At 40.5% G+C, this 72,060-nt stretch overlaps 2 protein-coding genes and 2 pseudogenes across 3 annotated transcripts; 3 read left to right on the top strand and 1 right to left on the bottom strand.

Annotated features, from left to right (window-relative positions):
• Window positions 1-6,221: 6,221 nt before the first annotated feature.
• On the top strand, window positions 6,222-7,168 carry LOC144256232 (olfactory receptor 3A1-like; annotated as a pseudogene).
• A 12,864-nt stretch (window positions 7,169-20,032) lies between these two features.
• Window positions 20,033-20,953, top strand: LOC144256236 (olfactory receptor 3A2-like). Its single transcript, XM_077801326.1, has one exon. It carries the CDS (start codon window positions 20,033-20,035, stop codon window positions 20,951-20,953), a length of 921 nt encoding a protein of 306 aa, XP_077657452.1.
• Window positions 20,954-49,625: 28,672 nt separating this feature from the next.
• On the bottom strand, window positions 49,626-51,464 carry LOC144256143 (high mobility group protein B1-like; annotated as a pseudogene).
• A 4,235-nt stretch (window positions 51,465-55,699) lies between these two features.
• LOC144255813 (polyunsaturated fatty acid (12S)/(13S)-lipoxygenase, epidermal-type-like) lies at window positions 55,700-61,784 on the top strand. 2 transcript variants are annotated; one of them, XM_077800756.1, is made up of 14 exons: window positions 55,700-55,834; window positions 56,214-56,415; window positions 56,629-56,710; window positions 56,796-56,918; window positions 57,188-57,291; window positions 57,438-57,598; window positions 58,413-58,556; window positions 58,664-58,873; window positions 59,980-60,066; window positions 60,270-60,439; window positions 60,541-60,663; window positions 61,127-61,226; window positions 61,332-61,499; window positions 61,605-61,784. In XM_077800756.1, the coding sequence occupies exons 1-14, from the start codon at window positions 55,700-55,702 to the stop codon at window positions 61,782-61,784; spliced, it is 1,989 nt and encodes a 662-aa protein (XP_077656882.1). The 2 variants fall into 2 exon arrangements, with proteins under 2 accessions (XP_077656882.1, XP_077656883.1); XM_077800757.1 differs by having other exon boundaries at window positions 56,214-56,428; window positions 56,642-56,710.
• Window positions 61,785-72,060: the final 10,276 nt, after the last annotated feature.

Raw genomic sequence — 72,060 nt, 5'->3', positions numbered from 1 at the left:
TTTCAGTGGTCAAATGCCCCTAAGTTCAATCCCTGGTGTTCACCCCCAAAATGTTTTTCTGAATATATTTTTCACTATATTTCCCATCAATATATTGGAAGTAAGAATTTTAAGAGATTTTGTATATTTGCTTTTTATTGTGCCACTGTTGTTTTGATAGTTCTTTTTTTATAGACAAATAGCCTTTTCCTCTCTCCAACAAATAACCATTTTTTATTTCTTGATACTAATTTTGTTAATGATTCCAGGACAGTTATTTAAAACAGATGTAACAGTGGCCCCCTCTCTGCTCCTGATATTCATGGGATAATTTGTTATTACTAGGAAGGATACCATAATAACCCGCTCCTAGGTAACTACAGCAGGGGTGCTTTTTCTTTTAAAGGAAGAGTGGGTGTTGACCTGTGGCAGCACATGTCTTCAGGCAAATGAGCTGATGTATTGTATAATTATATTGACATATTTGTTATGAAGGCTATAACTTAATAATGATCAATTATTCTTTTAAATATACTGATTTTTAAATTCCCTGTGGTTACTTTTAGCATTTTGTTTCTATAATCCTGACTAGCATTGTTTTCTAATGATGTTTTTTCTTCATAAGATTTTTAAATTTTATTGTCAGATATATGCTAACCACATGAAAATATTTGTATTCTTAAATCTTCCCCTGTGCTATGAGGTTTATATGGCATACAAATATTCTACTAATTAAAGTTTTTTTTAAAAAAAAGACCTTTTCTTATCATATTTAAGAGCATAAAGATTGCTACTAGGATAATTATTTCTTTATTTTACTTTTAATTGCCAAATGACAATTGTATATATTTATAGGGCATAATATGATGTTTTACTACCTGTTTACACTCTAAAACAATTAAATCAAGCTAATTAGCAAACTCAACATCTCATATGCTTTTTATACTCTTTCAGTAATTTTGAAATATACAATGCATTATTGTTAATTATCACCATCCCCATTCTGTGCAATAGATCAGTGAAGCTTATTCCTCCTGTCTAATTGAAACTTCATACTGTCTGATCTGCATCTTCCCTTTCCCCATCCCCCAGCTTCTGGTAACCACTATCTTACTCTCTACTTCTGCAAGTTCAATGTTTTTTAGATTACAAATGAAATGAAAACCCAAAGTCCTTTTCTCTCTGTGCCTGGATTATTTCACTTGGCATAATGTCCTCTAGATTCATCCATGCTGCCACAAATGACAGAATTTTCTGCTTTTTAAGGCTGAATAGTATTATATTATATGCACTTCTTCTTTCCATTTATTTGGTGATGGACACCTAAGTTGCTTCCATATCTTAGCTTTAATGAATAATGCGGCATTGAACATGGGAGTGCCGATAGCTCTTCAACATTACTGATTTTAATAGGTCAAATAAGATTGTTAGATAATATGATATTTGGAGGGGTTGAAACCATATTCATTTTCATAATAGCTGTCCTAATTTATATTTCCATTAACAGTGTACTGAGTTAGCTTTTTGTTACAATCTCACCAACATTTAGTATCTTTGGTCTTTTTTAATAATAATGATTCTAACCCATGTGAAGCAATATCTCAGTGTGGTTTTAATTTGCATTTCCCTGATTGTTACTGATAACAAACATTTTTCATATATCTATTGGGCATTTGTATATCTTCTTTTGTGAATAGGTGTGTGTTAGTTAATTTTCTATCACTATAACAAAATCTCTGAGTTAATCAACTTATAAAGAGAAAAAATCAATTTTGGTTCACATTTTTTGAGGTTCCAGTTGATGATCAGTTGGCCCTATTTCTTTGGTCAGTGGCAAAGCAGCACAACACGGTAAGAAAGCACAGTAGAGCAAAATTACTCAGCTCATCTCGAGCTAAAGAGCAAAAGAGAAAGAACAAACAAAGTTGCAACAAATAACCTCACAACATGTCACCTTTTACATGTGACCATATAACTATTGAATAAATTCCAATAGATAAAAGAAAAATAGGTAAAAGGTAAATGTTTATAATTTTAAAGGATATCTTCATATTGCCCTTTTTCTTTTGAATTTATATCCATTTTTATTCTATTGATCACTAATGAGAGGGTCTGTTTTCCCACATCTTGTCAAACAAATCAGAAAGAGTAGATGGATAACATACTGGGGCAGCATTTATAGGGAGAAAACTTATAGAAATAGAAATGGTATCAGGAACTCAGGTCCTCCATGCCCATCACAGTCTGGGATGCCACCTCACTTTCATAGGCTGCATGAGTGGAAAAATACCAGCACCGCTCCCCCCTCCCCCCACCCCCACCCCCTCATAATCAGGGGGCTGAGGTCCAAGCTTGGCAGCTGCAGCTCTAGGAAATGGTGGAACCTGTGGCATGAGCTCTACTGCAGCCTCAATCAGAATCAACCACGTCAACAACTCAGTTATAGACAATTTCTGCAGAAGGCCAGTCTCTAGAGAATCATTCTTAGACAAATTATCATAAGATTTTAGTCTTCTAATCTGATAAGAGAAAAATTTTATTGTAATTTAATTTGCATTCCTATAGTTAAAAGCAAACTCAATCATATTTTCTTGTTTTAAGAGATATTTGTATATTTTATCTATGAAATGTTAATGTATTTTGTCCTTTTTCCTATGGATTTTTTGGTATATACACACACACACACACACACACACATACACACACACACACACAGGTAGCTCTTTGTCTACTAGGGAAGTTGGCCACTGTGTCTGCTGTCATTTGCAAATATTTTTTCCAAGTTCTTTGCCTTTTTATTATGTTTATATCAATTCAGTGATCAATCCAAGAAGCAGAAACACTATGAATATTTGAAACAATTTATTATAGGAATTAGATTTTAAACAACACTTGATGTGAATTAGATATCAATTAGTCCCACCTTTTGAATAATTATATTGAAGGTTTTGTGTGTTTTCTTGGAGTGTTTGATTATTCCACAGTGCTGAGAACATAATTCAGGGCCTCAAGCATGCAAGGCAAGCACACTACCACTGAGCTGCATCTCATACTGAGGTTTTTTGATAGTCTCAGTTTATTCTGTCAACTCTCTATGGACTGTAGATCACTGAAATACACTAACTGTTATCTGGTTTCTGGCTGTTTCTCCTTGAACTTCCTTATGTATCAATGCTACACGTTTGCAGCATTCATTTTCATAGCTATTATATCTTTTTATTATTTATTATTACAAAATGCTCTTCTGTTTTTCCACTTATGGCCTCCTTTCCAATTCAAATTGATCTTGTTAAGATCATGATCCCTGCTTTATTTTTTACTGCAATCAACTGGTATTCCTTTACCTTCAACTTTTTTTTTTTTTAAAGAGAGTGTGAGAGAGGGGAGAGAGAGAGAGAGAGAGAGAGAGAGAGAGAGAGAGAGAATTTTTAATGTTTATTTTTTAGTTCTCAGTGGACACAACATCTTTGTTGGTATGTGGTGCTGAGGATCGAACCCGGGTCGCACGCATGCCAGGGAGCATGCTACCCCTTGAGCCACATCCCCAGCCCCATACCTTCAACTTTTTAAGTTAACTTTGCTTTGGCAAGATACTTTGGCATCAGCTTAAAGTTGGATGTTTTTAGATACAATCTGAAACCCACTTATTTCACTAGATGAGTTTAGCCCATTCATCTTTATTGAGTTTGGGAGGCTTGGTACCAGGAATTGAACACAGGGATGCTTAACCACTGAGCAACATCACAGTCCTTTTTATTTTTTATTTTTGAGACAGGACGACACTAAGTCACTGAGGCTGGTTTAGAACTTGCAATTCTCCTGCCTCAGCCTCCCAAGTCGCTGGGATTACAGGTATGTGCCACTGCACTCAGCTCAGCTTTCCTGTTTAAGTATGTTTGATCCTAATTCTGTTCTATTTTTTCATGTCATCCTATTTGCTTTTATAGTGTTTTATAGTGTTTTTAAAAATCCTTTCACTGTTAGGTCTTTGTTTTGCAGGAATGTTTCTTCCCATAATTTGGAAGATTTGTTTTAGGGTTACCATTATAACTTTATCTTTGTCCCTTAGTTAATGAAATTTAAAACTAACTACCAGTTCATATACTGTAGATTTTTCATTTTTCTCTGTTGTCCAAAGTTTGTTTTTTTTTAAACTCTGCTTGAAAACTCTAATGTCTGCCTTTTTCAACAAGACTGGGATCCTAATTAGGATAATATATAGTCCATGTTTGTACAAATATGTCAAAATGTATTCTACTGTCAAGTATAACTAGAAAAGAACAAATTTTAAAAAAGAATAAAGTCAGAAAAATTCCTAATGTTCACAATTAGTCCTGGAGTTCTTGCATCACAAAATTAATTTTATATTTGAAAGATAAGTGATAATCTAAATAGTTGTAATATTTTTATCACCTTTTTGGTGAAAGTGCATTGTTAGCAATTTTCCATTAGATTTTGTTTTGAATGCTATTTTGGAGCAAAGAGAGATGATCTTAATTTTTTTTCCTTTAGAATTGATCTGAGGTTTTTGTTTGTGGGTTTTTTAGTTTGACTGTTTTGATTTTATTTGTGTGTGTGTTTGTTTTTGTCTCTTCCTAGTTATCTATTCTTTGTTTTTGTTTTTCGTTGTTGTTATTTTTTGTTTTTTAATCATCAGTAATAACATAATGGCATATAACAATACTGGCATTCAATATAAATTTTTCCTAGAACATTCAATATAAATTTTGCCCCTTCAATTTGTAGATTCAAATACACTCTTATTTCTGAAATGTTTTCTCATTGAAATTTGCCTTTAAATTGTTGGCCTTTTCCATTATCTTTCCTTGTTTAGTGACTCCAGTTTTACAACTACTAAATATCCTTTGTCTAGCCCTGTGTTTATAATTTTCCCTCTATTTTCATTTCATTTGTCTTTTTATAAAATGCTGTTCCTGAGTCTGTTTGAATTTTTTTCATTGTGCTGTTTCTAATTTTGCTTTTCTTCCTGTAGTTATTATAAATTTTCTTTAACATTGTTCTTGTCTTCTTCAAGCTCATATTTTAGGTTCTTTTTATTACCTCTTCCCTCAGCTCTTATATTTTTATTCTGTCTTCTTGTTTTATAAAGGAAAATTATTCCTTGAGATTTTTTTTGGATAGATTGAAATGTTTGATCACAATTTTCATCCATTCCATGGCAAGATCCTCCCATGGGCTGAATTCTACCTTTTATTATTTTTCTTCTTTCTTTTCTTTTTCTTGTAGAATCCTTGTATCCGTCCTGTGGTTTCTTGGTTTTGAATCCTTGACTGAAGTCAGTTATTGCTAAACTAAATATTTGTAAGCTACTTGTGTCAGGAGAGTCTAAGAATATGTTTTGGCCTAGCAGAAACTCATTTTGTGATTTCAAGTTGGAGAGAATTTATTTTAGCCTTTATCAGTCTATGATCAATGTTGACACATAATTTGGAGCTGTTATGGTATATTTTCCTCTCTCACTTTTAATCTTATGCCTTATCTGTAGTCTGTGTATTAGATTACAACTTGTCTGTGTATTTGATTCTTCATTTAGCCCTTCCTCTGCTTCTTGAATGCAACTCTAAAAAAATGATGCAAAACTTTGTACCCTACTCTTGTTATTGCAAACAAGTTCTTTCAGTATTGGTCCTTTTGACTGCCCCCTTTTATTCACAGAATTATACTCATCTAGCTCTTGACGGCCATGGATTCCCTCTCTCCACTTCTTACCACTCTCCTATTTGATCTCCACTGTTCTCAAATCCTTCCATTCTATTTTATAGATTGGAGTTTTAGATATTTTAATTGTTTCTTTGAAGACAGAATCTATATGTTTATTCTCCTGCTTGGTTTGGTAAAGGATGAGATCTGAGAAGAGAAAGTGCTAGATTTACTCTTATGTATTCAGACCAGAAGTATACTTCTTGCTTATTTATTTTTCTCAAGGGTTTTAATGCCTCCTAATCCTACAAATAGATTATTTCAGCTAGTGGACGGAAGGAAGTCCAGAGTGGTAATGTCACCTGTCCTGGTACCTCACAAGAAGTAAAGGTATTGAAGTAGATGTAGTGAAGGAGTTAAATACAGTGTGGCCTGGGGAACAGAAAAGTCCTTTCTTGGACAGAGGGAATTTAGTAGAGGCCTGGGAATACAGAAAGCTTATTTTTGGTTAAATAAGCCAATTTAGAGGACTGATTTATTTTTTTTCTTCTTCTTCTTTGGGTGTTTCCCTGCAGGAACTCATGCAGCCGAAATCTGGGGCCAATGGAACAGCAGTTACCGAATTCATCCTGCTGGGATTGGTGGAGACACCAGAGCTATGGCCAGTGATCTTTGTACTTTTCCTCCTTGCTTATGTGGTCACAGTGGGGGGCAACCTCAGCATCCTGGCAGCCATCTTGGTGGAACCCAAACTCCACACCACCATGTACTTCTTCCTGGGGAACTTATCCGTGATGGACATTGGGTGCATCACTGTCACTATTCCCTCAATGTTGGGTCGTCTTGTGTCCCACAAGCGTACAATTCCATATGGAGCCTGCCTCACACAGCTTTTCTTCTTCCATCTGCTGGTTGGGGTGGACTGCTTCCTGTTGACTGCTATGGCCTATGACCGATTCCTGGCCATCTGCCAGCCCCTCACCTACAGCACCCGCATGAGCCAGACAGTCAGAGGATACTAGTGGCTGCATCCTGGGCTTGTGCCTTCACCAATGCACTGACCCATACTGTGGCCATATCCACACTCAACTTCTGTGGCCCCAATATGATCAGTCACTTCTACTGTGACCTCCCCCAGCTCTTCCAGCTCTCCTGTTCCAGCACCCAGCTCAACGAGCTGCTGCTCTTCGCTGTGGGTTTCATAATGGCAGGAACCCCTGTGGTTCTCATTGTCACCTCCTATATCCATGTGGCAGCTGCAGTCCTGCGAATCCGCTCTGCTGAGGGCAGGAAGAAGGCCTTCTCCACATGCAGCTCCCACCTCACTGTGGTTGCCATATTCTATGGTTCTGGTATTTTTAACTACATGAGACTAGGTTCAGCCAAACTTTCAGATAAGGATAAAGCTGTTGGAATTTTTAATACTGTCATCAACCCCATGCTAAACCCAATAATCTACAGCCTCAGGAACCCTGATGTGCAGGCTGCCCTCTGGAGGGTGGTCCTGGGGAGGTGGTCACTGGTTTAAGGAAGTCTCAAGTGTCTCTTCTCCTTGTGGGTGTTTTTTTTTTTTTTTGGACTAAAGAAAAAAATCCTCTAGAGCCAAGAACTAGCCCAAATAGTACAGAACAACTTCTATCTCCCTGAACTTGAGAACTTTTTGTAAGGGATAATTATCATTTCCCAAAGAAGCCCTACCCAGTTATAGACAATGGGTTTATAGATTCCATCAGGCCAGTCCCTTCAACAAATTATAACTTCAGTTACTGTGGCTTCCCTTTACTGAGTAAAGGTGAAATGTAAGAACATGCAAATGCTTATAGATTCATATCCTAAGTGGAAGGACATAGACTCAGTTATAGTTTGGGTTCCAAAAGCATTTCAGAACTCCCACCCCTGCCCAACCCTGCCAAGAGATCATATTTTTCCCTCAAGTTCAGATATGGCTGTGCTGTTTATGAAATATAACCCGAGAAAGTAAAACAAAACAGAAAAAAAGTAGTTTTTCCTGTGATACAAAGATCTCATGAGACACAGAGAGGCAAAAGGAAAGCTATGCAGCTACATAGTCTCTAATAACTCTAAGTAATATGAAGCTTGGTACAGCTCACAGACATATTTCCAAATGCCAAACTTCATATGTATGATATGTCTTATGATACAGAAATGGATTTCCCGCATCCATCCTTCCCCGTACACGTCAAGTCTTTTGAAAAGAATTTACTATCTAAACATTTTTTAAGTATTTCAGCAATCCCAGATTACTCGTTATGAAATTTCCCCCCTAAATTCTCACTTTTATTGGCCAACCCTCACAGCTGAGACAATCTATAACTATAAATGCAAGTCACATGATGGCTAGTTTCTCTAAATTTCCCATTGTCTGTAGGGGAGTATGGCTCTGACCTGGAACATTGGCTCATCCTGCTTCCTGTTTTCCAGACATTAGTCCAGCCACTATTTAGCTCTATCTTCCGTCCAGCATCCTTTTCAGTACTGATGGCCCCTTCCTGGCAACTCTCTGGTGCTATTGATATTTCTTTATTCACTTCTTGAAATCTTTTCTTTGACCTGCACCTATGATTTGGTTTCTCCATGAGATTGGATATGGGTGAAGGGATTTGCAGGATTAAAAAGAGAAGAAGGCAAGAGATATGGAAGAGAGAAGAAAAACAAGATTGGAGATGGAAAGTTTGTAATAAAGTAAAAATTAAAAATGAGGAATAGGGAGGAAACAGGATAGAGTTGCAAGCAAAGGAGGCTGAGAAGAAAGAAAGGAAGTATTGGAGAGGACCAAATGAAGTACCAGAGATGGTGGGGGATTGAGCAAGAATTGGGGAACTGGAAAAGATGACTTAAGACTGTTAAAAGATCAGAGGAGAGAGAAAATGGATGGAAGATGTGGGTTTCCCATACTGTGTTATCTAACAATAACCAGTTCTGGCAGTCTTGAAACCATCATTGTAGACCATATTTTTACTACAAAGAAAATAACATTTTCAGATTTGCTGAATGTGCTAAAGAATGCACAGGAGCTCATTCTCCACTTCTCTAGATTAAGATGCTTTCAGAAAGTCAGGAAGGATTATAAGATGAGAAAAGAGTATTTTGACCTGGATATTTTTAACCAACTTAGATCTTTAATATCATCAAGGTTTGCAACCAACTGCCCAAATTACAATTTTTGCCTGCCAACAGTGTCAAAGAACAGGGAAAACATGGGTCTTTCCTGATTCTCTGAGTCATCAGATAAACTTGAAGGATACAAAAGTGTGAGCTTCCTTCAAGGGTCAAGAAAAGTGTTGGGCCAGAACTGTGACATGACACGGTTCCCAGGTCATCACCTCTACCATCCACAACATCTGTGACCCTGAATAAGTTCTTTCCCTTCTCTGGGCCTGTACCTGGCAGAAGGCACGAGGTAATCATCACGGTTCTCTGGTTCACTGGTGTCCTCTGGTTGCACTATCCTGAGTGAACAGAAGGGCTGTCTCAATCTGTTAACGCTGAGAGTCGCCATGTCTTCCACCATCAAGTCTTCCCACCAGTATTTGGCCTTGCAAGGAAAGGGAGTATCTTCTCTGCCTGCAAGAGCCCCGTGCCTCTAGCATTTTTTTTCCCATCGGGCCATTCATCTCAGGCCTCAAGGGATGACTCTCTCCACCATCATCACTAGAGCCAAGCAGAGTAACTGGGTTCAGCATCACAAAGAAAATTCCAGCTCTCCATTCACCTTCCAGGATCATAGGGTTTCTTTAACCATTCAAGAGATTTCTTTTCCTTTGGAATTGTTTTTTCCTCTTTTTTTTAATTCCAAAGTAAAAATATCTCAAGACTTAAGTTTTTCATGGAATATGAAATACAACATGTTGGAAAAACTCACACATTACAGAATGTCATCGCCACCTTCCTACACATAGCCTCAACAAAAAAGTAACTACTGTTAAGAATTTGTTGTTATATTTCCAGAACACACACATGCACAATCATTCACCACATACACACACACACACTTTCCTAAATAAAAACTTAATGAACTTATTTAGCAGTTAAATGGATATGACACACATGTATGTTTTCCAAACATCATAGTGTTTTGCAATTTACTTTTGCTTCTTCCATTTCATAGTATAATTCTTTACATAAACCGACAAATCTGTCTTATCCATATTAAAAGCTGATTAATATTCCATTTTATACATAAGCTAATATATTTAATGAAACTCCATCCATGCAACTAAATTTACATCCTATTTTTGCAATTGCTAAAAATACAGAAATCAATACTTATGTACTTTTCTATACATCTGAAATTATCTCCATTCAACTGGAAAGAACAGATGACATATATGATAAAGGAAATACAATGCAAAATAAAAATTGGGTAAGTGTTCTGGCTCTCTTTTGCCAAAAAAATACACACCATTTTACATCTTGGATGGAAATGTATGAGAATGCCTATTAGTTTACATCTCTGACTCTATGGGTGTTATATCTTTTATCTTTGGAAATTAGATAAAATATCAGATAATTTTGACTTGAATTTCTTTGTTTTTAAGTGTGGTTAGATATATTTTTATATATGTTTCTGATATCTGTATTTTTCTTCTTTGCAAATTGTCTGAAGCTCCCTCCCCCACTTTGGGTTAGTTTACTTTTTTAAACTTTGACTTTTTATCTCAATTAAATTTATTTTAACTGTACATAGTGAAGTAAATGTTTTCATATATGTATATGTTGTGTAATGCTTATAATGATTGGTAGAAACTCTTCAGGTTTTAAGATAGTAACTCTTAACCATATATGTTGCAAATATAGTCCCCAATTTCCCATTTATATTTAATTTGTTTAGAGCATCTACTGCCCAAATTAAGTTTCACATTTCTGTGAACTTCACCTTATTTGTTCCAGTTCATGCTTCGGAAAAAAAAGACTTTTCCATTGAAATGCTGTGTATAAATATGTGTCAGTGATATTTTTCTAGTACTTTTACATGTGTCTAAATGTCAAATATTTGATGTATCTAAGTATTATTTTCTGTGTGTTCTATTTTTTCAGTTGGTAGTAATTGTCTCATCACAGTAAAATGCAAGCTTGATCACATATATAGTGTACATGATCTATTTAGCCAAAGAAAAAATATTTGAACTAAAACTAGAACTGCCACCCAAGAAGTGAGTCTGTAGTCAAGCCCAGCCAAGAGAATTAACTGCTGAAATATACAGTCATAAAAAGCCAAATTTAGAATCTCCATAACTTAATATTCACAGTGTCCAGAATACAACCCCAAATTTCCTAACATATGAAGAATCAAGAAAATGGAACACATTCTCTAGAAAAAGAAATATACCAAGTCCAACTCTGAAATGAACCAGAAGTTGAAACTAACAAATATTTAAAGCAGTTATAACTACCCTAAAACCCCGTGTTATTAAAAAGCCATGTTTTCAATTAATGCAAATCTTAGTGTAGAAATAGAGATAATAAAATGGAAATTCTAAAACTAAAAACATACTTTCCTAAATAAAATCTTAATGAACATATTTAGCAGTCATATCCATTTGAGAAGAAAGAATAGGCCAACTGGAAGATCAAGAAAAAATTATCCAAGGTGAAGCACAAAGAGAAATAAAGTTTTTTTAAAGGAAAAATAAGATAATATTTTTAAAGTCCAGCACATGAGGAATTAGAATACCAGGAGAGGAGAGAGAAAATGAGGCAGAAAAAATTATTTGGGAAAATAATGGCCAACAATTTTCCAAATTTGAGGAAAGATATGCATGTTATGAGAAACTAAACAAATACAAAACAGAATAAACACAAAGAAGTGCTCATTAAGATTGAAGCTATAACACAGTACTAGAGCTCTTGCCTAGCAGGTGCAAGGCCCTGGCTTCAATCCCCAGGGCTGCAAAAGCAAACAAATGAACAAAAAAATCAAAACAAAGAAGTCCACACTAAGCCACATCATAGTCAAATTGTTGAAATCCTAACATAAAGGGAAAAGTGTTGAAAATCTAAGTAATAAAGACATATTACATACTAGGGTACAATGAGCTAATTCACAGCTCACTTGCTCATGAGAAATCATGGAACAGAGGAAAGGCAGTACATACTCAGGTAGTAGCTAATCAGATTACAGACCAGCTGTCCTTGTCCTTCAAAATGTTTTTTTTTTAATTTTTTTTCAAAATGTTTTTTTAAAAAAAATACTGGTGGGCATGGTGACACACACCTGTAATTTCAGCAACTCAGGAGGCTGAAGCAGAAGGATCAAACCCAGCCTCAGCAACTTAGCAAGGCCCTAAGCAACTCTACAATAATTTGTCTCAAAATCTAAATAATTAAATAAATAAATAAAAAGGGCTGGGTATATGGCTTAGTGGTAAAGCACCCTTGGGTTCAGTCCCTGGTACCAAAATAAAAAAAAAAACAATACTGTTGAATATAATTATATACCCAGGGACAGTGTCCTTTAAGATTGAAGACAAAAATAAAGGCATTTCCAGATCAAAGAAAGCTAAGATAATTTATCATTTATTGCTAAAAGAACTGCAAATTCTATAGGAATTCTTTAGGTGAATGATACTAGATGGAAACTCTGATCCTCTCACAGTTATAAGGGGAAGACAAAAATTCAGTAAAAATGAAACAAAAGACATTTAAAGACACTTTAGCAAAGAAGATATAGAAACAGCCAGTAAGTATGCAAAAGATGCTCAAAATCCCAGTCAAGTGATAAATGAAAATTAAACTATAAGATAGCTAACACTGTTTGTCAGAGTCTTTTTTCTCCTCACCAGAAAATTTCTTATTTTTTTCAGTAAATAGAATGTTTTTCCAGACCTTCCCAGCTAACTTAATCAGGCAATGGTTCCTCTGATCCTATATAAGATCTCTAGTACTCCTCTGAGCCTTCTGACTCCTTCCTCAGTCTTCTTCAAAAGCCGGGCTGACATCTCCACCATCATCTTTCCAAGCTTCAAGGAAACATCTCAGCAGTTTATTAGGACCATTTCCTGGCATTCTTACCAGGAGGTTAAATCCTGAGCCATGAAAACATGTTCCTATGTCAATTAATTCTCCTTATGTATCTCTACATTCAACCCCATCCCTTGACCCTCATGATCCACTCTTACAGTTGTTCCTCTGCAAACAAGAGTAACTTAGAGCAGGATGTATCATCAGTGAATCAGTTCCCTACTGCTGCTATAACAAATCATCACAAACTTAATAGCTTAAAACAACTAAAACTTATTCTTTCCTGGTTCTGGAAGCCAAAAGTCTGAAGTGACTCCTATAAAACTCATTTTAGAGTGCTAGCAAGGCCAGCTCCTGGAGGCTTCAAGGAGAATCTATTTCCTGGCTCCTCCAGCTTCTAGTGACTGCTAGCATTCCTTGACTTGTGGCCACATCACTCCAATTCCCACTTCTATCAACATATTGCCTTCTCCTCATGTGTGGTCAAATACCCACTGCTTCTCTCCTCTAAGAACACATGTGAGGACATTTAGGCACCACCTGGCTAATCCAGATAATATCTCCATCTCAAGGTCTCTAACTGCATGGGCTCTCTCTCGTCCAGCAAGGAGGTCCACGGAACAGGGTAGAGGAGAGTGTGGCTGCAGAGTCGTTATTCAAGACCTCCAGAGATCAAGCAGGAAGCAAGTCTGATTGTGCAGTTACCATGTATATATACTCAGGCAATAGCTAAGCAGATTACAGGCAGCCACCAATACAATTTCTGGCCAGCTGTCCTTGCAGCGACCAATCGAGGGGCGGGCCTGGGGCAAGCACAGGGACTGAAACCCCTAGAGCTGTGCCTACTGAGTAAGCAGTTTGTCATTCAGAGGCCATTTGCAGACAGTAAATTATTTCCTCTTGATTTATTGAATAGGATTTCCTTTCTCATAGAATGCTGAGACCTGATCTTAATTATTTTGGAGGCACTGAGGGAAGTGGATGAAGTTCTTGAGGAAGACAAGAATAACCTCGTGAGAGATCTGCTTCAAAGGCGGCATTTGCCTGGTCTTCAGGCAAAAATAAGCTGCTTTCTCTAGGAAGGGGGAAGGTGCTCTGACTTCAGGAAGTGGATTTAGGGGAGTCAGGATAAAAAATTCTCTGTTTATTCACTCAGACACGCCCATCCCAGGACTCCGAGTCTTGCATCTTCCCTACCAGGGCATAGCAGATCTGCCCAAGCTATACACTCAGCCTCCCTTGTAGCTCTGATTTTCAGCACCGAGATTGAGTCATATCTCACCAAATGTTCCATTGGAAGATTTATGGCTTTTACTACAAACCCTGAGTTGATAATTGGCTAACCTGAGCTAAGTATTGTTTCTTCCAATCTTCCATCCCTATTCTTAAAATTCTACAGTTTTGATCATTGTTGTGGTTCTCACAACATTAGAATGCTAAAGCTTATATATTAGTGTTTCACCTCCACCTGTCCTTCACCCCTACCTGCCACCAGTGAGTCTTAGTGATTATTATGTTATCTATCACATACTGTCACCAACTCCACCTACCCCAAGCCATGGTGAATATATTCTGGAATTCCACCTCAAGAATATGCTTCCTAGGACTACTCCCAGTGCTGCCGAAGCAGAGTCTAGCACAAGATTGTCAAGGTGTGTGTGTGTGTGTGTGTGTGTGTGTGTGTAAGTCATCTCAGGGAGCAAGGCTGGGGTTATTTATTTGAAAGATAGTTCCAGGGTATAAGACTGAGTTACGAAGACAGGAAGACAGAGAAAGAAGACCCATGCCTTACTGTAGGGCACACTACCCCAATCCATGCTATGTACAGCAGAGACTTAATTGTGCAAGCACATACAGAGTGCCTCCTGGGATTGTGAAGAAGCAGGTAAACATTTATCCATTCTTTCCCAGTCCCATTGTCAAGCTGCCTCTGCATCTCTGAGCCCCACCTGTGCTGAGATGGAATACACTCCCCCATTATTCAGGGCATTAGAAGACCCCAGGGAAGAGGCCACACTGTAGGCTTGCAATGACCAGAAGCTTACAAGGAACTGTCCACTCCAGTCATGGCTGAAATAAGAAGACAGGCTAAGCAGATGTCAGTCAGGACATCAGATGTATCCGCTACAACCTACTTCATAGATTGTGAGGGCTGAAAGGGACTTCCAGACTGTGAAGTTCTTGGTTACATAACTATGTACATAACAGACACTCGTATTATCAATGCATAGGTCGATGTATTGTCAAATTCTTTCTAGAAGACTAATGAATCTTACTTTATTTAAGGTTCACAGCATGATCCATGGCAGAGGATATGTGCATTTCATGGATGAAGAAACTGCGGCCCAAAAGGGTTCAGCAGTTTGCACAAAATAAAACTACTAAAACCCCAAAGAGCCTATCTGTCTATAATATTTTCCCTACTGCACCAGATCTCCCTGGTAGAAGAGAGAATACTCTCTCAGAGAATGGGTGTTGGGTAAGGAATTATTAGTGGGAATAGGTGTTGCTGGAACACCCTTTCACCTTCCCACATCTTCAGTTCATTTGTCTGTGATCTTCATGGGGTCTCTTAATTTCTAAGTGCCTGGCTTAGAGAATTATATTGAGAGACAGCCTCCCAGGAGTCCCACCATGAGATAGCTCTGACACACCTCTTCCAGAGTCATTATAGGATCCCCAAGTCATGGTCCCAGTGGCCCCACTAACAAGGCCCTGAGAGAAAGAGGTAAAGCACCACAATCCCGAGGGGTCATTAAGAAGCTGGGTTTGAAGAGGCTTCCCTTTCCTCATGCCTTTTCTCTGGGGCTTCCTCCTCCTCCTCCCCAGATCCAAGGAAGTTCTGATATTGACTTGTCTCCATTCTAGACCCTGGTCTAACAGCTAGGAAAGAAGACTCTCCTTTAGGAAACCCATGTCTAGTCCCAGTCACACCTCTGACTCCCTGGGGGGTTGTGAGGATATGGGCAAGGCCTCCAGGCCTCAGTGACCCCACCATTAAGCAGAGCTTGCATTACCTGCCCTCACTACTCCTTGCCCATGAAGCCAGAGCCAGAGAAAACCTAAATTCCAGAAAGTGCCAGATGTTTCCATGTGTATGAGGGGCTTGTATGTTACCCTTTGTTGTCTCTTGCTTTCCATCCTTCTCCTCTTCCCTGGGAGAGCTAATGTCTGAACACCCTGGAGGATAGCAACAGAGGCGATGTCTGCTTGCTCTTCCCTCAGTTATATTCCTGACATATAGCCGTTCACCCAGTTCTTCCAGAAAAGAACTGGGTGCAGTTCTTTTCTGGAAGAAAACTAACTGGCGTCTATTCCCATTCCAGGTGAGTATTCTCACAAGTACTTCCTCTGCTCTTACAAAACAGAGAAGGGGCCTCTGGGGCCATCAGCCCAAACCTGATATTATCCAGGGCGCAATGATGTCCCTGAAAGGGGAAAAAAAATGATGTAGGGGGAAAGTTGGGATAATGGGCCAGAGATCCTGGCTCCTTTTCTGGTCTTCTTTGCCCAGAACTCTGTCTCTTGGATGAAGCATGCACTCTGTTACTTTTAGGAGAGAGTATGAGGGGATTTGCTGAGTCCAGTTCACTCTCCAGGGTCTCCTGCATCAGGAAGCCCAGAGGCTTCCCTCCGCTGAAGTCCTGGTCAAGCTTTTCACCACTGGGAGCAAGTAGGGTTGGCGGAGTTCCAGAGCAGGGACTGTTGCTGCTCAGTGAGGGAAGCCCCCTGTGTGGTCATGCAGGAGAGTTCCTCAGCAGGCCACAGGTGAGCCTGTCAGACTCTCTGGATAACTCGGAGGGTCAGAATCCCACATGGACTAAGCAAGCAAATGTCAGGCCATCTGAGGATTGGCAGCAGCTGTCTCGGGGCTCTTCTGTCTGGCTCTGACTCATCTGTCTGTAAGATGGACCCTTCCTAATAATAGGAGCCTTATTTGGGGTAAGATCATGTGTCCTGTGAATTGCTAAGGGGCCTGCTTGTCTCATCAACACAAAGGCAGCCCTGCCACCACCTTGCACCCCAGCCTCACTCATCACCTCCCTTAATTGGCACTAATCCATGAAAGTTTAGACTAATTCCAATGAGTTCAGAAAGTCCTCCAGGATGACCCAGCTAATACCGATACTCTCTTTTGCTGGAATTACATGGACATTTGAACCATCCATTTGTTTATTTAAGTCATATTGAGTACCTACTCTGCGTACAATGTGGTGATGAGTCTTTCCATTGAAAGAGTTCATTAGACTTGTGTTCTGTCCTCAAGTCACAGAGAAGGAGGGCAGGTGTGCACAACTGAGAAATGATTCCACCAAAAGGTAAACAGAAACGAGTTCCAAGAAATTGTGTGTAGCTGGAGTTTAGGAAAGATGAATTCAGCAGCCAAGCCGTTGAGACTAGTCTTGAAATATTTTGGCATGCTGAGTTGAGGAAGGGTCATTGCAGGCAGCAAAAGCAACATGAGCAAGGAGGTGGAAATCACAGAGTCATAATTAACTGCTTAAAAGGAATCCAAGAGGGAAGATAGGTAGCAGTTACCTACTTTAATATAATGTTTGTTAACAAAAAATGTTATTATCCACTGATTTGTCCATTTGCAAAGCATTTATCAGTTACCAATTTCATCAGTTGATAATCAGGTAGGTATCCCTACCACATGTCTTGAACACACAGGATGGAGACCTCACTGGAAAGACTGGTCACTGAAGTAGTCTCACATTGGAGTTGACCTCTTGTTATAAAAAAGATGAGCAATGAGATGAAATTGAAATAGAGATCAATCTATATAGTTCACTGCAAGTATGGTGAAGGGTTCTTTGCAGAAGGTCTGTATAACCTAGAAGGTCTGGTGGCCTTCCATCCCCTATAAGGGTGAAGCAAGGAAAATGGCAGCAAGAAGCCATAATCACACCTCTCAACTTGCAAATATATCAGAGATTCTCCATCCTGGCTGGGCATTTGAGCCACCTGAGACACACACACTCATACTCCATGCTATGACTTTAATAAAGTGACTCGAAAAATCCTCAGGCCACCCCATGATGTGATGTTGGTGCCATCCCTATCCTCATGGGCACTTTCAGGGCAAGTGGAGGGTCCTTTACAGAAGGTCTGTATAACCTAAAAGAGCTTGTGGCCCCAGCCACCTTCTGGCCCCTCACCAACAGCCTCTGCATAAGCCAGACAGCCCAGAGGATATTGGTGGCTGCATCCTGGGCTTGTGACTTCACCGATGCATTGCCATCAATTAAACTAATTAGATCAGAATTCCTGGTGAAAAGCTTGGACATCAGTATTTTCTTCTTAAAGCACCCCCCAAAAATCCAATTACCATGGGGACTGGAAATCACATCTAACAGAGGGTTAGGAATCATAGCTGGAAATGTTGGTCACCAAACCTTTGTCAGACCCACCAAACAATTTGACAATCACAATCATTGGTGTCTTCTGATTCCTGCTCTACTTTCACTTGACTTCATTCTTTAGAGAAGTTTTTAAGACATTTCAAATTTCTGTAACTTTTCTGCATGTCAGCTTTTAAACTATTGTCTCTTCTTAAGGACTATCAAAGTAAAATGAGACAGGACTATGTCTTAAATTTAAGAAAATGGAAAGAGCTGCTGATTGGAATTGCTCATTGAGTGGAATTTCTGAGACAACAGCCATCAGGAGGGAGCTTTGAAAAATACTAATGCCCAGATCTCACCTTTAGTGGTTCTGATTTAAGCACCCTGGAGGTAGAGTCCAGATATCAGGACTAATAATTCTAATACACAACCAAGGTTGAGACTCCTACAAAACGCTTGATTCATGATTGCTTCTGTGTAGGTCTTATCTTTATTTCTCTATAGTCCATGCTGATAGACAGCCACGGAACTGCTGACCATGCAGTCTTTTTGTATTTCTGGTCTCACCTGAAGACTGTACAGTCGGTCTCCCCCAAGGGCTTCTCCTTCAGTCCTGCTTCCTATGTATCTCAGATCCAAGACCAGCAAAGTCCATGCCACCATCCTGTGTGTTATTTTTCCTTTTTTTATGACCAAGAGCTTTTAAAAACTTTTTTGGAGATCATATCCCCAGACAGTCATATCAGTCATTACAGCATCTCTGATTTCTGCGATCTCTCTGGAACCACTCCTGCCTTGAATTGCACTGCCTCAATGATCACCCATTCCCTTCTGTGAGTTGCCAGACTCTGGCAAGTTTCTAGCCTCTGGTTTTGCTCTATTCTGTGCAAGGGAATGACATTACATTCTTTTCCTCATGTTGTTATTGGTGCATGATAGTTGTACATAACGATGGGATTTGTACCTACATATAATATAACGATATAATTTGGCCAATATCCCTACCCAGCACTTCCTCCCTTCCTGCCTCCCACCCCTATTGCCTTTCCTATCCTGATCTTCCTTTGATTTTTAGGAGATGCAACCCCACACACACACCTTTATTTTCCTTTTTTCTCTGAAGCTTCTGTATAATGACATTACTTTTAACTAAGCTCTGGCTTTGCTTATTCCAAGGGCAATAGAGACAATGATATTTTTGATCCAGAGTTTAATGTATGTAAAAGACAATTCAATATGGCTCTCTGTGTACATGCCTGCTTAACTGGAGGATATCCCCTTAAACTGATGTCTCATTGGTCAATCTACCATGCCTAGCTGAGTGCAGAACAAGTAGAAAACAAGACGCTATGCAATATAAAATTGTAATCACACCAAGAAGCAATCAACATTTGGGGTATGCTTACTGCTTTGATTTTGGAGAGGCCATATTAACAGAATAAATAACCTTAAATCAAGCTGCAATCCAAAGACAACGTAAGGGCTTAAGTAACAACAAGAACACTAGCAATTCATTGAACTAGAGATTTTGAACATACAATTCAGAGTAGGGCCCCTCACTGTGGAAAAACATACTTGGTAGGTCTGACAATCACACTCATGGGTGTCTTCTGATTCCTGCTATACCTTGACTTCATTCTTTAGAGAAGTTTTTAAACCTAGATTATGTTTTTAAATGTTTTCTAGTTTCTCTGAAAATATTAATTTTTCTATTGCAAAAATCTGCTTATTAGTTTGAGCTGATCCCTCAGAGGAAAAAAAAAAAGGTAGGGAAATTCAACTAAACCTTATTACATTTAAAGTGGAAGTCTGCTTTTAATATGTTTTGCCAAGTATTCTGACCATTTCAGCTAGGAGACTATGGGAGGTAGGAAGTGGGGGCAGCACTAGACATCTCTAACAAGAGCAAAGTGAAGGTGTTGAGGGGATAGAGGAGGTCGACCAGTAAGGTGTGTTTGGGGGTGGGAAAATATTCACGTAGACAGGTAGAAACATTCCCATGGGACTTTGCAAGTAAGTGATTTAGAACATTTATGTCCTAGGACATCTCACTACAGCAACACATGGATCCAGAAGCTGGGATCAATAGGACAGCTGTCACCGAGGAGTTCATTCTACTGGGCCTGGTGGAAACAGAAAAGCTACAGTCCATGCTGTTTGTGCTCTTCTTCTTTGCCTACCTGGTCACAGTGGGGGGCAACCTCAGCATCCTGGCAGCCATCTTGGTGGAACCCAAACTCCACACCCCCATGTACTTCTTCCTGGGGAACCTATCAGCGCTGGACATTGGGTGCATCTCTGTCACTGTTCCTCCCATGTTGGATCATCTTGTGTCCCACAAGCGTACAATTTCCTATGATGCCTGCCTCACACAGCTCTTCTTCTTCCATCTGTTGGCTGGAATGGACTGCTTCCTGTTAACAGCCATGGCCTATGACCGATTCCTGGCCATCTGCCGGCCCCTCACCTACAGCACCCGCATGAGCCAGACAGTCCAGAGGATACTGGTGGCTGCGTCCTGGGCTTGTGCCTTCACCAATGCACTGACCCATACTGTGGCCTTAACTACCCTCAACTTTTGTGGACCCCAAGAAGTGAATCACTTCTACTGTGACCTCCCCCAGCTCTTCCAGCTCTCCTGTTCCAGCACCCAGCTCAACGAGCTGCTGCTCTTCGCTGTGGGTTTCATAATGGCAGGAACCCCTGTGGTTCTCATTGTCACCTCCTATATCCATGTGGCAGCTGCAGTCCTGCGAATCCGCTCTGCTGAGGGCAGGAAGAAGGCCTTCTCCACATGCGGCTCCCACCCCACCGTGGTTTGCCTTTTTTATGGGACAGGCATCTTCAACTACATGCGTCTGGGTTCAGAGGAGGCTTCAGACAAGGATAAAGGGGTTGGGATTTTTAACACTGTCATCAACCCCATGCTGAACCCACTTATCTACAGCCTCAGAAACCCTGATGTGCAGGGTGCTCTGAGATGAGTATTTGTGGGAAGGCAGTCGATGACCTGAGAAGTGACAGGATTCCTCCTTTCCTGCCTTCTCTGGACAGGAAACTTTGCCACGAAGGCAACAATCAATTAAAAATGGTCCATAACCATTTTCCCTATCTCTTAATGCCTGAAGATTAGTGTTATGTGTTTGTCCTACAAGGAGACCCTGCATAATTCATTCGTTTACCCATTCAATAAGTACCTGTTGAATTACTTCTATAATTCAGACTGTCTTTGAAGAAATTGGTGGACAGAATAGACAAAAGTCCCTTGACTCGTGAAACTCACAGGCTGTAAAATTCAGCAAGATTTATTTAGACACCACACATAGTGTATCACACAGTGACACTGCTATAAAGAAAAGCAAGTGTGAGGGCTATAAAGTTAGATACTGCCAAGCAAGGTACCTGGGCACGTGGCTACCTTATTTTTTACTATGCCCACTTTCTGGGTGGAGTTGAAGCCCCAGAAGCCCTGTATGTCTGGGATCAATGTCCCAAAGGATATTGGAAATGGAAGGGGACATGGTAAATTGGAAAATTCCATTTGGTTCATCACAGCTAAAGTATCTAAAAATGTCACTGTAAAGTTTCCTTCTGGTGGGTATATGAGATTCCCTTCAGACCAGAGTGCAGAAAGTTTTCTTTAAAAACCACAGGCCCAGGACCAGGGATAATCTCACCCAACTTAGCCTTTCACTCCAAGAAGATCAGTTCCTTTCTCCACTGTCACATAAGAATCTTATGGATGTTTAGGGGACAGGAACAGGAACGGTGTAGATAAGGAAAAACTCCACAGAATAGAAATTACATTAATGTACACATGATCCATATTAAGATCAAAAAAAATAATGACCCATCTCCACCCCTTGTCATGTATTTTTATCTATTTGATAGGTCACCTTCCTCACACATATGGGAAAGCCTTTGAAAGAATATTTACATCCCAGCCAGGTCCTTGGCCTATTCAATGTGAAACACCCAAGGCAAGCTTCCCTTTCCAACCTCCTTGCTCAGAAATTTTACATATCATTAAATGTCCCTGGGGGTGATAGTGATGTCTATCTGTGTGCTGTGTGTCTTCCTTTCTTCCACGCATCCTTCCTTCCCACCACCTTTTCTCTCCTTCATCTTTTTCTCTCTTTCTTTCTTTCATGGACTAACCTGAATATTTAATTTAAGGCTTTCAAGTGAAACTTGTCATTAAATACATTTTCTTATTTGTGCTTGAATTACCATTCCCTTTCATTTCCCAAATATGTTTAACAAGTATAAACCACATCTTCCCTGCCTCCTTGCCTGTCCTTCTTTTTTCATTATCCCATTTCTAATCATTCAACTTTTGGTGATGCTTCTAACTTTTTTTATTAATACATCAGTACAGCTCTAACTCAGAACATTTCCTCATCTTGATGTTAAGCCAAACTTTAGCCCATTGTTCCTGATTCCTGTCTTCTCTCCAGTCTCCCCGGGAGGATCACTGACTCTCTGGATGATTCTTCTGGCTCTCTGCTGTGTCGTCCCTGTGCCTGTCCTCTGGCTGCACCTGGGGCTTGGCCTCATTGTGATTTCTTCTCAGAGACCAGAGATTGAAGGATGGACTGAGATGGATGCAAAGAAAAAAATCTGAAAGCGAGAGGTAGAATGGTTTGGAGTAGAGCAGTGGAAATTGAATATAAGACTATCAGGAGGAGAGTGGTGGATGGGATGGTGAGCAAAAGAGGTAAGAAGGAGGGACAGAGGTGAGGGAAAAAACATGAAGGAACAGGAGATGAGAAGGGATGAGGGGATTTGGGGAATCAGACAAAATACTTCAGGAATGTCAATGAGAAAACAAATGACTGCAGAATAAATGAAGAATGGGCAGGGAAGGAGGAAGAGGAGGAAAGTCATTGTGTGGAATCCCTTCCATCAGTGTGTGTGACCGACTAATAACCTGCTTCAGCAGCTTTGAGGTCATTGTTGGGCCTTGACCTCCCTACCAAGAAAAACAGAGGTGTCGTGATGCCATTACCTGGGTACTTCTCCTCTTCAGCGTCCTCTGCTAGGGGGTGATTATAGAAGGACCCAGCATGAGAGTGACATGCAGGAGTGAGGCGGGGGGGGGGGGGATGTGTATTCTGGGAGATCATCCTCCATAACCATCAGCCATCAAAGCCCTCAGCCTCTCTGCCTTTGGGCCCACACCTGACAATTCTGTATGAAACACAAGATGAAGTGTGTCTCTTTCCTGACGCTCTTGAGTCTCCAGATACTTTGGGGTGGAAGACAGTATTCTTCTCTCAAAGGGAAAAATCCTTGTGAACAGAATCTAGGGATATGGGTTGTACTCACAGCATCCCAGCTCCTCCTCTGCTCTGTGGTCCTGGCAGGTTCCTGAACATGGTGGGCTCATTCCCTCCTGTACGAGGGAGTGGGACAAGATCATCTCTCCACAGTCTTTATGTTTAGTGACATCTGAGTATTATCATCTGCCTGTAAACATCAAAAAACATTTTGAGGGCATTATCTACCACCCTTTATATCACTCCATGTACCCCAGTAGCATTTAACACAGCCCCCAACTCATCTTACATATGACCCCAAAAGGTCCCCAGGGCCTTGGCAGTGGCTACTTCTGAAAAGTTACCCCTTGCTCATCTCCTGCCCATCCTCCTAGACCAAAATATTTCCTGACAAGTGCAGAAGTTCTATTTCCCTTGGGTTTTCTCTCTTTGTACCCCAAATGTATATATATACTTATTTTAAGATTTTCCAGAAATGTCATACCTGATTATGGAAACATTTACTTGATAGCATTTGTCAATTAGAAAATAAAAATCAGTATAATAGAGGAAAGGGACCAGGAGTTGGAGGAAGGGAGGGGTGAAGGGAGTGCTAGAGAGTGATATTGGCCAAATTATATTGTTATGTTGTGCAAATATACAAATGTGTAACAACAAATTCCATCAATGTTTACAACTATAATGGATCAATAGAACAAGTGTATGAGTGGGCGGGGGGAATCATACAAAAAAGAAAGCACCAATCAAAAATAAATAAATTTGAGCAGCCTGCAGCAGGGTCCCGGAGATCCAGGCCAACTGATTCGCGTGGCCTGCCCTGCGGCTACAGAAGGCGTGGCGCCTCAGTGAAGCCATAAATTAGCAAGCAGGGAGGTTAGGGAAGGCCATTAGGTGGAATCCCACCAGCCAAGCCCACACGGACCCTTGGGCCGAGCACGGGATCTCAGAAGGGGAAGGAAGCGGTACAGTCCCATCCCCCACAGCGGACACTCCACCGAGGCAGTCAGCGGCCACCATCCGGGAAAGCTGAAGGATACACCGCCACTCTCCTTCAGAGTGCAACATCAAAACAGGTCGGTGTCATTCAGCTCACCCCCCAGACAGCGGGAATTCGCATAAAATCTCTCCTAGGCTTGCCGGGAGAGGGAGTATCAAGCTGAGCCTCCATAAAGACTAGGGAAACCAGAGACACCTGACCTCCAACCCCTCCTCCCAGTAGCAGCCAAAACGAAACCTGGCTAGCCAGCGCTGGGGGAGGGGCAAGCAGAAAAAATCAAAGTGATAGAGTGCCAGGGATCCCAGCAGCCTGCAGCAGGGTCCCGGAGATCCAGGCCAACTGATTCGCGTGGCCTGCCCTGCGGCTACAGAAGGCGTGGCGCCTCAGTGAAGCCATAAATTAGCAAGCAGGGAGGTTAGGGAAGGCCATTAGGTGGAATCCCACCAGCCAAGCCCACACGGACCCTTGGGCCGAGCACGGGATCTCAGAAGGGGAAGGAAGCGGTACAGTCCCATCCCCCACAGCGGACACTCCACCGAGGCAGTCAGCGGCCACCATCCGGGAAAGCTGAAGAATACACCACCACTCTCCAACAGCTTGCAACATCAAAACAGCCAGCAGCAGGACCCCGGAGATCCAGGCCAACTGATTCGCGCGGCCTGCCCCGCAGCTACAGAAGGCGTGGCGCCTCAGAGAAGCCATTAATTAGCAAGCAGGGAGGTTAGGGACTGCCATTAGGTGGAATCCCGCCAGCCAAGCCCACCGCCCACGCCCGGAACAGGCCCAGCGACCTGCCAGCATTATAGTCACGACACCCCAATTGGAATAGGGACAGAGCAGAGCCGCCTTCCACTCCCGGAACAGGCCCAGAGAGCCGCCAGCGTGGTAGACACGTCACCCCAATTGGAGTAGGGGCACAGCCGCTGCCCGCACCTGCAAGGGAGACTTTTCAAGTATACAAGAGCAACATAAATAAATAGGGGGTAAATTTCAAAACACAACAGTTGCACCAAGCAGAAAGAAACGCGAGCAGTATGAAAAGACAAGGAAAGAAAGGACCACAAGCAATGCAGGTCAACTCAACTTTAGAAGAGGTAATAGCTGCAACAGATGGAATATCAGATAAAGAGTTCAGGATATACATGCTTCAGATGATCTGGAGTCTCAAGGAAGACATGAGACAGCAAAATCAGACAATGAAAGATCACATTGACAAACAAATCCAGGAAGTACAAGATCAATTTCACAGGGAGATAGAGGTTATAAAAAACAAACAAATTGAAATTCTAGAAATGCAGGAAACAATAAACCAACTTAAAAACTCAATTGAGAATACTACCAGCAGAGTAGATCACTTAGAAGAGAGAACATCAGACAATGAAGACAAAGTATTTCAACTGGAAAAGAACATAGACAGCTCAGCAAGTCTGCTAAGAAACCATGAGCAGAACATCCAAGAATTATGGGACAATATCAAAAGACCAAATTTAAGAGTCATTGGGATACAGGAAGGCACAGAGCTCCATTCCAAAGGAATAAACAGTCTATTCAGTGAAATAATACGAGAAAACTTCCCAGAATTGAAGATTGAGACAGAATCCCAAATCCTAGAAGCCTACAGGACGCCGAATGTGCAAAATCATAAGAGATCCACACCTAGACACATTATAATGAAGATGTCCAACATACAGAATAAGGAGAGAATTTTAAAAGCTGCAAGAGAAAGAAAGCAGATTACATTTAGGGGTAAACCAATCAGGATAACAGCTGATCTCTCAACACAGACTCTGAAAGCTAGAAGATCCTGGAATAACATATTTCAAACACTGAAAGACAATGGGCTCCAACCAAGAATCGTGTATCCGGCGAAATTAAGCTTCAGGTTAGAAGATGAAATTAAAACCTTCCACAATAAACAAAAGTTAAAAGAATTCCCAGCTAGAAAACCTTCTCTTCAAAAAATCCTTGGCAAAACATTACAGGAAGAGGAAATGGAAAATAACATTGAAAACCAACAATGGGAGGTAGGACAGTAAAGGGGGGAAAGTAGTCAAAGAGGATAACAAATCAGGTTTAGTAACATCAATAAACAAATATGGATAGAAGAATAAACCATATCTCAATAATAACCCTAAAAGTTAATGGCTTAAACTCACCAATTAAGAGACACAGGCTAGTAGAATGGATCAAAAAACAAGACCCAACAATATGCTGTCTACAGGAGATGCATTTGATAGGAAAAGATATACATAGACTGAAGGTGAAAGGTTGGGAAAAATCATATCACTCATATGGACCGCGGAAACAAGCAGGAGTGTCCATACTCATATCTAATAAAATAGATTTCAAGCCAAAGCTAATCAAAAGGGATATAGAAGGACACTTCATACTGCTCAAGGGAACCATACACCAACAAGACATAACAATCATAAATATATATGCCCCAAATAATGGTGCAGCTGTGTTCATCAAGCAAACTCTTCTCAAGTTCAAGAGTCTAATAGACCAACATACAATAATCATGGGAGACTTCAACACACCTCTCTCACCACTGGACAGATCTTCCAAACAAAAGTTAAATAAGGAAACTATAGAACTCAATAACACAATTAACAACCTAGACTTAATTGACATATATAGACTATACCACCCAACATCAAGTAGCTACACTTTTTTCTCAGCAGCACATGGAACCTTCTCAAAAATAGACCATATACTATGTCACAGGGCAACTCTTAGACAATACAAAGGGGTAGAGATAATACCATGCATCTTATCTGATCATAATGGAATGAAACTGAAAATCAATGATAAAAGAAGAAAGGAAAAAGCAAGCATCACCTGGAGAATGAACAATAGGTTGCTGAGTGATCAATGGGTTTTAGAAGACATCAAGGAGGAAATTAAAAAATTCCTAGAGTTAAATGAAAACACAGACACAACATATCGGAATCTATGGGACACATTGAAAGCAGTTCTAAGAGGAAAATTCATTGCTTGGAGTTCATTCCTCAAAAAAAGAAAAAACCAACAAATAAATGATCTCATACTTCATCTCAAAATCCTAGAAAAAGAAGAGCAAAACAACAGCAAAAGAAGTAGAAGGCAAGAAATAATTAAAATCAGAGCTGAAATTAATGAAATTGAAACAAAAGAAACAATTGAAAAAATTGACAAAACTAAAAGCTGGTTCTTTGAAAAAATAAATAAAATTGACAGACCCTTAGCCATGCTAACGAAGAGAAGAAGAGAGAGAACCCAAATTACTAGCATACGGGATGAAAAAGGCAATATCACAACAGACACTTCAGAAATACAGAAGATAATCAGAAATTACTTTGAATCCTTATACTCCAATAAAATAGAAGATAGTGAAGGCATAGATAAATTCCTTGAGTCCTATGATCTGCCCAGATTGAGCCAGGAGGATATAGACAACCTAAACAGACCAATAACAATAGAGGAAATAGAAGAAACCATCAAAAGACTACCAACTAAGAAAAGCCCAGGACCGGATGGGTATACAGCAGAGTTTTACAAAACCTTTAAAGAGGAACTAACACCAATACTTTTCAAGCTATTTCAGGAAATAAAAAAAGAGGGAGAACTTCCAAATTCATTCTACGAGGCCAACATCACCCTGATTCCGAAACCAGACAAAGACACATCAAAGAAGGAAAACTACAGACCAATATCTCTAATGAACCTTGACGCAAAAATCCTCAATAAAATTCTGGTGAATCAGATTCAAATACATATCAAAAAAATTATACATCATGATCAAGTAGGATTCATCCCTGGGATGCAAGGCTGGTTTAATATACGGAAATCAATAAATGTTATTCACCACATCAATAGACTTAAAAATAAGAACCATATGATCATCTCAATAGATGCAGAAAAAGCATTCGACAAAGTACAGCATCCCTTTATGTTCAAAACACTAGAAAAATTAGGGATAACAGGATCATACCTCAACATTGTAAAAGCAATCTATGATAAGCCACAGGCCAGCATCATTCTGAATGGAGAAAAATTGAAGGCATTCCCTCTAAGATCTGGTACAAGACAGGGATGCCCTCTCTCACCACTTCTGTTCAACATAGTCCTCGAAACACTGGCCAGAGCAATTAGACAGACGAAAGAAATTAAAGGCATAAAAATAGGAAAAGAAGAACTTAAATTATCACTATTTGCAGATGATATGATTCTATACCTAGCAGACCCAAAAGGGTCTACAAAGAAGCTATTAGAGCTAATAAATGAATTCAGCAAAGTGGCAGGATATAAGATCAACACGCATAAATCAAAGGCATTCCTGTATATCAGCGACAAATCCTCTGAAACGGAAATGAGGACAACTACTCCATTCACAATATCCCCCCAAAAAATAAAATACTTGGGAATCAACCTAACAAAAGAGGTGAAAGATTTATACAATGAAAATTACAGAACCCTAAAGAAAGACATAGAAGAAGACCTTAGAAGATGGAAAAACATACCCTGCTCATCGATAGGCAGAACTAACATCATCAAAATGGCGATATTACCAAAAGTTCTCTATAAGTTCAATGCAATGCCAATCAAAATCCCAACAGCATATTTGGAGAAATAGATAAAAGAATCATGAAATTCATATGGGATAATAAAAGACCCAGAATAGCAAAAACAATACTAAGCAGGAAGTGTGAATCAGGCGGTATAGCGATACCAGACTTCAAACTATACTACAGAGCAATAGCAACAAAAACAGCATGGTACTGGTACCAAAACAGGCGGGTGGACCAATGGTACAGAATAGAGGACACAGTAACCAATCCACAAACTACAACTATCTTATATTTGATAAAGGGGCTAAAAGCATGCAATGGAGGAAGGATAGCATCTTCAACAAATGGTGCTGGGAAAACTGGAAATCCATTTGCATCAAAATGAATCTGAATCCCTATCTCTCGCCGTGCACAAAAGTTAACTCAAAATGGATCAAGGAGCTTGATATTAAATCAGAGACACGGCATCTGATAGAAGAAAAAGTTGGTTATGATCTACACGCTGTGGGATCGGGCTCCAAATTCCTCAATAGGAAACCCATAGCGCTAGAGTTAACAAATAGAATCAACAAATGGGACTTACTCAAACTAAAAAGTTTTTTCTCAGCAAAAGAAACAATAAGAGAGATAAGCAGGGAGCCTACATCCTGGGAACAAATCTTTACTCCACACACTTCAGATAGAGCCCTAATAACCAGAATATACAAAGAACTCAAAAAATTAGACAATAAGATAACAAATAACCCAATCAATAAATGGGCCAAGGACCTGAACAGACACTTCTCAGAGGAGGACATACAATCAATCAACAAGTACATGAAAAAATGCTCACCATCGCTAGCAGTCAGAGAAATGCAAATCAAAACTACCCTAAGATACCATCTCACTCCAGTAAGACTGGCAGCCATTAGGAAGTCAAACAACAATAAGTGCTGGAGAGGATGTGGGGAAAAGGGCACTCTTGTTCATTGCTGGTGGGACTGCAAATTGGTGCAGCCAATTTGGAAAGCAGTATGGAGATTTCTCGGAAAGCTGGGAATGGAACCACCATTTGACCCAGCTATTCCCCTTCTCGGTCTATTCCCTAAAGCCCTAACAAGAGCATGCTACAGGGACACTGCTACATCGATGTTCATAGCAGCTCAATTCACGATAGCAAGACTGTGGAACCAGCCTAGATGCCCTTCAATAGATGAATGGATAAAAAAATGTGGCATTTATACACTATGGAGTATTACTCTGCATTAAAAAATGACAAAATCATAGAATTTGGAGGGAAATGGATGGCATTAGAGCAGATTATGCTAAGTGAAGCTAGTCAATCTTTAAAAAACAAATACCAAATGACTCCTTTGATATAAGGGGTGTAAACAAGGACAGGGTAGGGACGAAGAGCTTGAGAAGAATATTTACAGTAAACAGGGATGAGAGGTGGGAGGGAAAAGGAGTGAGAAGGGAAATTGCATGGAAATGGAAGGCGATCCTCAGGGTTATACAAAATGTCATATAAGAGGAAAGGAGGGGTAAGACAAGAGAATACAAATAGAAGAAATGATTTACAGTAGAAGGGGTAGAGAGAGAAAAGGGGAGGGGAGGGGAGGGGAGGGGAGGGGGGATAGTAGACAATAGGACAGACAGCAGAATACATCAGACACTAGAAAGGCAATATGTCAATCAATGGAAGGGTAACTGATGTGATACAGCAATTTGTATACGGGGTAAAAGCGGGAGTTCATAATCCACTTGAATCAAACCGTGTAATATGATGTATTAAGAACTATGTAATGTTATGAACGACCAATAAAAAATAAATAAATAAATAAATAAATTTGAAGAGTGAAAGGAAGATCAGTAGAGATGAGGAAGGAGAAGAGGAGGAGAGAGGAGAGGAGGGAGTGGAAACAAGGATTGAAATGCAGTAGTCCAAATTCCATGCATATATGATTTTACCAAAATAAACCCAACTACTGTGCATAATTATAATGCTCCAATAAAAATTGTCTCACAAAAAAGCCAAGTGTTCCTTCACTGTGCCAAAAAAAATCCCATTATTAAGAAGACACAGAGACAAACCCACATAAATACAGCATATCTTATTTAACCCAATGATCTAAAATATCACCATTTTAACATGCAATAAAGATTAAGAGCAGATCCGGTGGCCTAAACATGGACGTGCACCCGAGGAACCTCTGGATCGGTGGGCCTAAACATGGACACCTGAGGAACTTCCAGATCCTAGAGCCTAAACATGCACCTGAGGCACTTCTGGATCTGGGGGCCTAAATATGGACGTGCACCCATGGAACTTCTGGATCCTGCCGCTTAAACATGGATGTGCGCCTGAGGTCCCAGGGCCTAAACATGGATGCCTGAGGAAATTCCGGATCCGAGGGCCCAAACATGGACGTGTCCTTGGAACTTCTGGCTCCTTGTGCCTACAAAGGGCAGGGTGTGACTCTCAGAAGGGACGTGGCCCATGAAGGGGAGCCAAATATGGGGCCTCTTGGGGGGCAGACTGAGCTGTCGCACCCTGAACTTGAATGTGACGGTGGCCTCACTTCCCGGCCTTCCCCTGGGTATCACTTTCTTCCCTTCCAGGCAGTGCCGGGGAGGAAGTAAGACCAGGGGCAGGGGCCAGACCCTGAGGAGGGACACCGTCTTTCTCCTTGCTTAGCCAGGCGCCTGGCCTGGCTGGGGATGGGGACGTCTTGTAACACTGGCTACCTCATGCATCCCTGCCCCAGGACCTCAGGGACCACAGGTAGGGACAGTCGTTGATTCTCCCCTGGCCTCTAACTCTCAGCCTCAGGTCTGCCCAGGGAGAGCTCTGTCTCCCAGAGGGTCGGGGGCCCCTGTGACCTGCTGCTCCTTACCCACCATCATCCTGGGTGAGCACAGGTCAGGATACCAGACGCTAATGAGAGTGACATCTCCTAGATGGGCAGCTGGGGACTTTGCCTCTGTCCCCAGGCCTTGGACACCAGATGATCCCCCCAGAGACAAAAAATAACCCCACACTGCCCAAGACTTATTGTGAAGCTTTGGATTCTGAAATTTTCCTGCTGCCACCTTCTTTGTGAAGCCAGTTTTTCAACAGAGAAAATATTCCGGGGGGGGGGGGACAACATGGAGTCAATCAAACCAAGCTGACACATCTGGTCCTCCAAGAGAAAACTGGATTGGAGGGAGAACAGCCATTCTCAATTGGTGAAATAGTGAGGTTCCCTTGTCCTTATTTTGTGTGAGCAACATAAACAATCTGATGTTAACTCATCAAATTATTTTTGAGGAGTGCTTGGCTCATAGGAAAACTGATTCTGTTTTATGGAATGAAGTGTTATCTGATTCTAAAATTTAAAATGAAGCCAATTAGGATTGTTAAATCACACTGTCATAATTCTGTTCTTTGATAGCAGAAATAAGTAAACCTTAAAAAAAGATTAAGAAATTATAAGTGAGATATCTTACATTCTTGTTTTTATGCTGTCTTGGGAATCTGATGTAGATTTTAAACTTACAGAAAATCTCGATTGGCTGCTAAATTTTCATCAGAAATAGTAGATTTGGTTCTTCTCATGAGCCTAGAGCCCAAGTGTCATCCTGAGATCTAGCCCTCCCAGGGCTGGACTGGGGAAGGGGAAGTGTCTGTGCTCATTCACGTGGTCTCTGGTGAAATTCAATTCCTCAGTTGTTGGACTGAGGGTCCTGGGGCCTCGCTGGCTGTCGACTGGAGGCTGCCTTCACTTCCTTGCTGCTGGGGCCTCTCAAAAATATGGTGCTTCTTTCCTCAGATCAAGGAGACAAAGGACCAGAGAGTAAAGAGATGTAAATAATAGTCTATCATAATTCATCTCCAAAAACATATCCCTTTGCTTTTGATGTATTCTTTTTATTAAAACAAATTGGCCCACAACAAAGAAGGGGATTGTAGAGAGACATGAATACAGAAGGAAGAATCATTGGGAGCCATTTTGGAAGCTGCCTACCCACCACCCAAATTCCCATCAGTGGGTGACAGTACACAAATGGAGCATCAGTCAACAACAGAGAGGAATGCATGCCTACATGTTAAACCATTAGGCTGATGAAAGAAGTCAGGCATAAATGATTCCACTTGTCTTAAACTCTAGAAAGTACAAACTAATCTATAGTGAAATAAGCAGATCTGTGGCTGCCTAGGTCTCGTAATGAAGGGAAGGATTCATGACAAAAGAACCATGAAACTCAAGAGAAGAAAAACATTCTGCATTTTGGTTGTGGTGGTGGAGTTTAGTATATGTACATTTGCCAAAAATCATCAAATGTTATGTTTTAAGTTTTATGTAAATTATGTTGTATGTAAATTTTACCTCCATACACCTGTTTTAAAAGAATATTCATAACATGGCAATATTTACATTTAATTCCAAAACACTGCAAACGTAAGTAATGCACATGTTTTAGGATACATATGTGTAATAAAACTACAAAAAAAGAAGAAAATGACAAACACAAAATTCAAGATCATGGTTATTTCTGAAGTAGAGACATACATAAGGATTCCATGTGCCAAGGTCAAATTAAACATAGGGATGAATTTCCAAGTATAAAAATTTTGTTTGGGAATAATATAAAAATTAGGATTGCAGTCTGGGGCATGCACACATAGACAAGGATGGACTCCAGTGCATTGAATGACAAAGGAAGTCTAAGTGTTTTATTAGGAAAGAAGAACACTATAAGCTGTTTGAGAGGAAGCTTATTGGCACTTGCAGCATTTTGCAGAAGCTGGTGGGCTCCAATTGGCAGGTGGCTGCAGCTACCAAGTAAAACTAGTTTGAAAATCATATCGGGGAGTTTCATCTTAAGTTACTAGTGAAACTATCAAAGTCACAGCTGAATGTTTCATGGGAATGGCCTTGTGGAGTAATTCTCGGAATTGATGCTGGCAACCTGAATGTTTTCCCCATTGGGCTCTTGGCTCTGTGGTTGGGTACAACTAAAAACTGTATTTATATAATCAATTTTTACATTTCCTTCTTTTAATTAAGATCTTTTTTCTGAAAGTATCACTGACCAACCATCCTGAAGTTGATTGCCCCTCAATGCTGGGGATGAACCTGTTCTGGTTGTTGGCCTGGTCCCATGTTGGGTTATAGGGGCCAACTTCAGGGACCCAGGTCACACATGAGGAACAAAGAGGCCAGAAGGAAATTTTCTCAGGGCAAGTCTGTCTGGAGTTCAGTGCTGAGTTCCACCTTACTGGTTCTATAGGACCCATCATCTCAAAGACTTCGACTAACATTATCCTGTTAGAAGAGCTAACTTTACTAAGATTACACAGACAATCTTGTTAGAACAGAGTTTAAATATCATAATTCAAAGCAAAATCAGCAAAAATTAGAGCAAACACAGTTTGAACACTAGTTCTGAACCTAGCCTTTAAGGCATATATGGTACCGGAAATTGAAAAATATAACAGTAATGATTGAGAAAAAATTTCAAATCCCTAATACTAGGAAAGATTCATTACTACATCAGAGCAATTCAAATGACAAACATAGAATACACTTTTTACCCATGTAATAAATAAAACTTTGTTTAAATGACAATGTATAGTGTTACTTAGGACAAGGGGAAATGGTTACTACTCCAGACATGGAAAAGCCAGCAGACTTTCTTTATCTCTACCAGCCTTCCCATGTCAGCTTCAGACAGGGAATCTCATTTTATATACTACTAGTGCAAGTTGGGAAGAGAGGTGTGTTGACAGGATCCACACTGGTCATTTGCTTTCAACTCACCTCCAGTCAATGTGGGCTTTTATTCCCCAGGACAAATGTTTAACCTTCAGAACTTTTACCTAGCCGTGGGGAAAATGTCTAAGTGTGCTCTAACCACAATAGCTTATCACAATCTGCCACAGTTGAAAAGGTCAGATTCAGCTCTGTTAACATTAAGAATTCTAAAGAAAAGATATTTTTATTGGAGTGAAAAAGATAGAAGAACGCACAGGCACCAGCTTCCATGCAGCATGGCTCCTGTGGGGACCCCACGATCCCACCAGGCAGTGAGCAGCATTCCTGCAGCAGCTGCCCAGTTAGTGGCCCAGCCCCACCTACCACAGACAGTACCTTCCTCCCTCCCTAGATGTGATGATTGACAGGGAGCTGTTTCTCACCTGCACAACTAGCCCCAGGTTATGGGTTAGAAGTTGGAGCGTGCTTTTCATTGGTTCTCCACTTATTTTTTTTAATAACAGAAACAGATAACAGAAAGCCCCACCCACTTTTTAGTATAATGTTGACTAGCACAGTTTGGCCAGTGAAGCACAAGGTTACTTTAGCTTTTGCTTGTGGTACTCAGAAGTTCCTAAAGCTTCCTCTGCTTCCCATGTGTCACAAGGCAAAGAAACACAAACAAAACAAGTGTTCCTGCTCACACTTGGAGAAAGTGTAGACTGGTGCAACTTTGCAGAGGCCAATTGAGCAAATGTATCAAAGCCCCCTGCCCCACCCCAAATAAATTTTTTTGACCCAACAATTCCAGTCACAAAAGAGTATTTATGCTATGATTTCATTTCTATAAAGTTAAAAAAATAAAGAAAACAGGGAAAACTAATCTATGGTGCTAGTTGTCAGAATACTGGTTACCCCATGGGGAAGATAATGATTGGAAGTAGTCATGAAAAAGTTTCTGGGGTGCTGGTTATTTTCTGTGATTTTTGTTATCATTGCTGTTTTCTTTTGTTTTTATCTTGATATGGATTATAGGTATGTTCAGTTTGGGAAAGCCATCAAATCTTACACCCATAATATCCCACCTTTATATATGCCAATTTATACTTCAAAAAATCAAAAACAAAGGAGAATTTTCCATATTTCACAACTACAGGTTTTTCATAGTAAAAGATAGTATTGGTGCCTGTATTCATCTATTTTCCATTACTGTAATGAAATACCTAAGGCTGGGTGCATGATAAAGAAAAGAGGTCTACTTAGCTCACAGTTCTGGAGGTTCAAGGGCATGGCACTAGCTCTGGTAAGGATCTCATGGTAGATGGAAACAAAATGGTGGAAATATTGTTAGAGCAAGAGATCACACGAAAAGACAGGAAGCCAGAGAGTGAGGAGCAGCCAGTAACAGCCAAGCATTAGGCCCCTCCACTGAAAGATCCCCCCCACCTCTCGACATGACCACACTGAGGACCAAGTCTTCAACACATGAACCCTTGGGGGACAACCCATATTCCAATCAAAGCAGAACCCAATGCAACTAAAGGAAAAACCCTATTTTCCATATCACTGTGATACAAAAACAAATCTAGACGTAAGTAAGGAAAGACTTTTTTCCAAAAGATTGTTGCAAATGAGGAACCCTTTGACCATAAGATCTGCACTTGTCAGGCTGCTAGAAATTTTTTTTTCTAATAGAAAGTAGTTCACAGGACTAGAAAGTACAAGGTGTGGTAATGTGCTCTAGCCTTTTAACAAAAAGTCATTTTCCCTGAAGTTAGCTGGGAGTTTGCTTTTGGTTCTGATGTTGGCATAACCTTTTTAGTGAGTCAGAGTTCAGTGTCCTGTGGAGAATGGAGACACTGAACTGAAATTCAGTCAAGTCAATAGCTATTAGCAACATCCAAGATATGGAATCAACAAAATGTCGATCAATTTGGATGAATGGATAGAAAAACTGAAATATATGTTCCAATGGAATATAATTCAGAACATTATTCATGATAAGAATGATATCCTATCATTTATAGCAAAAATGAAAGGAACTAGAGGACATTATGTTAAATAAAATAAGTCCAGCATCCAAACACAAAAAAACAGACATTCTTTCCCATATGTGGATGGAAGAAAATGTTGACCTGGGTGAAAATTTGTTTACTAGAGGATTCAGGGAAGGGGGATAGAGGGAGGTGGATAACAGGTACAAAAACACAGATCGAAGAAATAAATTCTAAAGTACAGAGGAGTGAAAATTTATGACCTATTTTATAAGAAATTAGAAGAATTCAAAGGCTCCAAACACTAAGTAAGGATAAGGAGATAGAAACGTTAATTACCTCATTTGATCAGTACACACTGTAGAAACATTAATTACCTCATTTGATCAGTACACACTGTACACATCATGCTGAGAAACCTGGATGTCATATATAGAAGAATGAAAATAGATCCCTACTCATACCTTGAAGAAAATCCAACCCAAAGTGGTTCAAAGACCTAGAAATTATACCAGGAAATTTTCAACTGCTAGAAGTAAACACAGGGACAATGTTCCAACATATAGGTGCAGGCAATGACTTCCTTCATAGGTCTCCTAAAGCTCAGGAAATAATACCAAGAATTCATAGGTGAAATGGCATCAAATTAAAAAGCTTCTGCATAGCAAAGAAAACAAGAATGTGAAGGGAGAGGCTACAGAATGGGAGAAATTTTTGCCAGTTACTCTTCCAACTAATATTATAAATAAGTAAGGAACTCAAAAATGAAATAATCCAATCTACAAATAGGCAAAAGAGCTAAACAGATGTTCTCAAAGAATTAATTTAGATGGCAAAGAAATATATGAAAAAATATTCAAAATTTATGGCAATCAGGGAAGCATAAATCCAGACTGCTTTAAGATTTCATCTTGCTCCAGTTAGAATGGCAATCTTCAAGATACAAGTAATATTTAATGCTGGTGAGGGTACAGGGAAAAAGGCATCACACTGTTGGTGTGATTGTAAATTAGCACAAACCGCTATGGAAATCAGTATGGAATTTTCTCAGTAGACTAGGATTGGAACCACTACATGACCCAGCTATCCCACTCATTTGTGTTTAATACTCAAAGAATTAAAGTTAGCACAGTCTAGTGATACCTACATACCCATGTTTATGGAAGTGCAAGTTACAGTAGTCAAGTTATAGAAACAGCCTAGATGTCTGTCCACAGGTGAATTGGGTAAAGAAAATGTCTCTATGCACAATGAAGTTTTATTCAGCCATAAAGAATAAAATCATGTCATGATAGATGATATAATGATAGAACTGGAGAGCATCATGTTAAGCAAAATAAGGCAGACTCAGAGAATCCAGGGTAGTATGTTTTCTCTCATGCATGGAAGCTAGATAGAAAAGAGGGGGAAGAGAGGATCTCCTGGAAATTGAAGGGAGACTAGTAGAAGAAATGGATCAGGGGGAGGGAGCAGATGATGGATATGGGAGAGACTGGGGAATGAAATTGATCAAGATATGTTGTGCGCATGCATGAATATGTCACAATGATTGACATTATTATGTTTCATTATTATGCATCAATAAAAAATTGTTAAAGCTGAGTGACTCTCCTGTAAGAGAGATGTAGAGGCATCAAGGAGCAATAAGATCATGAATTTAAGCTATGAAAGAAAAGAAAAAGTGCTACACATTTCTGGGATTTTTGAAAAGGAGGAGGAATTATCAAATGGATAGATAGTAGAGAATCATTATGGGAGGCTGCTTGGTTGCAAGGGTAGAATTAAGTTGATATGAAGAATGATGTTGGAAGGAATGGAAGAGAAGGATGTAAGGATGAGGAAAGGAAATAGACAAGAAAATCCTGTGTGTGTTCATTCCAATGTCTTGGGTAGAAAGTAACCATCTCATGATGTCATTTGCATTACCTCAAATTCTTAGAAATGCTGTCTATTTCAGGAAATTATCTGCTATTGGGATCTAGAGAGGTCCTCAGTTTCAGATCTCCACCTGGAGTAAATTTTCATTGTAAGTAGCTCTTGGGCTTTTTAAAATTGTGAGACATGCACCCAGAGTCGAATCCCCTCAGGATTGGCTGTTGTATTAGCCATAAGAAGGGCAGCACAGGGCCCTCTGAACAGGGTTTAGAGTTAATTTTTCAACATTATAATTTCCAGAGAACAAAATCTCCAACATCTTGGTTGTGGCGTGGTTTAGGTGGAAGGGCTGGATCAAAAAGGAGCCTTGAGCTGCTTAGAAATGTGGATACAGCTAACGAGATCTTTGCAATATTTAAGAATGTCTGAATTAAATTGATTGGAGTCCTCTATTGCCTGAGTTGAAGTGGGCATTCTCATAGTTCTGCTAGTAATATTTGATGGATCTAATGTGGTCTACCAGGGGAAGAATGAAAAGCAATTAAGACCAGGACAAGAACTTCAGCCATGGAAGACTGAGTTCCCTGAGACTTACCTCTTGAAGAATATCTTTTTTTGCTTCAAATTTTTGACAATTATGAATAAAATCTTTATAAACACTCATACAGGTTTTTGTGTGGACATAATGAGTTTAGTTCCTATGAATACAATTTTGCCAGATCATATGACAAAAGTACATCTAGCTTTTCCTGGCGGGGAGTGGGGTACCAGGAATTGAACTCCAGGGCACTGGGCCACATCCCCAGCCCTTTTTAGATTTTATTTAGAAGCAGGCTCTCACTGACGCTGAGGCTGGCTTGGAACTCGCAATCCTCCTGCCTCAGCCTCCAGAGCCACTGGGATTACAGGCATGCACCACCGCACCGCTGCAAAGGTACATTTAGTTTTGTAAGAAACTTTCAAATGATCTTCCAAAGTGGCTGTGCTATTTTGCATTCCCAGCAACCATGAATGAAAAGTCCTCTGGCTCTGCATCCTGGTCAGCATTTGGTACTGGCAGGTTTTTTTTTTTTAATTTTAGCCATGCTAATAGATACATAGTGATTTTCATTATAGTTTTAAGTTGAAATTTCCTAATGACATTATGGAAAATCTTTTTTTTGTGTGTATCAGTTAAAAATAAAAAATAAATACTGGAGAGAGAGGGAGGGAGAGGGAAAGAGAGAAAATGTATGAGGAGCAAATCAGCTCTCTCATTTATGCTAAGCCTCTAAGTCCAAAAATGGGTGTAGCTTGTGTTAGACCAGATGGAAAGGAGCACAGTGTGGCACAAGAGGATGGAGGCCAGGAGAAGTGGTGTGAATGCACTTTGACACGAACTGTGCTGCTATGAACACTGAGGCAACTGCATCCCTACAATATGCTGGTTTTATATATTTTGCATGTATATCAAGGAGTAGGATAGCTAGGTCATACCATGGTTCTATTTTTGGTTTTTTTGAGAAATCTCCATACTATTTTCCAGAGTGGTTGTACTGATTTGCAGTCCCACCAAAGTAGGAGTGTGCCTTTTACCCCACATCCTCGACAACACTTCCTATCATGTGTATTCTGGATAATTGTTATTCTGACTGACATCAGAAGAAATCTTAATGTAGTTTCGATATTTATTGCCTGATTGTTAGAGATGTTGAACAATTTTTGATGTGTTGTATTTCTTCTTTTGAGAAGTATGTGTTTAGTTTGTTTGCCCATTTATTAATTGGATTATTTGGTTTTTTTTGAGTTCTTTATATATTCAGAATATTAATGCCATATTTGAGGAGGAGGTGGCAAAGATCACCCATTCATAGGCTCCCTCTTCATGCTCTTAGCTTCTTCCTTTGCAGTGCAGTTTTTAATTTGATGCCATCCCACTTATTGGTGTTTGGTTTTATTCCTTGCACTTTAAGAAAGTTAGTTTCTGTGCCAACATGTTTGAGGGTTGGGCCTACATTCTCTCCTAGAAGTTGCAGAGTTTCAGGTCTAATTCTTAGGTCTTTGATCCACTTTGATTTGGCATTTATGCAGGGTGGGAGATAAAGGTCAAGTTTCAGTCTTCTATATATGGTTTTCCAGTTTAGCCAAGCTATGGAATGAACCTAGGTGCCCTTCAACAGAAGAATGGATAAAGAAAGTGTGGTATATATACATAATAGAGTATCACTAAGCCATAAACAAGAATGAAATCATGACATTTGCTGGTAATTGAATGGAACTGGAGACTATCACACTAAGTGAAATAAGCGAGACTCAGAAAAACAAAGGTTGAATGTTTTCTATGATATGGAGAAGCTAGTCCAAATAAGGGGGGAAAGAAGGAAGGGGAGATGAAGGGGGTGAGTATTCCATCAAAAGAGAAGAAATATTTATTAACTAGAGGAAGGAGATTAAAGGGGAATGAATCTGACCTAACTTTCCTATGTACATAGATGAATGAATATACCACAGTGAATCTCACCATCATGTGAGATTGTGAAGACACTTATGTTAAAAAAAAAAAGTAAATAGAGTAGAGGGAATGGAACAGGTGGAGGGAGGAGGGGAGGGAAAAGAGAAGTATCAGGGACTGAATTAGAGCAAATTATATCCTATGCTTTTATAATATGTCAAAATGAATCCTAATGTTATGTATATAACTAATGTATAACTAAAAAGAACCAATAACATATTTTTAAAGGGTATATACTTAAAATGGTGCTGGGCACTAAGATGAAGCCTTAATAAGTGTTGAATATTACATTTTACATATATCATATGTATTTCATATAAATACCTTGTTCTAAATAAAGTATCAAGTCCTTTGGGGTTTAAAAAAAGAATTAACTTTGAGATGGGAGGGTTTTTTTCTCTTTTTCTTATTAGTTATACATGACAGTACAATAATCTTGACAATTCATACATTTGAATCAAATGGGGTATAATTTCTCATTTTTCTGAGTATACAGGTTGCAGAATTACATTGGTCATACAGTCACCTATATACCCACAGCAATAATAATGTCTATTTTATTCTGCTGTCCTTCCCTTCCTCCTTACATACACAGGCTGAAGGTGAAAGGTTGGGAGAAATCATACCACTCACATGGACCTCGGAAGCAAGTAGGGGCGTCCATACTCATGTAGAATAAAATAGACTTCAAGCCAAAGTTAATCAAAAGGGATAAAGAAGGACAATATACACTGCTAAAGGGAACCATTCACCAACAAGACATAACAATCATTAATATATATGCCCCAAACAATGATGCAGCTATGTTCATCAAACAAACTCTTCTCAAGTTCAAGAGACAAATAGACCACAGCACAAGAAAAAGAAGGAAGAGGAGGAAGATGAGGAAGATGAAGAGGATGAGGAGGAGGAGGAAGATGAAGAAGATGATGATGAATAAGTTGGTTCTAGTGCAGTTTTTTTTTTCTTGTCTATAAAGCATTTAACCCCCCTGTACACAACTCACTCCTTTTAAAGAAAAAGATTGAAATGTAAGGCTGTGCAAGATTTGTTTTTAAACTGTACATTGTCTTTTTTTTTTGTATAGTTAACACACTACCGAATGTGTCTTTAGATAGCCCTGTCCTGGTGGTATTTTCAATAGCCACTAACCCTCCCCTCCCCTCCCATCACTTCTCTCTACCCAATCTAATGTAACACACTTCTTTTTTCCCCTCCCTTCTTCTTTTCATTGGCATGGCTAAGGGTTTGTCAATCTTATTTATTTTTTCAAAGAACCAACTTTTAGTTTTGTCAATTTTTTCAATTGTTTCTTTTATTTCAATTTAATTGATTTCAGCTCTGATTTTAATTATTTCTTGCCTTCTACTGCACTTGCTGTTTATTTCCTCTTCTTTTTCTAGGGCTTTGAGATGTAGTGTGAGATCATTTATTTGTTGGCTTTTATTTTTTGAGGAATGAACTCCAAGTAATGAATTTTCCTCTTAGTACTGCTTTCATAGTGTCCCAGAGATTTCAATATTTTGTGTCTGTGTTCTCATTTACCTCTAAGAATTTTTTAATTTCCTCCTTGTTGTCTTCTGTGACCCATTGTTACAGAAGTAGCATATTGTTCATTCTCCATGTGATGTAGGAATTTTCCTTCCTTCTTCATCAGCCGGCAGCTCCTCAGGAAAACAAAACAGCTCCTCAGGAAAAACCCTCAGAGCCCAACTGCCACCACCGGCTTCCACAAGCCTCTCCCCACACCAAACCACCACCTCCCACAATCCTCCTGCTCTTGAGGCCGATTGGCTGGGTTGCATGGGCGGAGCCAAAGAAGTCCCCCAATGAGCAGTTCCGTAGTCTGAAGGGCAGGGAAACAGCCCAATGAATATCACCGCAGAGGAGCCAATCAGCTAGATGTTGCTGGGGCCGCTGTGAGCCAATCATCAGCTGGCAGTCTGAAGGGCAGGGAAACAGCCCAATGAACATCACCGCAGAGGAGCCAATCAGCTAGATGTTGCTGGGGCCGCTGTGAGCCAATCATCAGCCGGCAGCTGGAAGTTTGCTGGCAGCTGGAAGTTTGCTAGGGCCCCTTTGGCTGTGGCTCTCAACATCTAAAATCAAGAGCAGTCAGGGCATACATTGATATAATACAAAAATATAGCCCATGGCTTTTTAAGGAGGAGTTGTTAGATATATCACAATGGAACCATCATGGTGAGGATTTAAAAAGAATAGAAAAGAAAAGCCCAGGGACTCTGCCAGTTGGCACATTGACAATGTGGACGCTCGTATCTGGCTTGCTTAGTCGAAAGCCTTCAGTTCAGACAAAGGTAGAGGAAGGAAGTTTAGAGCAGCAAAAGCCATCAGGGGAAAAGTTACAACAGGAGACTGTTAATAACATCTTTCTATTAGAGAGTGAAAGTGTCCAACCAACAGCACCACCTCTACAGGAGACTGCTACTAACAGCATTCTATCACCAGAGGGCATAAGTGTCCAATCAACAGCACCACCTCCATATGCTAGGAGGCTCCCAACCCCCGCAGTTGATAGTTGGGATCCTGAGACGGGGTCTCAAGTATGCCCTGTGTTTGAGGTAGGAGGGCAGCGAATTCACCAGGGTTTATTTTACAACACAGTGAAGGAGCTAAAAGAGGCTGTAACAACCTATGGTCCTCGAGCACCCTTCACTGTAAGCTTGATCGAATCCATTACCAACTTAAACATGACGCCAGCAGATTGGGCTAATATGTGTAAAGCTGTGCTAACTGGAGGACAATACCTGTTATGGAAGGTTGCTCATGAGGAATTTTGCAAGGAGACGGCTAGGGGAAGTGCAGCAGCTGGTTATCCTCAGAGAAATCTAGATATGTTGTTAGGAAAGGGACCTTATGAGGATCGGCAGCAACAACTTGCATATGATCCTGGTGTATACGCACAAATTGCTGTAGATGCACTTAAGGCATGGAAGACTTCACAAGGACACAGGAGGCTGAGGCAGGTGACCACAAGTTTGAGGCCAGCCTCACCTCATCTCAAAAATCAATTGTTATAATAATAATAGCTAAAAAAAAATAAAAGTAGACTCCAGGTATCAAAAAGAAAATCAATTGTTACTTCATGACTTCACAATTTAGTCTTTTGTGTCTTTCTAAAGTTTCATTGCACATTGTATATGTTAGTTTAGCCTCTGCACTCCAGCCTTATGTACAGATTGGTGAAATGTCTCGTTCCTTCAGATTTCACCCAGGAGTGCTCCACCACTATGAGCTTCGTCATAGCCCTTTTAATTGTTATTTTTTGAGATGAGGTGAGGCTGGCCTCAAACTTGTGGTCACCTGCCTCAGCCTCCTGTGTCCTTGTGTGCCCTGCAGCTGGCCTCTTCCTTTTCATTGATGCCTTATTGGTCTGTTGATGACTCTGGGATGACCACTGGTGCTTGTTCTAAATCTCATTTGTTGTGTTGTATGTAGGCACGTTAGAGAGGAATATAAAATATTGGCGTTTGTATGTATTATTTGTAGAGGCATCTTCTCAAAATATATTTTGCCCTATACTTAATTGAGTAGCATTCTATTTTTTTTTCTTTTTTCTGGTGCCAGGGACCTAATCTGGCCTTGTGCATGCTAGACAGGTGCTCTAGCACTGAGCTCTCTCCTAGCTCAGGGCAGGAGTTTGCTTCTGCTGTGTGTGTGTGTGGACCCCTGATAATACTGATAGCCATTTCAATAGATGCAGCTCTTCAGGTGTACCCTTCCTTCTTAAAAGTCTTTTGCAGCATTGAGTTTTAAACACATCCAAGGTTTTCTCCCCATGATTAATACTTAGGTGGAATGTGCCAGAAAACGAAGGCTTGATTTCTCTCTGTGTTTAGGGTACCTCAGTAACTCTGGAAAAATCATGTGATGATTTTTTTATACACAGTACAGAAGTCCAGATAAGGAGGATCCCAGTCTGAAGTGCTAATGTAGTGGTGCCCCCTCCTCCAGATAAGAATCTTAAATAAGCTTCCCCAGATATGCTCATCCTAATTTTCTTTAAACAGAATGTCAGGAAAAATTTTTTTGCAAACAACTCAATGGGGGTTAGAATGCAGACTTGATATTACTTCTGCTTTTGTGGCAAAGCTGGGAAAACCTCTTGACTAATCTTACAGATGGTACGCAAAGTACTTTCTGTGATTTAAAACAAACAAACAAAAATTAGGTAGACTTCTACGAGCTTGGGATGCTGAGGCAGGAGGATAGTAATTTCAAAGCCAGTCTCCACAAAAGAGAAGCACTTAGCTGCTGAGGGCCATTACCAAGTAGGTATTGACGCATCGTAATCCTTGCCAGTGTACCCCATGTTAAATGGACTTGCCTTGGAAATTTGCTGCGACCTTGCTTGTGTGTTTGAGAAAGATGACCCTGCTCAAGGTGATCGAGGGTGGATCCAGGTTTGAGGAAGTATCCTGCAGGTTTGAGGAAGTATCCCGGTCCTTGGGCTTAGGGTGTTCCCGGTTTAAGGCGTTTCCCGGTTTAAGAATATGGGTTTTAGGGAAGTTGAGGTTGAAGATTATTGCTGCTGGGATTAGGGTGTTCCTGTTGCTTGTTCCCGTTGAGTTCTCGTGAGATTAAAATGGGATTTTGGAAAAAGCCTCGTGGAGTAGGTGAAGTGTACCAGAACGAGACTGCCCCTGAACGTGTGTGGAGGCTGGTGTGAGATCCGGAATAAAGAATTGCTGTTTGAACCTACAGAGCTGTGTGGTGGCTCGTGATTCTGTGCCAAGCCGAGTCATTGGCACTTGGCTTCGGCATTTGGTGGCCCGTACGGGGAACATCTGAAATTTGGAGGTGAGTAAATTGCTCGCCCCTGAGGGAAGGCGAGAGAATGGGTGACCATTTCCAAAAACAATGTGTTCTTGTTTTGATTTATTTCGTTTTTGTTTCAAGTTGCCTGTTCCTAGAACTTTCTCAGGCAAACTGGGGAAAATGGTTGACTCAAGGTTTGAATTTGTTCGCCTCTGAGGAAGACAAATTGTTAGAGAAAGGAGGCACCCCAGTAAGACCAAGAACAGCTAGGGCATATGTTGATACAATACAAAAATGTAGCCCATGGCTTTTTACAGACGAGTTATTAAGTCTATCAATGGGACCATCATGGTATCCTGTAGAAGGATTTTTCTTCAACAAGAAAGAGATGGCTAGTTCTGTTTACTACATTTGTCTAAGATCTTGGTTTTTACAGACATCTGATTAATTACCAAGCTAAAGTGTTAAAATATCAACCACTAAATATGAAATCAAGTACTCTTTACTTATTAAGTTCCATAAGGTAATATATTTAAACATTATGTGTGTTTTCATAAATTGGTATATGGGAAAAAAAAGGTTTAATATTGCTTGTTCTGTGTCTTTGCTAAAACAATACTAAGAGTTAAGATTCTATCATGTGTAATTTATATACAGAGAGTATAAGAAGTTTCAGTTGGGTTTCAATTACAGTATAATAGTACCTTAGAAAACATGAAAATATTTCATCTTATTAAAGTGGAGTAATTTGTCTAAATCAGAAATTTTATAAGGGTTGTTTTAGAATGTGAATTTATAAAAAGGGTTAATGGTTAAAAAAGAGATAAAAAGATTCAAGATGTGGAAATATATTTTAATATAAAAGGTTAAAGGAAAAAGAAATGTTTCTAGATGAGATAATCTCTGTGTGGTAAAGTAAAAAGTTGTAAAATGCCATTTAAAAAGATTTTGAGGAAACTAGACTTACTTTAAAAGCTTAAGAAAGGAAGAAAGAAGAAAAAAGGTATTTGTACATGGCAGATTGAGACAAAGCTTCTTAATGGAGTAAAAAAAAGAGCCTTTGGTTGAAGGGCAGCCATGTAAACTAACATTTAGCGATTTAAACAGAATATAAGCCTCATTTAAAAGAGTAAAGCTGTAGGTGGTGAAAAAGTACATTTAAAAGTACAGTATACATGATAAATGAAAGGCTTTAAAAGGTTAAATTGAAGGTGGTCGAGATACCTTCTTGGCGGAAAAAAAGATTGCTTTGCTCATCAAACTATTAAAACGTACTTATTAAAGCAAAAAGAGGGAATTGGAAAGGGGTATATATCCCCCAAAGATAAACTTAAAATAACCCTTTTTACTCTAAACTTTCTAAATTTGGATTCATCAGGACTTAGTGCTGCGGAAAGACATATGTATCCGAAAAATGTACATAAGCCTAAGGTACTTTGGAAAGATATTCTAACAGGACAATGGAAAGGTCCCGACCCAGTTATTGTCTGGAGTCGGGGTTCCGTTTGTGTGTTCCCACAGGGAGAACAGCAGCCGATATGGATTCCAGAGAGGTTAACCAAAACAATTTCTACAGAAAAAGAAGATGATTTGACTGAAATCCATAACAGCTGATATCCAGAGCTCCAGCTTGGCTATTCTTACATCTGCGACAGTGATTAACCACGGTGCTTTTTTTCAATATCTATTTTATTATTGCATTTTTCCCACATCATAAAGTTCTATTTTATTTTTTGAGCTCATACAAACCTAGGTTAATGTTTTTCTGATCAGTTTTGTTTTTTGACTGTGTTTTATTTTTTGACTGTTGAGTTTTTAAACATTGCAATGGAGATTTCACTTAGGTATAGCTACAAGGCCTTTACTTATTATTGTCTTATGTGTTGTATGTTATGTGTGTACTGTTTTGTGTTGCATGTCAGTATGTGTGTATGTCCATATTTTTATTTGAGGAGCGCTCATGAAAAAATGGATCCGAATTTTTTTTTTTTTTTTATTCACGTGATTTAAGTGGTTTAATCTAAATTAGGTAAACAGCTGTTAATGATTGTTTTCAAAGGTGGTTAACAGATCTGTTTGCTTGCTATTGTTTTTAAAAGTGATTAACAGATCTGTTTGTTTACTTTCACTTTTCCTTTTCATTATATTTAATAATTCTGTTCAGGATAATGTCTCTTTAACATCATTGCCAGAATTCCCATCTCCATCCCAGTGCCTGTGAAGACTAAGAAAACCAAACTACAGCTTCTATGATCACAGTAAACTGTATAAACTGATGCATCAATGAATATAACTCAACAAGTAATGCTCAATCAAGGACTTGATTTACTTTGGGAGGAAATGGACATATTGATAGACTCTTCCACTTTGAACTGCCTGCAGAACTTGCCTGGACTATATATCAGTTGCATGCATTGTGAACTATCGTCTGGTGCAGCGAATTGTGGTACTGCTGGCATATTTTTGCTGATGGTGTCACCAGTGATGCAATTTCCTTGCCAGCGCACCCCATGTTAATTGTGGTAACACTGGCATCTTTGCTGATGGTGTCACCAGTGACGCAATTTTTCCAAAGGAGCCGTCAATTGGCTTGGTGTCTTGGCATTTCTGTGTCTTCCTCCCTTCTACTAGTGATGGTCTAAAATTTGGGGGCCAACAGAGGTGAGGCAAGAACCTCACCCCCCCACTGGTGCTTAGGCCTATCCACAAGCATGGCTGAATGCTGGACCGGTAGTCAGTGACGGGTTGATCTGGTTGCAGTGGATTCAACCTAAGACAGGAAGTTGACGCCCAAAGGTCAGCTCTCCCATGACGGGTAAGAACCACATGTTGAATTGGACAACCTACCAGGCACGGTCCTAAGCCACATTGCTTGTTGTTTAATTAATCAGAAGGGGGGAGATGCTGAGGGCCATTACCAAGTAGGTATTGACGCATCGTAATCCTTGCCAGTGTACCCCATGTTAAATGGACTTGCCTTGGAAATTTGCTGCGACCTTGCTTGTGTGTTTGAGAAAGATGACCCTGCTCAAGGTGATCGAGGGTGGATCCAGGTTTGAGGAAGTATCCTGCAGGTTTGAGGAAGTATCCCGGTCCTTGGGCTTAGGGTGTTCCCGGTTTAAGGCGTTTCCCGGTTTAAGAATATGGGTTTTAGGGAAGTTGAGGTTGAAGATTATTGCTGCTGGGATTAGGGTGTTCCTGTTGCTTGTTCCCGTTGAGTTCTCGTGAGATTAAAATGGGATTTTGGAAAAAGCCTCGTGGAGTAGGTGAAGTGTACCAGAACGAGACTGCCCCTGAACGTGTGTGGAGGCTGGTGTGAGATCCGGAATAAAGAATTGCTGTTTGAACCTACAGAGCTGTGTGGTGGCTCGTGATTCTGTGCCAAGCCGAGTCATTGGCACTTGGCTTCGGCACTTAGCAACTCAGTGAGACCTTGTCTCTAAATAAAATACAAAAGAGGACTGGGGATGTGACTTAGTGTTTGAGTGTCCCTGAATTCAATTCCCTGTACCCCCCACAAAAATGCATGAATCAAGTTTTAATAAACTGTATGATGGTTGGATGTGCCTGTCCATTATACCATTTTCTTTTTTGGATTCTAATGCATGGTTTGGCAGTGCAAGAACTCTATAAAATGAACACATTCAATAAAAAGTAAGTACATGGATTTTTTAAACAATGATGTAGCAAGGCCATGAAGGGCAGTTTCCTGCTCTGGGAACCCTCAGTAATTGATGATCATCACAAGTGGCCATGATTTCCTCATCATGAAGAGGTTGTGAAAGCCTCTGCAGTGCAGGAGTCTCTGAAGCTGTTAAGAGTACCTGTCTGTTCTGTTGAGAGCCTTTTGGTGGAAGAATCCCATATGGGCCTGCCTGATTTGTGGAGATCATCTGAAGACTCACAAGTGAGGAACACCTTGCCACCAGGTCCCCTGCAGCCTTAAACAGGGCTTGTTTTTAAAGAGTGTGTCAGGGATCCTTGGAGGAGAATAACAGGAATGTAAGGTCAACCCTGTGCTCCTGGAGAAAGGGGGATGCTATAAGTCTCATCTCAGGGTCACGTGTGAAAAGTTAAGTGGTCTGAAAAAAATATTTGGACCTTTTAGACATAAGAACAATTTGCAGTAGAATGGCCTTTGAAATAGAGACAACAGAAAATATTAGCCAGATCTTTCCATTTTTTAATGTAGAAACTCAAAGCTATAAATTTTCTTTTCAGAATTGCCTTCTTACTATCTCAAAGGTTTGGTATATTGTGTCCCTTCTCCCTCTTTTTTCAAATATTTCTTTTTATTTTTCCCCTTCATTTCTTTTATGATCATTCTTTCTCAAGTCTATTATGTAGTCTTCAGGGGTTATAATGGCTTTTACTTTTCATCTTGTTATTTTCTAATTTTATTCCATTATGATCTGATTGAGTGTAAGGAATTATCTCTAATTTTTGAATTTGAAAAACTCTCTTTGAGCCCTAAAATATGATGTATAACAGGACAATGGAAAGGTCCTGACCCAGTAATTGTCTGGAGTCGGGGGTCTGTTTGTGTGTTTCCACAGGAAAAACCCTCAGAGCCCAACTGCCACCACCGGCTTCCACAAGCCTCTCCCCACACTAAACCACCACCTCCCACAATCCTCCTGCTCTTGAGGCCGATTGGCTGGGTCGCATGGGCGGAGCCAAAGAAGTCCCCCAATGAGCAGTTCCGTAGTCTGAAGGGCAGGGAAACAGCCCAATGAACATCACCGCAGAGGAGCCAATCAGCTAGATGTTGCTGGGGCCGCTGTGAGCCAATCATCAGCTGGCAGTCTGAAGGGCAGGGAAACAGCCCAATGAACATCACCGCAGAGGAGCCAATCAGCTAGATGTTGCTGGGGCCGCTGTGAGCCAATCATCAGCCGGCAGCTGGAAGTTTGCTGGCAGCTGGAAGTTTGCTAGGGCCCCTTTGGCTGTGGCTCTCAACACTTCTTTTATCATTGATTTCCAGTTTCATTCCATTATGATCTGATACTATGCATGGTATTATCTCTACTCCTTTATAATTGCTAAGAGTTGCCCTATGGCATAATATATGGTCTATTTTTGAGAAGGATCCATGTGCTGCTGAGAAAAAAGTATATCCACTTGATGATGGTTGATATATTCTATATATGTCAGTTAAGTCTAGGTTATTAATTGTGTTATTGAGTTCTATAGTTTCTTTATTCAACTTTTGTTTGGAGGATCTGTCCAGTGGTGAGAGAGGTGTGTTAAAATCTCCCATGATTATTGTGCTGTGGACAACTCCCTTTTTTGCTGCATCAGGTTTTCCTTTAGCTCCCTCGGTAGGCAGCAATATCCTTTTCGTATTTTTCCTTCAGCTTGGCAGCTTTCTTTTCATAAGGCTGCTTACCATCTGCAGTAGTGTTACTCCACATCTCTCCCAGTTTCTTTGCAACATCACCAATGGATAGGCCAGGATGTTCTCCTTTGATTTGGGGGCGATACTCAGAACAGAAAAAGAAGAAGGCCGATGGAGGCCTCTTGGGTGCATTGGGATCCTTGAACTTCTTTTTTGTTTCCCCTTTAGGAGGGATATAGGTTTTCATTTCTCTTTCATAACGGGCCTTGTCCGCCTTTGCCATGTCTTCAAATTTTCCTTTCTCTTTAGCAGACATGGTCTTCCACCTCTCTGAGCACTTCTTAGAAAACTCTGAGAAGTTGACTGAAGAATCTGGGTGCTTCTTCTTGTGCCCCTCCCAGCAAGTTTGCACAAAGAATGCATATGATGACTTTTTGCCTCTCGGCTTCTTAGGATCTCCTTTGCCCACGTTTAGTTATTTTTCCTCAGCGAGGCACAGAGTCGCCCAGTGCCCGTCTGGCTCTCACTTGCCATGGCGCTGTCTCTATGGAGCTCAATGTACTGCAATGGCTCCCAATGACTCTTAAGTTTGGTTTTTTTTATGTTATTCCAAATCTCTTGGATGTTCTGCTCATGGTTTCTTACTAGCCTTTCTGAGTTGACTAGACTCTTTTCAAGATGATATATTTTCTCTTCGTTGTCTGATGTTCTGACTTCTAATTGGTCTACTGGTGATACTCTCATTTGAATTTTTAATTTGGTTTATAATTTTCTTCATTTCCAGGATTTCTGTTTGATTTTTTTTTATAACCTCTGTCTCCCTGTAGAGTTGCTCTTTTGCTTCATGGATTTGTTTATGTAATTCATTGTTGAAGTGATCTTTCATTGTCTGCATTTGCTGTATAAGGTCTTCCTTAAGACTCCATAACATCTGAAGCATGTATATCTTGAAATCTTTATCTGACAATCTCTCTGCTGTGGCTACAAACTCCTGTATTGTTGAGTTGTCCTGCATTGTTTGTGTTCTTTTTTTTTCCTTGTCAATTCATGATGCTCATGTTTCTTTCCAGCTCTGTGTGAATGCTGTTTTATTATTTTCTCCTATAAATTTGTTTTGCTTTTGTATAGCTCCGAGATCTCTCCTTTGTGATGGGAGACAATGTCTAGAGATGTTGGGTTCACTTGTAATTTAAAGTAAATTCATTAGTTTCCTAAGAGGCATACAGATTTTGGTGGCATATAGAGAACTGAGGTTTGGTCATAGGACTTTATGTTTAGGGAAAAAGGTGTGAGGATCTGGGGATTAGTATATCTTAGCTACTTTGGAGGAGAGCTCTAACGAAGGGAGATATTAACAGGAAAATAGACAGGAGTATTTGGGGGTAGCTAAGTACTTAGGAGGACTATAAAAAGCCTAGAAACATTCACCTATTTGCATTTATTAAATTACATGTAGTAGAAGTAGTAAAGCTTGGGAGATTGGGAGGGGAAGAGAAGGAGAAAGAAAAGTACAAGGAAAAGAAGAAGAAAGAGAGAGAAAAGGAAGGAAAAAAGATAAATAAAAAAAGAAAGAAAGAAAGAAATGCACTCTTAGAGTTCTGTTTTCTTCTCTTCCAGTAGGTAGCATTGTGCTTTCCAGGCTGCGTCTCTGCCCTCAGGATGTAGGAAGCAATCCATGTGAGGTGGCTCTCCCTCCCCTGCCGGGTGACTCTCCAATCCGGTCTCTTTGGGTTGCTCCCAGTCTCTAGCCCCCTCGCTTCTCCTGCCCGCCAGGCCCCACTTACTGGGGCTCCTGTCCACAGCTCTAGCTTCACTCTGGGCATGCACCGCCCTGGCCGCCCTGCCCTCTTGAATAACTGAGCGCTCTCTTTGTTTGTTAGTTACCCAGTCATCATGGCTATGGAAAGAGGGAGTTGGAAACTGGCAACCTGTTCTGTCTGATTCCCTCTGATAGCCACGCCCACCGAGAGCTGGCGAGAAAGGTTTCGGTTTTTGCTGCTGGGGGGAGGGGGAGTTGGAGGTCAGGTGCCTTTTCAGTTTCCCTCAGCTCTGATATTCATGCCCACAGAGAGCTGGTGAGAAAGTTTTTGAGTTATCCCAGCTGGGTGGAGGGAGGGGCTGGGGGTCACACACCTGATCTGTCGCCAAACTCTCTGCTATGAGATCTGCCCAAAACTGCTGAAGTGGATTCTCCAAGAAGGTGACTGCCCCTTTCCACACCTGGGTGTCCGGTGAGGAGGATGGACCTGGGCCGTTCCTCCACTAAGTCCCCCCTTCAGTTCTCTGGTGCCCTGTGGAGGCACGGGTGACAGATCTCCACAGGAACTGAAACTCTGCTTCTCTACACTGCCAGAACTCCATAGCGCTCAATTTCGCCCGCTGCAGCATGCTGTTGTCCTGCTGGTCCTGAGTTGGGAGTTTTAAGAGAAATAATCTTACGAATTGAATTGAGATACTACTACTAATAGTCTACTCCCAATAGGATAATTTTGGTCTTATATATGGCAGAATTGATTGTTCTAGAAACCCATTTCAAGCGAACTTAAGCAATAAAGAGGGGGTATTGGAAAGACACTTGGGTGTCTCATAGAACCCAAGGAGAAGAAGTGAACTGGGTGTCATAGGACCTGGAAAATCCTCAGGAACTCAGTTTTTCTTTCTAGTCACAATCTTCAGGAAGGGGAAAATGGCTCATGGGTTGAGTAGATAATTCACAGTATTACAAAATACTATAGATGAATTTTAAGTGATAAGAAATGAATTCTGAGTTGTGATTGGACTGTGAGCATCTGAAATGTGAAAAATGGGTCTTCACAGGCAGAATCGGTGGAGGGAATATGTTGCCATAGTGTAAGAAGGGTCTTTTTCAAATAGAAATGGAGGCTCTGGATGACGGTGGCAGGTCAAAGGTTGTGAGAGATTGGGGTCCATGGGGAGCATAGGAGAGTTTCTCATTGTGAGGAGGAAGGAAAGAGGGTTTTGTGGTGAACGGTGTGACCTTCACAAGAGGGTCACTGACAGATGGCTGCTGGGGGAGCAGGAAGGGTTGTGACCAATTATGTTCCCAGGATTCTTGAGTATTGGAAATGTGGGCATGAACAGAGAGGCATCCGAGAAAAACTAGACTTTACAGTAGAGGTTTCCAAATCTTAGCTGCACTTAGCCAACTTACCAGATGACTGACATGGTACATGCCCTCCAGAAAGCCTGGCATGCCCACAGCATGCCAAATGCAGATAACAAGGAGGGTAATTTATGACAACCTCAGCACTTTGAACTCCACAAGTTGAAAGTTTGTGTTTATCAAGAATAGTCGTGTAAGCTTTCAAAACTCTTTACATCAGTTAAATTGGTTATTGTTATTATGCAACTTATAGAGGAAATAATGGTGGAATAGCAGTATAAACTTACGGGTATTCTTTTTATTAAAGTCAAATTGAATACTTTATGACCATATAAACAGCAACCATTAAAAAAAATCGCTGTCAAATTATGGACTAGCAGTATGCAAGATAACTGTTAAAAGGTTTAGGGAAAACTGCAAAAGGTCTAGACAGATGCTGCCTTTGGTGTTTTTCCCCACAACAACCTTTAGGTTTTAGCTCCATTTTAAATAAATGTAAACACACCTGGATGTGGTTTATGTAGGGAAGAACTAAGAGAGCTTGTTATGGACCCATACTCAAAGAAAACACTTTGGCCCTATAGAAAAGAATTCATGAATGACTCTACATTTAGGATGTCAGAGTTAAAACAAATGTTTAAGGTACATATGAATACTTTCAGATTCACACTTTCGTCACCTATTTTGAATGACTATTTCAATATGCAGAGATGGAGCATTTATACAAAAAGTTATAGATTCAGTGGGTTTTGTTCACTATAGGGCAGGAAGTTCAGGGAATAGTAAGCCCAGATGAGCAGGATTGCTCAGGGCTGGGAGAGTAGGCATGGACATGCAAAGATGGAATAGTTGAGATGTGTACCTGGGCAGCACTTGTCAGGATGAGAATGAGGAGGACCAAAACCTGGGACTCAGGCTGGGAAAGAATTAGTTCTGAAGGGAGCATACACATGGGGCACATTAAGGGTACTCAGCCTATGGTGCAAGCTTCAAATAAACCCTGTTTCAGGATAACCCAATGGAAACTTCATGATTCAACCTGAAGGGGAATTCCAAACTCCCTCTCTTGGCTCCTGAATCTGGACAACAAACATACCTATTTCAGCTGTGCAACATTACCTGTATTCGACCTCAACACAAAGCTCTGCATCTTTGCCAAGATGGCTTACTCACTTTCCACTGAAAAACATTCCCACACTTCAAGATTCTCTCTCTCTCTCTCTCTCTCTCTCTCTCTCTCTCTCTCTCTCTCTCTTCTGTAAGATCCATTGCTTTCTCATTGATTTTTCACATCAAAATTAGGTTGGGGGGTGATTCTAGTATTTAGCTGTCATCTTCTGCGTGGCTGGGCGTTAGGGAGTGCTTGCAAGGTAACATTGTACTTCTAGGAGAGCTGGGAGAAACCCTGGGTGCAGAGACTATAGTGAAACAGATACCTGCATCTGAGTGGGAGAGGTGAGAGGAGGAGCCCTTTCAACCCACACACAATAGGGCTTTCCTCTGGGTGTGGTGCCTTGGGAGCTGGGTCTCAGATCCTCTTAAGTGCTGACTTTCTTCCAGGTTCCTGTCCTGGTTCAGGCAAGATGGGCAAGTATGTGATCCGCGTCGCCACCGGGGACTCGCTCTTGGCGGGCTCCACCAACCTGGTGCAGCTGTGGCTAGTAGGCGAGCACGGGGAGGCGGACCTGGGGAAGCTGCTAAGGCCATTGCGGGGAAAGGTGAGTGCAGAGCCTGGGAGCCAGGGCGAGGAGGAGCAGCCCGCACGTTCTGGAGCCCCAGGCCAGAAGCAAGGGGAAGCTGGGCCAGGGAATGAGATGGTGCGAGGGTTGGGTGCCTGATAGAAAAAAAGGAAAGTGAGAAGAGAGAGAATCGAGTAGTATCTCTGCTTGGGTGGAAGGAATAGGGAAGATGCTATTGGAGGCTGGAGGCTGGAGCCCCGCAGAGCTAGCTGTTCCTCCCCACCGCCACCTGCTTCAGGTCTCTCCCTGGGTGTCCCCCGAGGGACAAACAAAGCCAAGTTTCCTCGAAAGCATCCAGACTCCACTGTCCTCGCTAAGGACCTCATAACCTGCCTCTGCGGAATGTTCTGTTCCACAGAAAACGGAGTTGGAGATCGATGTCCCCTTTCACCTGGGGCGCCTCCTGCTGGTGAAGCTGCGCAAGCACAAAAGCCTGTTGAACTTTGACTGGTTCTGCAAGTGGATCACGGTGCAGGGCCCAGGGACCCAAGGAGAGGTCCATTTCCCTTGCTACAGCTGGATCCAGGACGATAGGATTCTCTGTCTACCCGAAGGCACGGGTGAGGGCTCTGGGTAAAGGGTGTGACTCCTCCAGGAAGCGGGGGTCGGGATAGGGGATGCTATGATATAAAAGGGAAAGAGGAGAAAGATGCAGAGGTAAGAAATGCAAGAATGGGATTCAGGAAGAGAACTGATGGAAAGGCCCTGCCGTGGGGCTGAGTGTGAGGGGGGTTCCAGGGAGGACGCCTGTCTTTTGTTTCCCCCTTACCCAGCCCGGTCCGTGAGTGATGACCCCCAGAATCTGTTTAAGAAATATAGGGAACAGGAGCTGGAGGACAGAAGGAAGGCTTATCGGTGAGTCCCAGAAAGCTTCTGATCCCTACTACAGTTAGGAAAACCTCTTGCTCCACCTACTCCCGACTCCATGTTCTTCCTCCAGGTGGGGCTCCTGGAAGGATGGGTTAATCCTGCCTGTAGCAGGGAAGACGCAGAGGGACCTTCCCAGAAATGAACGATTTCTAGAGGATAAGGATTTGGATTTCACCCTCTCTCTAACAAAAGAGTGAGTGCCAGGTCTGGGTGGTGGCCCATACCTGTAATCCAATTACTCCAAAGACTGAGGCAGGAGAATCACAAGTTTGAGGCTAGCCTCAGCAACTGAGCAAGACCCTGTCTCAAAAAAATAAAAAGGTTTGGGATGTAGCTCAGTGGTAAAGCACCATGAATTCAATCCCCTAGTATCTCAAAAGAGAGTGCTGGATTGAGGTTGGGCACTTTCTTCCCAGGCTGTGAGATTTTTCTTATTCTTCTTGCATGTCATTCTTTACACAGGTTGAAGAACTTGGCCATTAAGGAGATATTGGATCTTGCAAATTGCGTACATAGACTGGAAGATTACAAAAAAATATTCCCACGTGGAAAGACTGCCCTGGCAGGTCAGTTACCACAACCTACTAATATATATATATATATATATATATATTCCAGCTCGGGGATCTGACAAAAGAGGGGTGATAGAGGGTAGAAGACTGATGTCAGTGCAATGAGGAGCTCACACCATGTCCCCAACTGACGTCCTCAGTGCGGGTCTGTGATTCCTGGAAGGATGATGACCTCTTTGGATACCAGTTCCTCAATGGTGCAAACCCCATGCTCCTGAGGCGTTCTACGAGTCTCCCAGCCCGGCTGGTGCTGCCTCCAGGGATGGAAGAGTTACGAACTCAACTGAACAAAGAGCTCCAGGTACTGTGCTTTTCACCACCCCAGCCATCCCCCTACCATTTTGCCTCCCATTCCTCCCATCTCTTCCTCCCCTTATCTCTTTCATGTTCACCTCCACTATCTGTACCCTCTTTCACGTACACTTAGAATTTCTCAACTTTGACATGATTAACATTGTAAGCCAGATAATTCTTTGCTGTAGAGGACTCCTGTGCATTTTGGGATTCTAGTAGAAACCCTTGACTTTTACCTTCTAGAAGCCAGTAGCATCCTCTGTCCTGGTAGTTGTGACAACTGAAAGCATCCCTAGACATTGTCAAATGTTCTGAGGGGAGGGGGGCATCACTCCTGCTTGAGAACCATGATCTGTATAATCTCCTCCTGTGTCTCGTTTTCTTTCCTCTCTTCCATCCCCACCTTCCTGGTTTCTTCTAATGAAGTAATTAGATGGACCTGAGCCTCAGTCTCAGGGAGGAGCTTGGGCTTCTAAAGAGAAACAGCAAAAAGACTGACCAAAGCCTTGAAGAACTAGACTTACATTTTAAAAGAGGGGATAAAGGAAATATTTTGTGCCCCATTTGACTAAAGCCAGGAAGCAGGAAGACAATAGTTGAGAGTGTGGCACATGGTGGAGAGTCAATTCAGGGAATTTGGAGTCTGGTGGAAGACACTGGTCATGAAAACTTTCATTCGGGCCTTTGGTTCTGGGGAAAGTGATTGGTGCTGAAAGCAAAAGCCTGGATGGATAGAGGAAGGATCCACCTTGGGAAATGAGAGAAGGGCAGGTTCAGAATGACTCCAACCCCTTTCTGTGTCCTTGACATTGACCCTACAGGCTGGATCTCTGTTTGAAGCTGATTATACCCTGCTGGATGGGGTCAAACCTAACATGATCATTTTTAAGCAACAATATGTGGCAGCCCCTTTGGTTATGCTGAAGCTACAACCTGATGGAAGACTCTTACCCATGGTTATCCAGGTAAGAGGACCCAGGTGTCTTTCTCCTAGACATTGATCCATTTAGAATTGATCCATTTAGGGACTTAGATACATAGTTCTTAGCTCCCATTCTCCCTCCTTCTCTAGCTCCAGCCACCTCGACATGGATGCCCCCCACCTCTGCTCTTCCTGCCTTCGGATCCTCCCATGGCCTGGCTCCTAGCCAAGACATGGGTCCGTAGCTCTGATTTCCAGCTGCACCAGTTACAGTCACATCTGTTAAGGGGACATCTTATGGCTGAAGTTATTTCTGTGGCCACAATGAGGAGCCTGCCCAGTCTGCATCCTATCTACAAGGTATTTTAGCATCTGTGTCATTCTGCATTTGATTGTTGTTCATAGTTCACAATCCTAGCCTTTGAGGCCCAGGGTTTAACCTTGTAGCATATTATATTAGAAGCAATCTTAGTTTATGTGTGCGTGCTCATGTGCATGCGAGCTCATGTGCATGCGAGTGCATGCACACACACACACACACACACACACACACACACACACACACAGTCTGCTATGGAAATACCCAGGACACACACTTGCTATAAGGTGGGGAAGGTAAGAATAGGTTTTACAAAGGAGTTTACATTTGGACTGAGGAGGTTGTCAAGGGTAGAAAGGGATGGGGACATCCAAGTCCAATCTGTAAAGGAGAGGAATGAAAGGAGCATGGATAATTGTGGATGTTAGGTGTGAATGATTGGAGTGTTGTGTAATAGAACAAGTAAGTGAGAAAAAATAAGCAAGGAAGCCATGTTACTTGGTGGGGAGAAGAAGCAAGGGCTCTGTTTTGACCCTGCAAGGTTTCCAATCCCGGTAGCCATTCATTTGAAAATGTCAGGAGGGCAATGGATATATGAGCCTGGAATTCCTGGAAAAATTGAAGATATAGATTTTAGGGTTATTAGGAAACAGAAGTCTCTAAAGCCATCATACTAGGGAAGATTCTCTGTGGTTTGTAGCCACAGCAGAACATTTCACCCAGGATATAATTCTAGATTACTTCAACCTTTAGAAACTCCTCAGAGGAAGAAGTAGAGTGAGAAAAGTAGCAAGAGAAGGGTCAGCCACTGAGGTGGGGGGAAACAAAAAAAGAAAAGTGTGTAACTCATGGCCGTCAGAGGACAGGGTTTCAACAGGGAGGTAGGATTATATGTTTCTGATGCTGTTGAGAAGCCCACATGGTTAAAGAGAAGGCATATCTGGGTTTGTCAACATGGAAGTCAGTGGTTAATACACTGAAAAATGCTATTCAGGGAAGCAGAGGTGCAAGAAACCTGATTGGTGTGGGCTGAGCGGAAACTGTGAGGTGAGAAAGTCGAGACAACACATGACTCTTCGAAAGACATGGACCCTGGGAGCGTTCCATTTCTTTTTGATTGCTTTCCATTTCTTTTCTCTACCATTAGCTCCTGATCCCCCACTTTCGCTATACCATGGAGATCAACATCCTGGCCCGGAATAATCTTGTCTCTGAATATGGAATTTTTGATCTGGTATGGAAAGGGATGGATGAAGAGGGAGGAAGGTTCGATGTTGGAAGAATCCCAAGGTTTATATCCCTCTTTCATTTTTCCCCCATGATCTGCTTTCTCTACTAAAGGCCTCTCCCTAATCTGTCTCATACCTGAAGAGTCTTCTGGCCCTAAATCTCCCTCGCTTTTTCACCTGGTTTGGCTAATACTAGGTTTGTCCTCAGGTGGTGAGTACAGGTAGTGGAGGCCATGTGGACATTCTCCAGAGAGCCACAGCTTGTTTGACTTACCGTTCCTTCTGCCCTCCTGATGACCTGGCTGACCGTGGGCTCCTGGATGTGAAATCTTCTCTCTATGGCCAGGATGCCCTCAGGCTGTGGGAAATCATCAGTAGGTGAGGGTGATACAGAGAGTGATAGAACGAGGGGGGACCACAGGTACAGAAGGTCCTCCGTTGGCTGGCTGAGTCACAACAACCTTTTCCCTGCGGAACAGGTATGTGCATGGGATGGTGGGACTCTTCTATAAGAGTGATAAAGCCGTGAAGCAAGATTCAGAGCTGCAGGCTTGGTGCAGAGAGATCACTGAAACTGGACTGCAGGGTGCCCAGGACCGGGGGTAAGGCCTGGATCCTCCCCAGTAACCTGTGTCAACACCCACCCACCTGTCAACTTTCCCTGCCTCACAACACCATAAGACACCCTTTCTTGAGGACCCTGAGAATTCCCTGGACTTTTCCACAGTATCCAGAAATCTTAATGATCACTCCTGATTTTCCCAGTTCTTTTCCTTTATCATCCTCTCATATACTCTTTTACTCCTTATGCATGAAGAACTTTCTCCAAAATCAGATACATGACTTCTGTTAGATATTTTTTCTTACTTGTTTCTACTCTTTCCCCCATAGCTCTAAGGTTTATCCCAAGTATATCCTATTTGAGTTCACATTTTATGTGAATCATAGAATTCAGAGTCCAGGTCCATAGGAAATTCTTTAATGTATCTCTGAATATCTTTCCCTCAGGTCCAAATATCTGCCTCATGCCCTGGTCTCAAATTCTCTCATTCTCATTTCACCCAGGTTCCCCCTCTCCTTGGAGTCCCTGGATCAACTCTGCCACTTTGTTACTATGTGTATCTTCACATGCACTGGTCAGCATGCTTTGGCCCACCTGGGACAGGTAACCTGTGGGATCATGCCCCAGGGACTCCTGGGATTAGAATATGAGGGGAGTTAAATGCCTGGGCCATTAACCTGGGTTTCTGAGTGGCTCTTCTATCTGTAGCTAGACTGGTACACCTGGATCCCTAATGGCCCATGCACCATGAGGAAGCCTCCACCCATATCCAAGGCTGTGACAGAGAAGGATATAGTAGACTCACTGCCTGATCTCCACCAGGCCCATATGCAGAAGACGTTCATCAAGTTCCTTGGCAGACGTCAGCCAGTCATGGTTAGAAACAGATGCCTGGGTTCTGGGGGAGGAGACAGCTAGAGGGAGGGGCAGTAGTCTTGGCTGAGAGGCCCAAGGAGCTGAGCCATCCTGTTCTCTTCTCAGGTGGCCTTGGGGCAGCATAAGGAGAAATATTTCTCAGGCCCTGGGGCCCAGGCTGTGCTGCAGCAATTCCAGGAGGAGCTGGCTGTCATGGACAGGGAGATTAAGGCCCGGAATGCAGGCTTGGAACTTCCCTATGAATACCTTCAACCCAGCATGGTGGAAAACAGTGTGACCATCTGAGAGGTCTTGCCCACTTCGATTCCAAAGCTCACTGTCCCCACACACCCTTGTACTCTTGTTCTCCATGCCCATGTTCTCTGCTAAACAGCTGCCCCCAAAAGCTGTGTTGTCAAGGTGCCTGAAGCTGCCCATCACATAATTTGGGGAATAAACAATGCTTGTTCCCATTGCACATTGAAACCTGGGACCTTCTGTCCTTGCCTGCCTTAATGTCTACAAGTTCTATAACTTGGTAGATGATAGTAGAATTTGCAGATAGCCACAAAGATCATAGACTCAATCTTTGACTTGTCTGCCTAGAGGTTTTGTTAGTCCTTAAGTCCTATTACCTGACTATCAGTGGAGAGGAAAGAGGAAAGTTAAAGATCAAACAGAAAATTTCAGACTAGGTATTACTGGCTAGAAATACAGAATGGAAGCCAAGTTAATTTGAGGTAATGGTGGAACTCTTATTGAAAATAATTATCAGGGAATCGGACAGACCAAGTTGAAGAAGGACGGGAGGTAAGGTCTACGGTGTTAATCATATGAGTTGGATTTATGAACAAGGGGGAAAAATAGATGAGTAGACACCAAAGACAGCTTGGGATATACTCACAGATGGGGATCTAAATGGGAAAAGTGAAGCTAGGAAATGAGAATGAACCTAATTTGGGAGGTAAGAAGAAAAGCCAGACAATGTGGATCACAGAAGTCAAGGGAGAAGAAGTTCAAGGATTAAGGGGCTGCCAACTGTGTCTTCCCCCATCTCAAGACATTATTCCATACCCTCTCAGTACTCTCTCCTAGCTCTACCATTTCCTGCACATCACTTCTTTCTCCATTTCCCTCCAGAATATACCCCATCTTCTCCCCAAATCTTCTCAGCAGGTGTCCTCATGTCTTTTGCATAGTACAGTGGAGAAGTCCTTTGTCTGGCCTTCAATTTTTTTCACCTTCATTTCCAGGAGATGCTGATGCAACCACTCTTACTGAGACAGTCTTCCCAGGCAACTGAGCACATTAGGGGCTGTGTTAGCTTCCTGTAGCTACGATAATATACCAGAAATGAACAACTGAAATGGATGAAACATTTATTTAGGCTCACAGTTTTGGAGGTTGTGGTCTACAGTCACTTGATCCCCCCCCCATTTGGGGACTGTGGTGAGCTAGAACATCATAGTGGGTAGCACATGGCAGAGCAAAGCTGCTCCCCTCATGATGGCCAGGAAGGAGGGGCAGGAGAAGGGCTTTTTATAACAAATCCCCTCTTTCATGTGCATTGAATTTTTTCTCCTTCTCCTTCTCCTCCTCCTCCTCCCCCCTCCTCCTCCCCCCTCCTCCCCCCTCCTCCTCCCCCCTCCTCCCCCCTCCTCCTCCCCCCTCTCCTTCCCCCCTCCTCCCCCTTCTTCTCCTCCTCTTAGTTTTTATTTCATTTTAATTTATTTATTCCAATGTTATTGGTGCATTATGGTTGTACACAATGGTGGCATTTATTGTTGCATATTCATATATGAACATAAAACAACAATATAATTTGGCCAATATCATTCCCCAGTATTTCCCTGCTCCATCTCCACCTGATCTCCGTTTGCTTTTCATGAGATTCCCCTCTCCATCTTTCTTTTCCTTTTTCCTCTTTAGCTTACACATTTGAGAGAAAACTTAAGACCCTTGACTTTCTGAATTTGGCTTATTTTGATTAACATAATGTTCTTACGTTCCATCCAGTTCTCCAAATGACACAATTTTATTCTTCTTTATGACTAAACAAAACTCCGTGGTGTTTATCCATTCATCCATTGGCAGGCACCTAGAGTGGCTCCATAGTTTGGCTATTGCAAATTGTGTTACCACAAACATGAATATGCATGTATTGCTATAGAATGATGACTCTAGCTCTTTAGGACAAATACAGAGAGGTGGGATAGCTGGGTCATATTGTGTTTCCGTTCCTAGTCTTTTGAGGAACCTCCACACTGACTTCCAGAGTGGTTAGACTAATTTGCAATCCCATCAACATTGTGAAAGTGTTTCTTTTTCTCCCCATCCTCTCCAGCATTTATTATTGTTTGTATTCTTGATAGATGCTATTCTAATTGGAGTGAGATGAAATTTCAGTGTAGTTTTGATTTGCATTTCCCTGATTGTGAATGATGTTGAGTATTTTTTCCTTATATTTGTTTGTCATTTGTATTTCTTTTCAAAATTGTCTTGTTTAATTCATTTTCCAATTTATTAATTGGGTTATTTGTTTTATGATGTTAATATTTTTTGGTTCTTTATATATTCTGGATATTTGGGTTTTGTCAGAAGAGTAGCTAGCAAATATTTCCTCATATTCTGTAGGTTCTCTCTTCACATTCTTAATTGTTTCCTTTGCTGTGAAGAAGCTTTTTAATTTGATGCCATCAACATTTATTGACTCTGCATTCTTTCCTGAATTTTAGGGGTCATATTGAGGAAGTCATTGCCTGTACCTATATGTTGGAATGTTGATCCTACTTTTTCTTCTAGGAGTTGCATAGTTTATGGTCAAATTCCCAGGTCTTTAATTCTTTTTGAGTTGACTTTTCTTCAGGGTGGGAGATAAGGGCCTCTTCTCATTCTTCTACATAAAGATAACCATTTTTCCAGCACTATTTGTTTAAAAAGATGTCTTTTCTCCAACATATGATTTTGGCACTTTTGTCAAAAATCAGATGACTGTATCTGTGTGGGTTTGTCTGTGCATCTTCTATGCTGTATCTTTATTCTATGTGTTCATATTTATGCCAGTACCATGAAGTTATTGATGCTATAGGTCTGTAGTCTAATTTGAAGTCAGATATTGTGATTCCTCCAGCATTGTTTTTTTGGCTTAAAATTGCTTTGGTTATTCTGAATTTTAGGAGCCAGGAGGACATCATCACCTCAGAAAGAAGAGTCCCACCTTATCCAGATGGGTGGACTTCAAGCCAATAAGATAGGGAAAGACAGTGGAATTAATCTGACCTCACTCTCCTATGTACATATATGAACATACCACAGTGAATCTCACCATCATGTATATCATGTATATCCAAAAGACACTAATTTTAAAAATTATAAGTAAACAGATCAGTAGAATAGAGGGAAGGGAATGGGGGAGGATAGAAGGGAGGAGAAAGCACTGGGAACTGAATTAGATAAAGCTGAAAATCTAATAGTTCTGCTTTCTAATAAAAAATATTTTGTACTGCAAGTTTTCCAAACAATACATAAAACATAAATCTAATCCAGATCTCAATGATGGATACAAATATAGCTTGAGGGTTTTTTCATATTTATAAGCAGTAATTTTGGGGGGGATAATTAATACAACTGTTGTTAACATCATTATCATCATCATCATAATAATAATACTCCTGGCTTTACATACTATCCTAGGCTTATGGTCAAATGCTGATTAGCCCAGTAAGGGAGTTCACCCAAAAAACCTAAATCCATTTTCAGTCATGTCTAATCTTGAACACTTTATTCTCCTTTGTTAGCATTTTTAAGACAAGTTGACAAATATTGTTTATGGATCTCCAAGGTTGTTTTTTACCAGTTCAATCTGTTTTATTGAATTCTTGATAACAGGAACAGGACTTGCAAAGTGGGATATCAGAAAGGTCTGTGTTGGAAGTTTTCTTCAAGGCCAAGAGAAAAGTGGCTGTCTGGAAAGTTCTGCATTGAGTTGTACTTGTCTCTACATTGAGTTGTTCCTTTGTTTCTTTTTATTGTGTCCAATCAGCCAGCAAATAGATTTCTTTCAGCTTACTGAAGCTCTGTATTCTTTTGCATTAATCTGTTGTCTTCAAAATAAATTTTAAAAGCTGTTTCAGTTTCCCCTCTTTTCTTTTTTTTTCCTTTTGCTTGCATGCACAAAGTGAGGCTTATTTCACAACAAAACAAAATGCCCATATTTTCTTAAGCCATAATGTGAAACCAATAACCCTGTGACTATGTGGCATAGAGCACTAAACTTTGGTCCCATGGCTAAAATTTTAAGATGACTACAAGGAATGCCTGTGACATATGACATCAATCTTGGATGACCATTTGATCTCTAAATAAGAGGAATTTTATATACTCCAAAGAACTTTCCTATTCTTTTTTTTTATTGTTGGTCGTTCAAAACATTACAGAGTTGTTAATACATCATATTTCACAGTTTGATTCAAGTGGGTTATGAACTCCCAATTTTACCCCGTATACAGATTGCTGTATCACATCAGTTACCCTTCCATTGATTGACATAATGCCTTTCTAGTGTCTGATGTATTCTGCTGTCTGTCCTATTCTCTACTATCCCCCCTCCCCTCCCCTCCCCTCCCCTTTTCTCTCTCTACCCCTTCCACTGTAAATCATTTCTTCCATTTGTATTGTCTTGTCTTACCCCTCCTTTCCTCTTATATGTCATTTTGTATAACCCTGAGGATCGCCTTCCATTTCCATGCGATTTCCCTTCTCACTTCCTTTCCCTCCCACCTCTCAACCCTGCTAATGTAAATCTTCTTCTCAAGCTCTTCGTCCCTACCCTGTCCTTGTTTCCTCCCCTTATATCAAAGGAGTCATTTGGTATTTGTTTTTTAAAGATTGACTAGCTTCACTTAGCATAATCTGCTCTAACGCCATCCATTTCCCTCCAAATTCTATGATTTTGTCATTTTTTAGTGCAGAGTAATACTCCATTGTGTATAAATGCCACATTTTTTTTTTATCCATTCATCTATTGAAGGGCATCTAGGCTGATTCCACAGTCTTGCTATCGTGAATTGTGCTGCTATGAACATCGATGTAGCAGTGTCCCTGTAGCATGCTCTTATTAGGTCTTTAGGGAATAGACCGAGAAGGGGGATAGCTGGGTCAAATGGTGGTTCCATTCCCAGCTTTCCAAGAAATCTCCATACTGCTTTCCAAATTGGCTGCACCAGTTTGCAGTCCCACCAGCAATGAACAAGAGTGCCCTTTTCTCCGCATCCTCTCCAGCACTTATTGTTGTTTGACTTCCTAATGGCTGCCAATCTTACTGGAGTGAGATGGTATCTTAGGGTAGTTTTGATTTGCATTTCTCTGACTGCTAGCGATGGTGAGCATTTTTTCATGTACTTATTGATTGATTGTATGTCCTCCTCTGAGAAGTGTCTGTTCAGGTCCTTTGCCCATTTATTGATTGGGTTATTTGTTATCTTATTGTCTAATTTTTTGAGTTCTTTATATATTCTGGTTACTAGGGCTCTATCTGAAGTGTGTGGAGTAAAGATTTGTTCCCATGATGTAGGCTCCCTGTTTATCTCTCTTATTGTTTCTTTTGCTGAGAAAAAACTTTTTAGTTTGAGTAAGTCCCATTTGTTGATTCTAGTTGTTAACTCTTGCGCTATGGGTGTCTTATTGAGGAATTTGGAGCCAGATCCCACAGTATGTAGATCATAACCAACTTTTTCTTCTATCAGATGCCGTGTCTCTGATTTAATATCAAGCTCCTTGATCCATTTTGAGTTAACTTTTGTGCATGGCGAGAGATAGGGATTCAGATTCATTTTGATGCAAGTGGATTTCCAGTTTTCCCAGCACCGTTTGTTAAAGATGCTATCCTTCCTCCATTGCATGCTTTTAGCCCCTTTATCAAATATAAGATAGTTGTAGTTTGTGGATTGGTTACTGTGTCCTCTATTCTGTACCATTGGTCCACCCGCCTGTTTTGGTACCAGTACCATGCTGTTTTTGTTACTATTGCTCTGTAGTATAGTTTGAAGTCTGGTATCGCTATACCGCCTGATTCACACTTCCTGCTTAGTATTGTTTTTGCTATTCTGGGTCTTTTATTATTCCATATGAATTTCATGATTCTTTTATCTATTTCTACGAGAAATGCTGTTGGGATTTTGATTGGCATTGCATTGAACTTATAGAGAACTTTTGGTAATATCGCCATTTTGATGATGTTAGTTCTGCCTATCCATGAGCAGGGTATATTTTTCCATCTTCTAAGGTCTTCTTCTATATCTTTCTTTAGGGTTCTGTAATTTTCATTGTATAAATCTTTCACCTCTTTTGTTAGGTTGATTCCCAAGTATTTTATTTTTTGGGGGGATATTGTGAATGGAGTAGTTGTCCTTATTTCCGTTTCAGAGGGTTTGTCGCTGATATACAGGAATGCCTTTGATTTATGTGTGTTGATCTTATATCCTGCCACTTTGCTGAATTCATTTATTAGCTCTAATAGCTTCTTTGTAGACCCTTTTGGGTCTGCTAGGTATAGAATCATATCATCTGCAAATAGTGATAATTTAAGTTCTTCTTTTCCTATTTTTATGCCTTTAATTTCTTTCGTCTGTCTAATTGCTCTGGCCAGTGTTTCGAGGACTATGTTGAACAGAAGTGGTGAGAGAGGGCATCCCTGTCTTGTACCAGATCTTAGAGGGAATGCCTTCAATTTTTCTCCATTCAGAATGATGCTGGCCTGTGGCTTATCATAGATTGCTTTTACAATGTTGAGTTATGATCCAGTTATCCCTAATTTTTCTAGAGTTTTGAACATAAAGGGATGCTGTACTTTGTCGAATGCTTTTTCTGCATCTATCGAGATGATCATATGGTTCTTATTTTTAAGTCTATTGATATGGTGAATAACATTTATTGATTTCTGTATATTGAACCAGCCTTGCATCCCGTGGATGAATCCTACTTGATCATGGTGTATAATTTTTTTGATATGTATTTGAATCCGATTCGCCAGAATTTTATTGAGGATTTTTGCGTCAAGGTTCATTAGAGATATTGGTCTGTAGTTTTCTTTCTTTGAAGTGTCTTTGTCTGGTTTCCGTATCAGGGTGATGTTGGCCTCGTAGAATGAATTTGGAAGTTCTCCCTCTTTTTCTATTTCCTTGAAAAGTATTGGTGTTAGTTCCTCTTTAAAGGTTTTGTAAAACTCTGCTGTATACCAACTTTCCTATTCTTATTGACACTAAATTGATTTTTCAATTTGAACATGTGGGCAAAAAGGTATTTTTTTAAAAGATTTTTAATTAATTTTTATTTTAGCTGGTTTACCACTTGTCAGAAAATTTTACATACAGAAACATTTTGAAAATCATTTTTAGTAAGCATTTGACATCTGGTCAGTCAGCTCTCTACCCTTTTTATGTTGTTTTGTTCTATCAAAAGATTGGGAACTTGATATATATCCAAAAGAACTAAAATCAGCATACTATAGGGACACAGTCACATCAATGTTTATAGCAGCACAATTCACAATAGCCAGACTATAGAACCAAACTAGGTGCCCTTTAACAGATGAATGGATAAAGAAAATGTGGCATATATACACAACAGACTGAGTATTATTCAACCATGAAAATAATGAAATGATGTTATTTGCTGGCAAATGGATGGAAATAGAGACTATAATAAGTGAAATAAGTCAGACTCAGAAAGTCAAGAGGTGAATGTTTTCTCTGATACAGGGAAGATAGTCTAAAATTAGGGGAGAAAAAGAGAAAAGAGATGGGGGGATTCTATCAAAATAAAAGAAAGATCAGGAGAGTATAAGAAGGGGACTGAGGGGGAGGGGGGAGGGACCAGATAAAGGAGAAACACTGTAATGAATCTGACCGAAATTTCCAAAGTACATTTATGAATATACTACAGTGAACCTCACCATATGTATATCCACAGAACACAAATTTTTTAAAATGTAAATAAATAGATCAATAGAGTGGAGAAAGAGGAATGGGGGAGGGAGAAGTGGAAGGGTAAGAGTAAACACTGGAGCAAACTATAATCCATGCATTTAATATTTTTATGTCAAAATAAATCCTAATGTTATGTATATTATTATGAAACAGTAAAAAAGAAACAAAAGATTAGAAACTTCCTTTAAAGAAAATAATTTCTCATAATTGAGCAGCAGAACATTCATTTTTATGCAATATAAGGGATGCTAGATGTTTCACAAACTTACTGTTTCTTAATTTGGACAAAGCAAATCTGGTAGGTGTTTCTGCTGAGCATGTTTTATGAATCCTCTATTGTGTTCCATTCTATCCTCTGTGCATTTTTCATGCTAAACTGCAATTACTTAAACTCTTCCCATATCCTTCTAAATTAATTTTCCAAAGTTGGAGTATAGTCTTTCCACCTTTAAGCGATGCATTAATTGAGGCTTTCTTCTCACCATGACTTTATAATGTCTACTTTGTAATATTTCTACCTTTCACATTTTTGTTCCATACAGTTACCTTGCCCTTCCTCCCACCACCTAAGAAAAAAATGGTAGTCAACTAGCAAGTGAAGTGCACAAGGAGTCTGTGTGTTTTGTGCAGCGTCAGAGTTAGATTGAAATTTCCAGACCCAGATTTAATCTCTTCATTTTATTTACACATTGGGGGGAAATTCGGTTTATTAAATATTTTATGTAACTGCATCCAAGTTTTCCCGGCTGACAACTTGGACCTTTTCTGTACAGTGACTTTTTAATTCTAGTTTTCACAAACTGGAAATCAGCCTTTCATTTTTGCATGATGTGTATTGTTGCTGGAGTTTGCTTTGTTTTATGGTATCTATACACCTTATATTTTTCAAGAGGTATTTTGTAAGCAGATTATGTATTTCTCCATTGAAAGAGTAAATCTTAAAAAGCAGAACAATTCCAAAAAAAAATTTAAAAATTAAGATCTGATACAATTCAGCAGAGAATCCATCTGGTCCTGGATTCTTCTTTGTTGGAAGACTTCCTATTACTGCTTCTATCTCATTGCTAGTTACTGGTTTGTTTAGGTTTTCTATGTCCTCTAGATTCAATTTCGGCAGATCATTTATGTCTGCCGAAATGTATCCATTCCTCCTAGGTTTTTTAATTTATTGGAGTAAAAATTTTCAAAACAGTTCCTAGTGATCTTCTGGATTTAAGTGATATGTATGGTGATTTCTCTTTTTTCACTTTGAATTTTATTAATTTGTATCTTCTATTTCTTTTCATTAGTTTGGCTAAGGATCTATCAATCTTGTTTATCAATTCAAAGAACAAACTTTGTTTTATTGATCCTTTGTATTATTATTTGTTTTAATTCTGAATTTTGGTTTTGACTCTGATATTATTTCCTTTCTTCTACTGGTTTTATAGGTTTTTTTCCCATGTTTTTAAGGGTCTTAAGATGCATCAATTGGTTGTTTATTTGGGATCTTTCAGATTTTCACATGAGACACTCATAACTATGAACTTTCCTCTTAGAACCACCTTCCTACTGACTTCTTTATCTCTTCTGATTAATTTTGGCTTGAAGTCTTCTTGATTTAATATGAAAGTAGCTAAATGACAAAAGTTCTGGCTGACTGAGCCCCATGGGGCTGAGGGATCTGGCTTTTAACAGTGATGTTTAGCTTGAGGTTTCTCTAAATCCTCAATCACATGTCCCAGAGGTTCTGGTAAGTTATATTATTACTCAAGTTTCAGTCTAAGAATTTTTATAATTTCTCCCCTGATTTCTTCTATCACCCATTCATCATTCAAAAGCCTATTGTTCAATCTATGTGTGTTTATATAGTGTTTTTGGTGTTGGTTTCTAATTTTACTCTACTATGACCAGACAAGATGCAAGGAATTGTGTTTTTTGTATTTGCTAAGAGTTTCCTTATGGAATAAAATATGGTATATTTTGAAGAAATATACCTTCTTCTGAGAAGAAGGTATATTCTGCTATTGTTAGATAACATATTCTATAGATGACTGTAAAGTTCATTTTATTTATAATACTTTTTAGGTACAATGAGTCTTTACTGAGTCAGGCATAGTGACACACTCCTGTAATCCCAGCAGCTTGGGAGACTGAGGCAGGAGGATTGCTAGTTCAAAGCCAGCCTCAGTCATGGCAAGGCACTAAGCAACTCAGTGAGACTCTGTCTCTGAATAAAATACAAATAGGGCTGGAGATGTGGCTCAGTGGTCAAGTGCCCCTGAGTTCAATCCCCAGTACTCCCCCCACACACACACACACACAAAAAGAGCCTTCACTGAGTTTATGTCTGGATGACCTATTTATTGGTGAGAGAGGTGTGTTGGAATCATTCAATATTATTGTACTGGGTTCTGAGTCTTTAATTCAAGTAGTGTCTGTTTTATGGAATTAGGTGCACCAGCATTTGGTGCATAAATGTTTACTATCATTATATCTTCTGTTACACTCTTCCCTTTACCAGTATGAAGTGACTTTTTTGTCTCTTCTGATTAATTTTGGCTTGAAGTCTTCTTTATTGAATATGAAAGTAGCAGAATGACAAAAGTTCTGGTTGG

Source organism: Urocitellus parryii, chromosome 7, assembly GCF_045843805.1.
Source record: "Urocitellus parryii isolate mUroPar1 chromosome 7, mUroPar1.hap1, whole genome shotgun sequence".
In the NCBI taxonomy this organism is placed as follows: domain Eukaryota; kingdom Metazoa; phylum Chordata; class Mammalia; order Rodentia; family Sciuridae; genus Urocitellus; species Urocitellus parryii.
This window is presented reverse-complemented; position numbering and strand designations above follow the sequence as displayed.

Excerpts from the sequence above, each read along its gene's own strand:
- LOC144256236 (XM_077801326.1), top strand. The coding sequence starts at position 20,033 with ATGGATCCAGAAGCTGGGATCAATAGGACAGCTGTCACCGAGGAGTTC.
- LOC144255813 (XM_077800756.1), top strand. The coding sequence starts at position 55,700 with ATGGGCAAGTATGTGATCCGCGTCGCCACCGGGGACTCGCTCTTGGCG. Across the intron at positions 60,067-60,269 it reads AATATGGAATTTTTGATCTG|GTGGTGAGTACAGGTAGTGG; the intron begins GTATGGAAAGGG and ends GTTTGTCCTCAG. Across the intron at positions 61,500-61,604 it reads GCAGACGTCAGCCAGTCATG|GTGGCCTTGGGGCAGCATAA; the intron begins GTTAGAAACAGA and ends TTCTCTTCTCAG.